This window comes from Bufo bufo, chromosome 3, assembly GCF_905171765.1.
Source record: "Bufo bufo chromosome 3, aBufBuf1.1, whole genome shotgun sequence".
Classification (NCBI taxonomy): domain Eukaryota; kingdom Metazoa; phylum Chordata; class Amphibia; order Anura; family Bufonidae; genus Bufo; species Bufo bufo.
In genome coordinates, this window is record NC_053391.1 from 698,679,244 (window position 1) to 698,745,145 (window position 65,902).

The following is a 65,902-nucleotide window of genomic DNA, read 5'->3' on the forward strand; positions in this document are numbered from 1 at the left end:
AGCCAGAACCCAATAGATTGGACAAAAGTCCACAAGAAATGGATAAATTTCTCAATAAGAGACCTCCAGCCGCAAGTGCTGCCAAGATGGCGCCGCCTGAGCAGGATGACTGGCTGCAGGACGCGGAAGGAGCGGACGGCGTCTCATCAGACACAGACACCCGGTCCAAGACAAACTCATCGGCACCCATTTCACGCCAGTTCATACAGCAAGCTCTGACCTCAGCACTGGCCCCGGTGATGCAGGATCTCACGGAGATCAAGAGTGATGTCAAACACATTGGGCACCGGGTGGAAAAGTTAGAGCACAACCAGGCGGCCATGCTGACTTTTGCTCACACTTTAGGAGAAAACAGCGCAGCACTGGCCTCGTCGCTGGACAACGTTTATGCACTAATAGAAGACCAGGAAAACCGTAGCCGTCGGAAGAACATCAGGCTACGTGGTCTTCCAGAGCTGGTGCCTCATGACGCATTACCTGAGGCAGCCGCCGCCATATTTTCGGGCCTACTAGGAGCAGAGCGTGCAGCAGAGATTTGTGTGGAGCGTATCCACAGAGCATTAAGGCCGAGACCAAAAGACACAGACCCACCTAGAGACGTGGTGTGTGGTCTGCTGCGATATGTCGACACAGCGGCTATCCTTAAAGCGGCCAGAGAACAGAAGGAGCCGATCTATGAAGGAGCAAAGATCCTACTATATCAAGACCTGGCACCCTCGACCCTAAGCAAGCGGAGAATCCTGAGGCCGCTCACGGACCACCTAAGGGCACTCAAAATGCCTTATAAATGGCTTTTCCCGTTTGGGTTAACTTTCTCCTCAGAGGGCAAGAGATGTACGATACGCACACCAGCGGACTTACCAGCAGCATGGTCCCTTCTCCAGACGACTCCATTGGACATACCATCTTGGCTACCATCAGCCGACACAGGAGTCCCACTACCAGAGCTACCCGTGGAGCAGAGGTGGGTCAAAGCAGCAAGTAAAAGAAAATCTAACATCAGGCCTTGAAGTTGCAAGCATTGCCTAATAACACCCTCTTTGCACATCAATGACATCTGTTGGAAGCGGAGCCGGACTAGGCCGCACAATGGACGTTTCTGATGTGTCATGCTGCAAGTATACTGCAATGTTATATATATGTCTGCTTTATGTATAGCTTTATGTGAGACGCCCAGCCGCTGCCTTGCGACCGAATACCCAGAAGGGCCTTGGCTGTGATGCCGTGGATGGGCCGCTCCATGGCGGGAGGGTAGAACCACTGCTGCTGTGGTGGTCTGACCACTCAAGGTCAGGTTTAGAGAACGTAACCACTTTAATCATATTTGCGGCATTTAATAGAACCCTATGTTTAGGAGATATGTTAGCATGCTTCCTTACATTTGCACTAAAATATAGCATTGTCAGGATAGAGTGTGGCACTAGGCCGGTCAGGCTAGGATGTTAAGCTGTTTATACTATTTCATCCTGTTTGCCTTGGCTCATGTGACGGGTTGGCTTTCCCCCCCTGTATCGCCACCTGCCGCAGTCCTACATGGCACTCACCAGGGAATTACTGGCGCAGTCCTGGTGCAAGCGCCTTAGAACAGGCTGGCTTGGGCCATTCGCGCTTTGCCTTTTTCTGACGGGCTGCGCATTAGGCACAAGTCACCCGACACACATGTTGGAGATTTACTCCACTTTTCAGTTACTTTTAAAGTTTTCCTTGTTATTTAGTTTCCCTGGTCACACACGTGAATCTAAACTATTGCTCGCTCTAAAGATTCTATATGGAATATACCATGGCATTGATTAAATGTACATCATTCAATGTGAGAGGGTTTAACACCCCGCAGAAGAGGTCACAAGTCATAAGGATGATGAAAAAGTTGCATACTGACATCTGTTTTCTGCAAGAACTGCACTTTAAGTCGGGGCGTGTGCCCACCCTCCCCAAGACATATTTCCAGCATTGGTTTACTAGTGAATGGAGCGGGGCGGCTAGGGGAGTGGGCATCGCCATATCTAAAAAAATCCCTTTTCAACTGATTTGTAAACAAGAGGACCCAGAAGGGCGCTATATATTTGTGAAGGGCTCAATTGGTACCCAGGTGGTGACACTTGCCAGTTTATATTGCCCTAACAGGGGACAAGCAAAATGGCTCATCAACACTCTGAAGACGTTTGCTTCCTTTGCGGAAGGGATAAGACTAATAGGAGGGGATCTCAATATGACACTAAACCCCTTAGTAGATGCATCTGATGGCACTTCACAATTAACACAAGCGGTCTTAGGCAGAGTAAATAACTACCTCGCAGATGCCAACCTGGTGGATTCGTGGAGACTGCTTCACCCTGTCGACAGGGATTTTTCTTTCTTTTCAGCCCCGCATAACACCTATAAGAGGCTGGACTATGTCCTGATCTCTGGCAGCTGTGCGGACAGGCTGGAGCGGTCCACCATTGAATCCATCACGGTTTCTGACCATGCCCCAGTGACTATCTCCCTCCGATTCCCAACATTGCCAATTCATGCAAGACAATGGCGGTTAAACGAGACACTTTTAGATAAACAATCAGATCGAGATAATCTGGGTCAGAAATTGGCTCTTTTCTTTAAAGAAAACTGCACGGAAGGAATGCCGCTCACAACGGTATGGGAGACACACAAACAAGTCATGAGGGGGGAGCTCATTGCTCTGGGCAGCAGGGTCAAAAGGGACAGACAGGAGCACCTAAATAGCCTACTCAAGCAAATTGCTGATATTGAGTCAATGCATAAACGGTCCAGAGCTATAGACGCCAGAGATAAACTAAACACTTTACGTAAACAGCTAACAGACCACCTAAATATAAGCTATGCGAAGACATACCAGTATTCGCAGTTCCGCTTTTACTCCCATGGAGACAGGGGCACCAAACTCATGTCCTCTTTGCTTAAACAAAAGAAGGACTCCATGTATATAGCAGGTATTGACACTAAGGATGGCACTACCCTACACAAAACGTCAGATATCGCCACAGAGTTCCAAAAGTTTTATAAAGAACTATATGGCCTTCCAGAGGAAGTAGCAGGATCCACAGCAACAAGAGATTCGTTGATAGATAGCTTTCTAAACCATCTGCAGTTACCCACTTTAACCGAGGTGGAAGGTCAAGCTTTATTATCTCCTGTTACAGAAGAAGAGGTCACCAAACTTCTAGCTTCCATGCCACTAGGGAAAAGCCCGGGCCCAGACGGTTTCCCAGTAGGTTATTACAAGAAATTCTCAAAAGAACTAGCTCCCCGCTTGGCGGCCTGGTGCAATGAGCTTCTGAAGGGTTCTCAGTTACATAAGCAGTCTCTTGAAGCCACAGTTACTATCCTCCCCAAACCAGGGAAAGACCCTAAATTGTGTGGCAGCTATAGGCCAATCTCGTTGTTAAACGTTGATGTCAAGATCTGGGCAAAACTTTTGGCAACCAGAATTAGTGCTCTTCTCCCTAAACTCATAAACCCTGAACAGACAGGTTTTGTACCTGGCAGGGAAGACAGCCACAACTCGTGTAGAATCCTGTCCATCATGCAGCTAGCTATTAAAAAGAAAATTCCCCTGGTCTTGCTGGGTATAGACGCGGAGAAGGCCTTCGACCGGGTGAATTGGACCTATATGATGAGTACTTTGCAAAAGTTTGGTTTTCCCCAGCAGTTCAGGAATGCTATCATGTCACTGTATGGCGACCCAAGCGCCCGGATCAGAGTTAATGGCACCCTGTCGCCTCCCTTCCCCATAAGGAACGGGACGAGGCAGGGCTGCCCGTTATCGCCTGCTTTGTACATTCTAGTAATGGAAACATTGCTACAAGCAATTAGGGAACAGCCAGATATCAAGGGTATTACAATGGAGAACAGCTCTACTGAACATCTTAATGCAGCATACGCAGATGACCTCTTGGTCATGGTGTCCAACCCGGTCGAGGCCTTCCCGCGTCTGCTATCCCTGTTCGAGCAGTATGGACAAGTGTCCAACTTCAAAGTGAATCACACAAAGTCAGAGGCAATGAATGTGTCCGCACCAGCCAATCAGATCAGTCTACTCAAATCTAATACTCCCTTTATATGGCAAACGTCTCATCTGTCCTACCTGGGTATCAAAATTCCTCATAAACTGGATAAAATATTCCAATTAAATTATGCTGCATTACTGAAAGATATCCAACAGCAGTTACACACCCTACGGATCCCGTATGTATCGTGGATGGGCCGGAAGAATATGCTGAAAGCATTTATTATGCCTAGACTGTTATATGCCATGCAGATGCTGCCTGTCTTTCTTCCCTCTTCCTTCTTTACGCAAATCAGACGACTCTTTAGCACGTTCCTTTGGGGGGAGAGGGGAGCGAGACTGGCACATCGCACGCTGATTTTAAGAAAAGCTCAAGGAGGTATGGCCTTACCTGACGCTCAGCTATATTATAAAGCCATACACCTGAAGAGGTGGTTGCATATTCATGCTCCTTGGTCCAATATCTTAAGCAAAGAAATAGAGATCGCACAACTTGATAGGAAGCAGAGAGCTGGTTTATGGGGCCTGAACTCCTCTACACTACACTCACATGTGCTGCTTAAAGGCACGGTAGCTGTTGTTAAACAGCTAAACAAAGAAAAAAGTCTGCTCCTCGCTCCGTCATCCTTGATGCCAGCCGACCTTGCTCCATTCCTAGTTAGACCTAATGCAGATAGTGTACCACCAGCATGGAACAAATTACACTCTTACACTATAGAAGAATTCCTAGACGGAGCATCCAGTGCTCTTCATGACCAACACCCTATAAACAAGGTCCTGTCATCTTGCAACTTTTTAGATACCATTGAATTTAATTCCGTTAGTAAACCATTACTAAAAGACAGACAGAGCAAAACAGAAACCACTTGGTTTGAGAAACTGATGCATTTAGAGTCGCCCCCTAACAAGCTAATATCTAAATTATACTTAGCACTCAATGTTCAAAACCCTGTAGGGATACCACATTATTTAAAAACCTGGGCCACAGAACTAGATATGGAATTCTCAGAAACTGATATTTTGCGCATCCACGCGCACTCACATGGATTCTCAAGATGCGTGAGAGTACAAGAGCACTCATACAAGTTACTGACCCAGTGGTATCACACACCGAAACAACTATTTACTAAAGGTCTCAGCAATTCTGACCTGTGCTGGAGGTGTGGGGAGGAGAGTGGATCGCAAACACATATATTTTGGTCTTGTCCAAAAATACGCGAGTATTGGGAAGGAGTATCTGAAGTAATAGACAAAGTTATGAATAGACATGTCCAGCTATCGCCAGAATTGGTGCTCCTCTGGCTTCCTACTCCAGGCCTGTCTCCATCCAAATCAAGCTTACCTACACATTTAATACAAGCAGCGAGGCTTCTAATTCCACAGAAATGGCTCAGTAAAGATCCACCTGCACTCCCCCATTGGGAAACAAAAGTAGACCAGATATGTAGAATGGAGGAGCTGGCTGGTTGGGAGATCAGACGGCATGAGAAATATCTTAAAACTTGGTCCCCATGGCTGACATACAGGAACCAGAGAACAGACCCTCAGGTGCGCTAAGATGTTAGAGATGCAACTTATACAGTCGCCTTATTATAATTTCAGTCCACAACCACCAAAATCCAACAACTCCTGGTAGAGCGTGTTTAGACAAAACGTACATGAAAAGCATTTGGAACATGTGTGTTCAGGAGGGCCCCCCCTAGGAGGCCTCACCACCCCAGTTCCCTTCCATCCCAAGTTGAAGGACTACTGTCCCTTTTTCCTCTCCCTTGTATCCCCCTTTTCTGGTTGGAACTTTTCCTCCTCCTACAAATACTGGTGGTAGGAATTAATATTAGTTCACTCCAGGAAACATAGTTATCCCAATACTCACTGACATATATTCTTCATAATAAAGCTTACCTATGCAAGAAACAATTATGCTATAGAAACAATGCACTTCACAGGATCTAGGTTTGTCGTGAAATTCTTTATATAACATTCACTATGTTAAATCTTATTGCGACATAATTCAATGTACATTATAAAGAAATGTATGCTTTACTACTAACTAAGTACATTATATGTGATGCCTTTGTCTTGTATGGCAAATAGTGAAGTTGGTATGTTCCGACACTGTTGTTATTCTGCTACCTTTTTTCAATAAAAAGAAATTTGACAAAGAATATAACTACTATAATACTGCTCCTGTGTACAAGAATATAACTACTATAATACTGCTCCTATATACAAGAATATAACTACTATAATACTGCTCCTATATACAAGAATATAACTACTATAATACTGCTCCTATGTACAAGAATATAACTACTATAATACTGCTCCTATGTACAAGAATATAACTACTATAATACTGCTCCTATGTACAAGAATATAACTCCTATAATACTGCTCCTATGTACAAGACTATAACTACTATAATACTGCTCCTATGTACAAGAATATAACTACTATAATACTGCCTCCTATGTACAAGAATATAACTACTATAATACTGCCTCCTATGTACAATAATATAACTACTATAATACTGCTCCTATGTACAAGAATATAGCTACTATAATACTGCTCCTATGTACAAGAATATAACTACTATAATACTGCTCCTATGTACAAGAATATAACTACTATAATACTGCTCCTATGTACAAGAATATAACTACTATAATACTGCTCCTATGTACAAGAATATAACTACTATAATACTGCTCCTATGTACAAGAATATAACTACTATAATACTGCCTCCTATGTACAAGAATATAACTACTATAATACTGCTCCTATGTACAGGAATATAACTACTATAATACTGCTCCTATGTACAAGACTATAACTACTATAATACTGCTCCTATGTACAAGAATATAACTACTATAATACTGCTCCTATGTACAAGAATATAACTACTATAATACTGCCTCCTATGTACAGGAATATAACTGCTATAATACTGCTCCTATGTACAAGAATATAACTACTATAATACTGCTCCTATGTACAAGAATATAACTACTATAATACTGCTCCTATGTACAAGACTATAACTACTATAATACTACCTCCTATGTACAAGAATATAACTACTATAATACTGCTCCTATGTACAAGAATATAACTACTATAATACTGCTCCTATGTACAAGAATATAACTACTATAATACTGCTTCTATGTATAAGAATATAACTACTATAATACTGCTCCTATGTACAAGAATATAACTACTGTAATACTGCTCCTATGTACAAGAATATAACTACTATAATACTGCTCCTATGTACAAGAATATAACTACTATAATACTGCTCCTATGTACAAGACTATAACTACTATAATACTACCTCCTATGTACAAGAATATAACTACTATAATACTGCTCCTATGTACAAGAATATAACTACTATAATACTGCTCCTATGTACAAGAATATAACTACTATAATACTGCTCCTATATACAAGACTATAACTACTATAATACTGCTCCTATGTACAAGAATATAACTACTATAATACTGCTCCTATGTACAAGAATATAACTACTATAATACTGCTCCTATGTACAAGAATATAACTACTATAATACTGCTCCTATGTACAAGAATATAACTACTATAATACTGCTCCTATGTACAAGAATATAACTACTATAATACTGCTCCTATGTACAAGAATATAACTACTATAATACTGCCCCTATGTACAAGAATATAACTACTATAATACTGCTCCTATGTACAAGAATATAACTACTATAATACTGCTCCTATGTACAAGAATATAACTACTATAATACTGCTCCTATGTACAAGAATATAACTACTATAATACTGCTCCTATGTACAAGAATATAACTACTATAATACTGCCCCTATGTACAAGAATATAACTACTATAATACTGCTCCTATGTACAAGAATATAACTACTATAATACTTCTCCTATGTACAAGAATATAACTACTATAATACTGCTCCTATGTACAATAATATAACTGCTATAATACTGCTCCTATGTCCAAGAATATAACTACTATAATACTGCTCCTATGTACAAGAATATATCTACTATAATACTGCTCCTATGTACAAGACTATAACTACTATAATACTGCTCCTATGTACAGGAATATAACTACTATAATACTGCCTCCTATGTACAAGAATATAACTACTATAATACTGCTCCTATGTACAAGAATATATCTACTATAATACTGCTCCTATGTACAAGAATATAACTACTATAATACTGCTCCTATGTACAAGAATATAACTACTATAATACTGCTCCTATGTACAAGAATATAACTACTATAATACTGCTCCTATGTACAAGAATATAACTACTATAATACTGTTTCTATGTACAAGAATATAACTACTATAATACTGTTTCTATGTACAAGAATATAACTACTATAATACTGCTCCTATGTACAAGAATATAACTACTATAATACTGCCTCCTATGTACAAGAATATAACTACTATAATACTGCCTCCTATGTACAAGAATATAACTACTATAATACTGCCTCCTATGTACAAGAATATAACTACTATAATACTGCCTCCTATGTACAAGAATATAACTACTATAATACTGCCTCCTATGTACAAGAATATAACTACTATAATACTGCTCCTATGTACAAGAATATAACTACTATAATACTGCTCCTATGTACAAGAATATAACTACTATAATACTGCTCCTATGTACAAGAATATAACTACTATAATACTGCTCCTATGTACAGGAATATAACTACTATAATACTGCTCCTATATACAAGAATATAACTACTATAATACTGCTCCTATGTACAAGAATATAACTACTATAATACTGCTCCTATGTACAAGAATATAACTACTATAATACTGCCTCCTATGTACAAGAATATAACTACTATAATACTGCTCCTATGTATAAGAATATAACTACTATAATACTGCCTCCTATGTACAAGAATATAACTACTATAATACTGCCTCCTATGTACAAGAATATAACTACTATAATACTGCTCCTATGTACAAGAATATAACTACTATAATACTGCTCCTATGTACAAGAATATAACTACTATAATACTGCTCCTATGTACAAGAATATAACTACTATAATACTGCTCCTATGTACAAGAATATAACTACTATAATACTGCCTCCTATGTACAAGAATATAACTACTATAATACTGCTCCTATGTACAGGAATATAACTACTATAATACTGCTCCTATGTACAAGAATATAACTACTATAATACTGCTCCTATGTACAAGAATATAACTACTATAATACTACCTCCTATGTACAAGAATATAACTACTATAATACTGCTCCTATGTACAAGAATATAACTACTATAATACTGCTCCTATGTACAGGAATATAACTACTATAATACTGCTCCTATGTACAAGAATATCACTACTATAATACTGCCTCCTATGTACAGGAATATAACTACTATAATACTGCCTCCTATGTACAAGAATATAACTACTATAATACTGCCTCCTATGTACAAGAATATAACTACTATAATACTGCCTCCTATGTACAAGAATATAACTACTATAATACTGCTCCTATGTACAAGAATATAACTACTATAATACTGCTCCTATGTACAAGAATATAACTACTATAATACTGCTCCTATGTACAAGAATATAACTACTATAATACTGCCTCCTATGTACAAGAATTTAACTACTATAATACTGCCTCCTATGTACAAGAATATAACTACTATAATACTGCTCCTAGGTACAAGAATATAACTACTATAATACTGCTCCTATGTACAAGAATATAACTACTATAATACTGCTCCTATGTACAAGAATATAACTACTATAATACTGCTCCTATGTGCAGGAATATATCTACTATAATACTGCTCCTATGTACAAGAATATAACTACTATAATACTGCTCCTATGTACAAGAATATATCTACTATAATACTGCTCCTATGTACAAGAATATAACTACTATAATACTGCCTCCTATGTACAAGAATATAACTACTATAATACTACCTCCTATGTACAAGAATATAACTACTATAATACTGCTCCTATGTACAAGAATATAACTACTATAATACTGCTCCTATGTACAAGAATATAACTACTATAATACTGCTCCTATGTACAAGAATATAACTACTATAATACTGCTCCTATGTACAAGAATATAACTACTATAATACTGCTCCTATGTACAAGAATATAACTACTATAATACTGCTCCTATGTACAAGAATATAACTACTATAATACTACCTCCTATGTACAAGAATATAACTACTATAATACTGCCTCCTATATACAAGAATATAACTACTATAATACTGCTCCTATGTACAAGAATATAACTACTATAATACTGCTCCTATGTACAGGAATATAACTACTATAATACTGCTCCTATGTACAAGAATATAACTACTATAATACTGCTCCTATGTACAAGAATATAACTACTATAATACTGCCTACTATGTACAAGAATATAACTACTATAATACTGCTCCTATGTACAAGAATATAACTACTATAATACTGCTCCTATGTACAAGAATATAACTGCTATAATACTGCTCCTATGTATAAGAATATAACTACTATAATACTGCTCCTATGTACAAGAATATAACTACTATAATACTGCTCCTATGTACAAGAATATAACTACTATAATACTGCCTTCTATGTACAAGAATATAACTACTATAATACTGCTCCTATGTACAAGAATATAACTACTATAATACTGCTCCTATGTACAAGAATATAACTACTATAATACTGCTCCTATGTACAAGAATATAACTACTATAATACTGCTCCTATGTACAGGAATATAACTACTATAATACTGCCTCCTATGTACAAGAATATAACTACTATAATACTACCTCCTATGTACAAGAATATAACTACTATAATACTGCTCCTATGTACAGGAATATAACTACTATAATACTGCTCCTATGTACAAGAATATAACTACTATAATACTGCTCCTATGTACAGGAATATAACTACTATAATACTGCTCCTATGTACAAGAATATAACTACTATAATACTGCTCCTATGTACAAGAATATAACTCCTATAATACTACCTCCTATGTACAAGAATATAACTACTATAATACTGCTCCTATGTACAAGACTATACCTACTATAATACTGCCTCCTATGTACAGGAATATAACTACTATAATACTGCTCCTATGTACAAGAATATAACTACTATAATACTGCTCCTATGTACAAGAATATAACTACTATAATACTGCTCCTATGTACAAGAATATAACTACTATAATACTGCCTCCTATGTACAAGAATATAACTACTATAATACTGCTCCTATATACAAGAATATAACTACTATAATACTGCCTCCTATGTACAAGAATATAACTACTATAATACTGCCTCCTATGTACAAGAATATAACTACTATAATACTGCTCCTATGTACAAGAATATAACTACTATAATACTGCTCCTATGTACAAGAATATAACTACTATAATACTGCTCCTATGTACAAGAATATAACTACTATAATACTGCTCCTATGTACAAGAATATAACTACTATAATACTGCTCCTATGTACAAGAATATAACTACTATAATACTGCCTCTTATGTACAAGGATATAACTACTATAATACTGCTCATATGTACAAGAATATAACTACTATAATACTGCTCCTATGTACAAGAATATAACTACTATAATACTGCTCCTATGTACAAGAATATAACTACTATAATACTGCTCCTATGTACAAGAATATAACTACTATAATACTGCTCCTATGTACAAGAATATAACTACTATAATACTGCTCCTATGTACAAGAATATAACTACTATAATACTGCTCCTATGTACAAGAATATAACTACTATAATACTGCTCCTATGTACAAGAATATAACTACTATAATACTGCTCCTATGTACAAGAATATAACTACTATAATACTGCTCCTACGTACAAGAATATAACTACTATAATACTGCTCCTATGTACAAGAATATAACTACTATAATACTGCTCCTATGTACAAGAATATAACTACTATAATACTGCTCCTATGTACAAGAATATAACTACTATAATACTGCTCCCTATGTACAAGAATATAACTACTATAATACTGCTCCTATGTACAAGAATATAACTACTATAATACTGCTCCTATGTACAAGAATATAACTACTATAATACTGCTCCTATGTACAAGAATATAACTACTATAATACTGCCTTCTATGTACAAGACTATAACTACTATAATACTGCTCCTATGTACAAGAATATAACTACTATAATACTGCTCCTATGTACAAGAATATAACTGCTATAATACTGCCTCCTATGTACAAGAATATAACTACTATAATACTGCTCCTATGTACAAGACTATAACTACTATAATACTGCTCCTATGTACAAGAATATAACTACTATAATACTGCTCCTATGTACAAGACTATAACTACTATAATACTGCTCCTATGTACAAGACTATAACTACTATAATACTGCTCCTATGTACAAGAATATATCTACTATAATACTGCTCCTATGTACAAGAATATAACTACTATAATACTGCTATAAAACTAACCCTCATGTTCAATTATACACATTAGGGACTGATAATGTACCATGTGTTTATAAATGGGTCTTTGTTGATTTGCTGTGGTGAATAAGGAGTTAATAAAAGCTACATAGTTTTAGATTTACACAATATTTTGTTATTTCCCGTTTTCGCTTTCCATTTGTGAGATCCGTTCAGGGCTCAGTTTGCATTCTAATGCATTCTGAATGGAAAAGGATCCGCTTAGAATGCATCAGTTCAGTCTCCATTCCGCTTTGAAGACGGACACCAAAAAGCCGCTTGCAGTCAATCGCCCACAATAGAAAACGTATCCGTCCTCCATTGACATTCAATGGTGTCTTGGCTATGTTACAGATAATACAAACGGATCCGTTGTGATCGGATGCAGACGTTTGTATTATCTGAACGGATCCCTCTGTGCAGATCCATGATGGATCCGCACCAAACGCGAGTGTGAAAGTAGCCTCAATTTGGTTAAAAAGAATTATAAAACGGGTTCAGGAACAAAGATTGAGAAACACGAGCGGTCACGAGCAGATCCAAGACGTCTTCCAGACGGATTTGTAAGGCCAGTTTCACCCTGGCGTTAAGCTTTTCCAGCAGGGGAACAGCCTGCCGGATCCATACTACCGCTCGCACACGTGTGCTGCCACAAGTCCACCCCGGCCCCATGTACTATAATGGGGACAGGATGGAGTTCCGGCCGCAGCACCGCAAACATGCCATGCCGGAGAAATAACGCTGCAGCAGGATTACAAGCTTTCGAGGCTCCTTGGGCCTCTTCCTTAGGCATTTCTGAAGACGGTGACTGAAGAGTCACATATTTATACACCACAGGTGGATGAGACAAGTGATGTAAGATCAGTGTGAGTGGAGGAGGAAACATCTGGTGCAGCAGTAAAGTGTTGGAGAACTTATACATGAGGATTAGAGATAAGAAAGAAGTGTGAAAGTTCACTTGGAATTTGTCTGGTAGGGCAGAATACCAGTCTGAGCCTGTGCAGGGTCACTTTTCAGCAGTCATCTCATTATTATCTTAGGGCAGGTTCAGCACTCATCTCATTATCATCAGTGGACCGGGTAGCTCTCCCCTCATTATCATCAGAAGGCAGGGTCTGTATTCATCTCATTATTAATAGAGCTCTGTGTCAGCAGTCACCTCATTATCTTCACAGGGCAGGATTAGAAGTTGCAGGTAACACCACTGTAATAAAACTGAAGGTTTGCTAAGATCATAAAAGGATGTTCCGGTAGTATCTGTATGAGCACCAATGTTTATCTTTGTGATTGGTTTAACGCTGTTGTTATGCAAACTTCTCTACTGCCTATATACGGCCAAGCGATAGCATAAGAAAATTAGAGTGTTTCTCAATAATTCTTGTGTGTGTCTATTATTGCCAACTGAGAAACATCTCTCCTGACATCAGTGACATCAAACCAAGGTGGTCGTATAGGTCCAGAAAGGTCCAAATCCTTTCAGTTTGGGGGCTCCGTCCGGGATAGAGAAGGCCATCCTCATGTCCGGTAAGAGAGACATCCCTTTTGTCCACTGCCCGGTCCGAGGGCACTGGCCACATCTCTACCCGTGAGTTGTTATTATGTATCCGGGATACATTGTTAAGCCTTAAAAATAGACTCCGGGAGTTTATAATAAGTACTTGGAGTACTTTCATGAATAAGGCTGGCACTTGAGTGCCACGCACGGAAAAAATTCTCAGGGAGATTTGTTTTGTGTCAGGGACACACCATAGGATCTCCAGGAGATCTATTTACTTTATCTAACTGTCGACAGAGATTTTTTAGTACCAGGGGTACATGTAAGAGAACAGTCTCAGGGAGACTGACCTACCTTGGTTTGATCCATATAGATAAGAATACTATTACTCTAAAGTGATAAGATCAATTATTAATTATCTGTCTTGTTTTGTGGAGGTCTTGTCTGGGTGGTAAGTGTACAGACATACCTCCTTGTTACTATTGCTGTGTATGGTCATATATTATTATGGGTGGACAAGGTTCAAAAGTGGAGTTTCCTCCTCCAAATGTAGGAGAAACATGTAAAGAATATGTTGCAAGGGTTAGTCCCACAAATTACTACCTCATCAATCCGTGGGTAGATAACTTGGCAGGATGGACAATAGTCCCTATGACATGGATATGGTCAAAGGACTGTGTTTGGGAGACAAAGTCGCCTGGCCACACTTTGACCCAGACCCACAGTGGGACACAACATACAGTCGTGGCCAAAAGTTTTGAGAATGACACAAATATTAGTTTTCACAAAGCTTGCTGCTAAACTGCTCTTAGATCTTTGTGTCAGTTGTTTCTGGGATGTAGTGAAATATAATTAGACGCACTTCATACGTTTCAAAGGCTTTTATCGACAATTACATGACATTGATGCAAAGAGTCAATATTTGCAGTGTTGGCCCTTCTTTTTCAGGACCTCTGCAATCCGACTGGGCATGCTCTCAATCACCTTCTGGGCCAATTCCTGACTGATAGCAACCCATTCTTTCATCATCACTTCTTGGAGTTTGTCAGAATTAGTGGGTTTTTGTTTGTCCACCCGCCTCTTGAGGATTGACCACAAGTTCTCAATGGGATTAAGATCTGGAGAGTTTCCAGGCCATGGACCCAAAATGTCAACGTTTAGGTCCCCGAGCCACTTAGTTATCACTTTTGCCTTATGGCACGGTGCTCCATCGTGCTGGAAAATGCATTGTTCTTCACCAAACTGTTGTTGGATTGTTGGAAGAAGTTGCTGTTGGAGGGTGTTTTGGTCCCATTCTTTATTCATGGCTGTGTTTTTGGGCAAAATTGTGAGTGAGCCCACTCCCTTGGATGAGAAGCAACCCCACACCTGAATGGTCTCAGGATGCTTTACTGTTGGCATGACACAGGACTGATGGTAGCGCTCACCTTTTCTTCTCTGGACAAGCCTTTTACCAGATGGCCCAAACAATTGGAAAGAGGCTTCATCGGAGAATATGACTTTGCCCCAGTCCTCAGCAGTCCATTCACCAGACTTTCTGCAGAAGATCAATCTGTCCCTGATGTTTTTTTTGGAGAGAAGTGGCTTCTTTGCTGCCCTTCTTGACACCAGGCCATCTTCCAGAAGTCTTGGCCTCACTGTGTGTGCAGATGCGCTCACACCTGCCTGCTGCCTTTCCTGAGCAAGCTCTGCACTGGTGGCACTCCGATCCCGCAGCTGAATCCTCTTTAGGAGACGATCCTGGTGCTTGCTGGACTTTCTTGGACGCCCTGAAGCCTTCTTAACAAGAATTGAACCTCTTTCCTTGAAGTTCTTGATGATCCTATAAATTGTTGATTGAGGTGCAATCTTAGTAGCCACAATATCCTTGCCTGTGAAGCCATTTTTATGCAACGCAATGATGGCTGCACGCGTTTCTTTGCAAGTCACCATGGTTAACAATGGAAGAACAATGATTTCAAGCATCACCCTCCTTTTAACATGTAAAGTCTGCCATTTTAACCCAATCAGCCTGACATAATGATCTCCAGCCTTGTGCTCGTCAACATTCTCACCTGAGTTATCAAGACGATTACTGAAATGATCTCAGCAGGTCCTTTAATGACAGCAATGAAATGCAGTGGAAAGGTTTTTTTGGGATTAAGTTAATTTTCATGGCAAAGAAGGACTATGCAATTCATCTGATCACTCTTCATAACATTCTGGAGTATATGCAAATTACTATTATAAAAACTTAAGCAGCAACTTTTCCAATATTTATGTAATTCTCAAAACTTTTGGCCACGACTGTATATACAAAAAGGAAGAGAACAATGGTTAGAAATAGCATGTCATTGGTATGATAGGCTCACAAAAAAGGCCAAATCACCTAAAAAGGTACCCAATGACTTAAATAAACATGATCTTGAGGCGGACCTCAGAAACGGAAGGGAGAACAAAATCCTAGAAAAACCACCGCCATACAAAACCCTGAGTGTAACAAAAAACCACACGGTGACTGAAAAGAGAGCATTCAGAAGCGCTACCCTTCTTTCTCAGAGGAGGAAATATTGGCTGCGGGTCATATTGTCCTGCAACCAGTGCCCACAGCACCCCGCCCGCCCGTGTCCTTGGTGGAACAGATATCAGCGTCTGTCTTTCAACAACCTTATTCTTCCACCGAAGCAACAGGAGGACAAGCGTCCACACCAATAGAATCACCCAGTGTTCGGGATAAAATTGTTATGTTCAACAAATCACCCCCTAGTGTCTCATCAACGCGACATCTCCCACCTACCCCCCCCCCCCCCCCACCCACAGGTTGTACAAAAAAACACACGTTTCACTGAAAAGACACAAAGGGAGGGAAGATAGGTTAACCAGTCCCGTCGCTCAACACACTAGGAGTAAAGAACAGGAGAAGGGACACGAGGATTCATTCCCCTTTATGACAATAGGAGATCAGTTACTGAAGAAACCCATAGAAATAGAGGACATCAATAGGATTATCAAACATTGTCCCAAACCCACTACAGCACCATTATGTACTATCACCTATCTGAAAAGGGCATGTAAGGGGAGAAATTACACACAGGAGGATATGAAGCTGATATTGGATGGTATAATAGGGATGCACTCAGGGTGGGATTGGGTTAAAATACCCAGCATTAGCCTCATTCAGACAACTCCCGATGCTACTACATACAGCCTGAACACAGACCAGGGCAGGAATAAGATGTGGGAAGAACTCACGGAACACATGAAAGAGGTTTTCAAACAGAGGTCCTCCCTCCCCATAGCGGTAGCATGCAAACAAAAGAAATATGAGTCAGTTACCGACTTCTGGAAACAGTTCATAGACTGCTGGAAACACGAAGCAGGTCTCACAGGGACTAACCAGGATAGTTTGGTGATCTCCTTTGTAAACAACCTATTGCCTAGTTTGATGCTTACCGTGAAACAGAACGTATCCTCCTGGACTTCTGATGACGTTGCGGATTTTGAAAAGCATTTATATGAGAAAGAGGCAGCAGGCTGTTTCGAGGTAAAAAGATCTATAACTACTCATGGGTATGCCGGCAACAGAAACAAGAGGGGATGGGGGAACAGGAACAGAGGCTATCAAGGTCAAGGTAACAGAGGTCCACCCCAGTCTCAGCAGAAACCTTACCGCCCAAATCAAACCCCTGGGCAGCAGCAGCCACCATCTTCCACTGTATGTTTTAAATGTGGTAAAGAGGGACATTGGGCAATGCCCGGTGCCCAGACAACAGCGCTACTCAAACCCTGGCACTCAGCCCCAGGTAAGGGATAGCCAGAACCCAAAGTTTCCCATTGACTGGAACCAGCAGGGTCAACACTGATGCTGCCCAGAGGACGGTACCCCCACTTTCACACAGGTCACAAAACATTGGAAAGACTCACCTATCATTCTCTTAACAGTAGCGGGGAGAAAGGTAGGTTTCATGGTAGATAGCGGAGCCACATCCAGTGTCCTATGTAGGGATTTTAACAAAGGTCCTTTAAGAAAGTCCGATCCTTCCATGGGAATCAATGGGGTTCTTACAAAAACATACAAAACTGACCCACTGACACTTGAAACCATAGACGGAGATTACATCACTGACCACACTTTCAGCATCATCCCTGAGTGTCCAGTAAACCTCTTAGGTAGAGATTTGTTTTGCAAGTTGAAACTTGAGGTTTTTGCATCTCAGGGAGGACTGTATGTGAAATCAGATCTCATACCTATTGCCAAACCCTCATCATCATCATCATCATTTTTTCCTACACTCACCACATTTGAGTCACAAGAATTGGAGGACATTGACCCTAACCTGTGGTCATCCGGAGACTATGACACAGGATTCATTGACTGTACTCCATATAGGGCCACACTCAGAGCAGATGCAACCACGGTGTACCAAAAACAATACCCACTATCGAAATAGAAAATCTAAGGGTTAAGACCCATGATACAGGAATTCCTACGGACCGGAGTCCTAGAGGACACTGTCTCACCATACAGTACACCCATCAATCCGGTGACGAATGCCGATGGTACGTTAAGATTTGTACAAGACTTAAGGGCAATTAATAGTCTCATCATCCCTATTGCACCCATTGTACCTGATGTGACATTTTTGAAATAAGAGATATGTGTCAATCCTCAGAATGGACATACCCTCAGAAACGCTGTCCGAAGACTAGCCGATTCCATCCTGCTGTAGCCAGGGACGATGTACGGATACTAGCGTTGCCCTCAATTTAGTAAATCCACGAACGTTGTCTCCGAGCTGCTTCTCCTCACACTAGGACGCCATCCCACTGCTTGCCACCAAATGTAACGGAACACCTAGCACCCCGACCGGGTACCTCCGTTGATAGTTGCTCCTAGTGCTTCCCGAGGACTCCAAGCACTCCACTTGACACTGTAAGCACTGCAGACCCCAAGAACCGCCGAAGCTTGATTGAGGTTTCACAGTCTCCTACCCACCCTGGACCTATGACAAGGCTCCAGGCTCCAGTGGGTGAACCTCTCCTAAAACCAGAGAGCAGGAGCAGCTCTTACAAGAGCTAGTAGTAAAGCCAGGGGAGTATAGCAAATCTTCAGCGTATAGCAATCCCCCAGTGTTGATCAGTTACCCAAACACCAGCCTCAACATGATGAAGGATAAAACAGGCACTCTTTATTGAGGGCTACCCGCCCATATTTATGCAGGTCCCCATCTGGTGGACACGCCCCTAGGGGACCAGAAGGAAGACTGTGACACAGGACAGATACGTAGCACTCAGGATACACAGACACAACACATCCCCACAATGCATCATGGTTTCCTCCTCTCTGCCCTGGAGACACCCGAGGAGCAATTCAATTATCTCTCAGGACAAAGGGAAATCGCCAATACACATGTGGGGACAACAGGACAGGAATCACCACCCAAACACACAATGTCACACCCCCACAGCAAACACAGACATTTAACATATCCCAGATAGCTCAAGTCTGAGTGCATATCATTAGGTGAATGGCACTCAGAATACACGAATACAATAAAATTTGCTATCTGGGTACCCTCACATAACATACAATACAATTCCAAAGACAGATTTAAGCTGTGCGGCCGGTCTGTCTTCTCCTTTAAAGTTAGTATGGGCCATAATCCTGAGGCAAGAGGCTGGTAGCCAGGCCCCTCTGAAACCCAGTGGCGAGGTTGGTTTCGCCACAACTACCTTCTGGTGCAATTCCTCCAGTACTCAAGTTGTAACTTACTCCTTCTGTTTATGCAGCATAATGAAGTGCAGTCCTTCCACGAGATGCGGCAACCACTACAAGAATGGACAGGCTTATATCTGTATTAGAAATTGATTCAAGAGATCCGATCACCTCTGTTACCCTCAAGGTAGGTGCACCAACCAAAGTTTGAGATCACCCCTCAAAAATGGATTAAAATGTAGAAAAGATATGGATGGGCACTCGTATATGGAGATATAGGACACAATTTATTCATAAAACTTACAATAAAATCACAATAAAATAGCAATATACAATAAAAAACACTATATTAAAATACAATAGGGAACAATTGGCAATTATTAGTATATCGTTTTTGGACTGAGACTGGTGGCCCACATGTCCTCACTTTAGTATTCAGTACAAATCCTGAAAGTTATATTTGGATTCAGGAGGAGGATAAATAGAACGATCAGCCTCTGTTCATTCAGCAATGATCTCTAAAATGGCATAAGATTGTTACACATCTATCTATGTAACTTATAATGGTGTCCTCGATCTTATGTTTAAAATGCACTTATGTGCTTGAATGTCCCTGGGTATTCATTATCAATTCAACTTACGTCCAAAAGTAGCGTTCCCCATAATACAATGTTTCTTCTATGTGTCGCAGTCCCGTCAGAATGTAGTCTCTTTTGTATCTGTGAGATACTGCCAGGTTTGTATCAAAGTTCAATCATTGAAAACAGATCCTTGATGTATATCTGGGTACAGTTTGTTATTTCCCCTTTTAATGTCTTGGTATATTGCCTCACAAGTTTTGACCCACTATGTGGGCTTACCTTTGCCTATATTTCTTCGCTTGCTGAAACGTATAAATAAGTTTACACTCCGTGATGTGTGCCGGCGTCCCGGCTATGGAGTTGGTCGCGTCCCACGTGTCTCTCGGCTGATTGCAAGATCTGACTCAGTGGGAGAGTTGCGTACTTCTCGGGCGCAGGTGGAGTACGTCTTGAGGTCTTTTCTCATAGAGCAAAGGAATTCCTTTTTCTTTACAGTGCACTTATATCTGTATTACTGACCCTTATTGGGGTGCGCATACTGGGGGTCAGTAGGATGGAATACAGGAGAAGACTGGGGGTATAAACCACAGAATGCCCTTAATCGAAAGGATAAGAATGGTAAATCCTTGATTAGTAGAATGACAATTATCAACGGAGGGGACTGTCACATAGATGTTAGCCTATATCCTACAGGGTGACCATGCCCTAAGATGGTGTCTGAGATGAAAATAATTATAAACATAGAAAATCCCAACAAAGGTGATGAAGGAGATTACGTGCTGGGATGGTACTTTCACTGGGGGGGGGGCAGAGATTTCAATGGTCACCAGACACTTTGAAATAAGAGATATGTGTCAAACCTCAGAAACGGACATACCCTCTAAAAACCCATATACAGTCCCTAGGAAACATGCTGGCTATTTCTGACCCTACCTATGAGGATACCCTGGCAGCAGAAACTGGGTTCTCTGATGCCAACCTATGGTTAGAATGGATGAAGTACAGCGCAGCTTCAGTAAATAAAAGTAATTGTTATATATGTGGGACCGCTAAGCCTCACCTCGGTACTGTGCCCTTAATATTGCCCTCTAGTGTGGAGGAATGTTTTTTGCAATTATTCTCAAATTCATCTAGTAACCAGTCTGCATGTGAAGAATGGAAGCAAAAATACCCACTCCTCGCCCTGGTGCAGGTATACATATCTATCCTGGTGACTATACCTGCCACAGAGGGGGAGATCAAGGAAGATCCCTGGGTAATTTCACTGAAGGATACTGTGCGACTTACAGTGGAACAGATACCTCCCTCACACAGAATCAAGTATACTCCATTGGAGATGTATATTGGATCTGTGGGGATGGAAAGATAAGATCTAGAGGGTTCCTGGAAAGGTGAATGTGCCCTTGCTAAAGCCATCATGAACATACACATCTCCACTGAAAATGATAAAGATGCCAACACACATATACGCAACCGTCGCGCCCTCCCAAAAGGTAGCTTCGACCCACACGTGTATATTGATGCAATCGGGGTCACAGGAGGGGTCCCTGATGAATTCAAGGCCAGAGGTCAGGGGGCAGCAGGATTTGAATCCATAATTCCCCACATAACAATCAACAAAAATGTAAACTGGATCAACTCTATTTACTATAATCAACAAAGGTTTGTAGACTGCACCAGGGATGCGTTACAGGGCGCAGCAGAACAGGTACCGGCAGATTCCATTATGACATTTCAAAACCGCATGGCACTCGATATGATACTTGCAGAAAGAGGTGGTGTCTGGAAGGTATTGACGGAGCCCTCATCCTGCTGCACGTTCAGACCCAACAACACCGGCCCTAATGGTAAGGTCACACTGGCAATAAAGAAACTCCAGGATTTATCAATCGAGCTCAAAAGAAACTCAGGTATCGATAACCCTTGGGATCAGTATTTTGGCTGGTTCACTACCTGGAAACAGGCGCTTGTACAGTTGGGAATCATTATCCTGATAATTATTATAGTAATAGCATTAGTTGCAACATGCATCATTCAGGAGATTGGAAAATCTGCTTATTGCTTATGCAGGGAACAACAGAGGACTCAAGGTTTCCAAGCATACCTTGAGTAGATGGATTAAGGAGGCTATTAAGCTGGCTTTTATGTCCCAGGACTTACCACCGCCATCTTTCTTATCTGCCCATTCTACTAGGGCAGTTTCTACGTCATATGCAGAAAGGAAATTAATCCCTTTAGAGCAGATCTGTGCTGCCGCCTCGTGGAGTACGCAAAATACCTTTATTTCCCATTATCGCCTAGAGAGTAGGCGTGCAGAGGGAACAGCCTTTGGACGGTCTGTGCTAAATGCTGCTCTCCCATAAGTCAGATTCCTAACTCCTGTGGGATAGTTCAACTAGTCAGTAGGAAGTCCTTTAGCCCTCCCAAAATGTGTGTGAGGTTCTTGCTACTTCCCAACTTGTGCTGCTGGTTTAGGATGAAAGGGAAGCGTCAATTTTGACGTAAATTTGTTTTCCCTTAGTCCTAACAGCAGCACACAAATATCCCTCCCTCTATGCTGTTATGATTACTTAAAAAAGCAACTGGTCCTGTTGGGGACGGACTATATAAGGGGGGGGGGAGGAATTAATTAATTATTGATGATGCAGAATTTTATTCAACAAAAATTCTGCCTGTCCTGACCAGCTTCACAGGGGCGAATACCCCACTTGTGCTGCTGTTAGGACTAAGGGAAAACAAATTTACATCAAAATTGACGCTTCTTGTCTCATTCAGGGTCATTCGGCACAACTGCGCACATTCTTATATGTGACGTATTACATACCCATAAAAGGATGTTCCGGTAGTATCTGTATGAGCACCAATGTTTATCTTTATGATTGGTTTAACGCTGTTGTTATGCAAACTTTTCTACTGCCTATATACGGCCAAGCTATAGCATAAGAAAATTAGAGTGTTTCTCAATAATTCTTGTGTGTGTCTATTATTGCCAACTGAGAAACATCTCTCCTGACGTCAGTGACATCAAACCAAGGTGGTCGTAGAGGTCCAGAAAGGTCCAAATCCTTTCAGTATAGCAGTCATCTCATTATTATCTTAGGGCAGGTTCAGCACTCATCTCATTATCATCAGTGGACCGGGTAGCTCTCCTCTCATTATCATCAGAAGGCAGGGTCTGTATTCATCTCATTATTAATAGAGCTCTATGTCAGCAGTCACCTCATTATCTTCACAGGGCAGGATTAGAAGTTGCAGGTAACACCACTGTAATAAAACTGAAGGTTTGCTAAGATCTAGCAATGACAATTGATGATGGTCACAGCTGACCTCAGACCTTGCCCACAACATTGTCCTATTGACATCAATACTCTGCACACAGAGCAGGTGAGATATGTTTTAGGATGTCTGTGCTGCTTATGTTTGAGGATCTTGTGTAGTTTCTCTCCAGTGTTGCACCAGACCAAAAATACTGACCAGTGTTTTTCAAACCAGAGTATTAACGTGTCCAGCACCATTCGAGGCTATCCGACTCAGATGCCGGACAGCCAAACGGTCCTCAGTTGTGTCCGGCTCGGGCAATAAATAACTGAAAAACATTCTCTGGTTGTCCTCTGACATTAACAAGTATGGGTGTGATCACAGCACCACCCAAAAGTGACCTCTTCCACTCCATGAAGATGGTGGCATCCAAGGCGAGACCTCTACCTGAAGCTTTCAATAGACAGATTACTTTCTTTGGACTGTCTTTTTCGCCTGTGTTAGAGCATGCCAATACAGAGGTTTCCCAAGACCAGGAACCCATGTTGAAGTGGTTGGGTGACAGGGTGCAAAGTTTTTTAAAAAAAAAGGTCTCACCTTTCACATGTGCTCGGGGTCCAATGAAGAGCTCACTTCTCCTCTGCCTCCATTGAAAGTGTGACATGCTGTCTACATGTACATCACCATAGACTAAACAATCAGTGGCCTTAGTGGTGGCAGCGGTCACATGCCATGACTGAAGGCCTCACTGCTGAGGCCATGCATTGAGCGCATGTGGACAGCACACTACCGATCCAGCAAGGACTGGAAGCAGAGTTGCACTGGACCGGAAATGCCTCTGACAGGTGAGACTTCTGCACCTTGGCCAGCCATCTCAACAGGGGTTCCCGTCTCGGAGAACTCCTTTTCGTCAATTTCTTAGGACTTCATTAGTCACAATCCAAGCTGCAACTTTTCTCTATCCTCTGGAGGCTCTTTAAAGGGTGGGGCATTGACTTCCAGGATAGTCACCTATAGGGGGAACTACAGTGAACATTTTCCTTAATTCACTTAAAACTAAAAAGTGGAAGATCTTTTGAACCAAAAGTTGTCATGGCTACCATTGGTTTGTAGGGTCATCAGTACGGGCTAGACTTGATCAATAAACACTTAGTTGTTGACTGCGCCTTTAAATAGAGATGTCTAAATGAGAACTTCCCCTTTCAGAATCACTCAGATGCATCAGAGCCTAAAATGAATCAGCACGGGTTGTAGAACTTCCCCTTTTTACAGCGGATTTCCTCAGGATCATGCACAGAGGCCTGCAAGGCATGTGCTGAGTGGACAATCCAGAAGCTGGTCAATCTGAAGCTGCCCATAGACATTAGACTTTATCCACCTCATGGAGACACCACCATCTATGCCAAAAATACATGACAGACTTATCTGTAACTGAATCATATTTCGTATGGAGAGAGCTCCAAAGATTCCCATACTGGTGGCCGTATATACTGCATCTGTATAGAGTAAGCTTACAAGATCCCTCTAGAGGTGGCTGTACATATTTGTATGCAGTAAGCATATAGCTGTAGTTATTGAGCTATTGAGTTCCCCCTAGTGGTGGATGTATAGATCTGTACCTATCAAGCTCCTGAGCTCCCCCTAGTGGTGGCTGTATATATCTGTATGTAGTAATCTCCTGAGCTCCCTCTAGTGGTGGCTGTATATATCTGTATGTAGTAATCTCCTGAGCTCCCCCTAGTGGTGGCTGAATATATCTGTATGTAGTAATCTCCTGAGCTCCCTCTAGTGGTGGCTGTATATATCTGTATGTAGTAATCTCCTGAGTTCCCTCTAGTGGTGGCTGTATATATCTGTATGTAGTAATCTCCTGAGCTCCCTCTAGTGGTGGCTGTATATATCTGTATGTAGTAATCTTCTGAGCTCCCTCTAGTGGTGGCTGTATATATCTGTATGTAGTAATCTCCTGAGCTCCCTCTAGTGGTGGCTGTATATATCTGTATGTAGTAATCTCCTGAGCTCCCTCTAGTGGTGGCTGTGTATATCTGTATATAGTAATCTTCTGAGCTCCCTCTAGTGGTGGTTGTATATATCTGTATGTAGTAATCTCCTGAGCTCCCTCTAGTGGTGGCTGTATATATCTGTATGCAGTAATCTCCTTAGCTCCCTCTAGTGGTGGCTGTGTATATCTGTATATAGTAATCTTCTGAGCTCCCTCTAGTGGTGGTTGTATATATCTGTATGTAGTAATCTCCTGAGCTACTCTAGTGGTGGCTGTATATATCTGCATGTAGTAATCTCCTGAGCTCCCTCTAGTGGTGGCTGTATATATCTGTATGTAGTAATCTCCTGAGCTCCCTCTAGTGGTGGCTGTATATATCGGTATGTAGTAATCTCCTGAGCTCCCTCTAGTGGTGGCTGTATATATTTGTATGTAGTAATCTCCTGAGCTCCCTCTAGTGGTGGCTGTATATATCTGTATGTAGTAATCTCTTGAGCTCCCTCTAGTGGTGGCTGTATATATCTGTATGTAGTAATCTCCTGAGCTCCCTCTAGTGGTGGCTGTATATATCTGTATGTAGTAATCTCCTGAGCTCCCTCTATTGGTGGCTGTATATATCTGTATGTAGTAATCTCCTGAGCTCCCTCTAGTGGTGGCTGTATATATCTGTATGTATTAATCTCCTGAGCTCCCTCTAGTGGTGGTTGTATATATCTGTATGTAGTAATCTCCTGAGCTCCCTCTAGTGGTGGTTGTATATATCTGTATGTAGTGATCTCCTGAGCTCCCTCTAGTGGTGGCTGTATATATCTGTATGTAGTAATCTCCTGAGCTCCCCCTAGTGGGGGCTGTATATATCTGTATGTAGTAATCTCCTGAGCTCCCTCTAGTGGTGACTGTATATATCTGTATGTAGTAATCTCCTGAGCTCCCTCTAGTGGTGGCTGTATATATCTGTATGTAGTAATCTACTGAGCTCCCTCTAGTGGTGGCTGTATATATCTGTATGCAGTAATCTCCTTAGCTCCCTCTAGTGGTGGCTGTATATATCTGTATGTAGTAATCTCCTGACCTCCCTCTAGTAGTAGCTACATATGTCTGTATGTTTTCAGCTACTAAGCTCCCTATAGTGGCCATAGGAAGATATCATTTTATCTTGTACCTCTATGCGGGGAATTTACCTTGCGTAGTATTTTTAAGCCAGTTTTGAAGAAGGCTTGGTTGTCATTGTTTGTAACCACTTTATCAATAATATTGCAATATATTGATACATTTCTTGCATCTTTACACTTGTCTAGATTCTAGAAATGTTTTTTTTTCTCCACCTGCTGGAGTGATATTGCGCAAATGTTTTGGGACATTTCAAAAGTCGCATTCGCCATAAACATGTTTAAAACCTGGTCAAGTAGCGAGACACGTCCACTTTTCACTCCACTTTTACAAACTGACAAAATGGCTCTAATGTTGGGAACAAATGGTTCATAAATGTATCCAACAGCAATTCTGGAGTAAAATGCACTAGAAAAGGGTCAAATGTATTGATAAACTTGGGTCTGCGGCCATGTTCACACCTCTGCTTTTCCTTCCTTTTTTATTTTCCATTATAGGAATGATATAATGGAAACAATGGCAGTGCCGTCACCTGACTGTAATGGATGCGTCAGGTTTCCGGCATTTTCGCAGTTATTTTCTTTCTGACATTTTGGTGGAATTTGGGTTGGAAGTTCCAGCGCAGACATCAATATCATGTGATGGAGATGTGACGTTAAAATGATTGGAATTAATCTGCACAGGATTTTGGACCTAAAATGACAGCGTCTTACAACGTCCCTAGGATATTTCCACTGCAGGTTTTACAGTGATGTGGAAAATCCACATTAAAACCCACATGTATTCCATACAAATTTTGGGGTGAATTTGTGGTGGATTTCTCCCCTCACATGGAAAGAAGTAAAAATCCACAATGAATATTCATAATGTAAATTGACATGCTGCGGATTGTAAAATCTGTGCCACGTGTCAGTTTACACATGGAAAGTCTGACCAGCACTTAGATGAGATCCGTTAAGATGTCATCCACTTGGCTGGTGCTGCATTAGATTACAGATGTACGACCAGACAATAAAGATTTACAACCGACCTGTGACAAATAATAATGGTGATTTTTTTTTTTTACTGATGACCACATTGACCATTGATGACAAAAATGATCCATTTGCGTCAATTTAATCTGCAGTTTTCACCCGTCATGGCCAGCCTCGCCTCTCTGATGCCTCTTCTTTGAAATCTGCCATCCATGGTGCAGAATTAGATCACCAGGGCCACTTTTGCAATGCACATCTTTCATTTACTAAATCATCTGGTGGCTATCCCACAGTAGTGCACAAACGATGACACTCTAGTTGGTGGAGTACTACAACTCCTAGCATGATCTCCCAGTACAGATCGGTTGGAGATAATCTAGAGCAAAAAAAAGACTAGGGCTGGACCCAAAATGAGACCAAGAAGAACCTGAGATGACACAAGTCCTACATTGAAACTGAAAACTATCCTTTAGGTATTGAACTGCAGAACAGATGATGTGAATGTATAAGAGTTTATCTATATACAGTATGTGTACATGGGCATGGTACTTACGGATGCAGCGGTCTTCAGGGTACAATCTGCAGTACCAGACACTGGAGACTCCAACCCCTCTTTAGTTTCGGTTTTATTCAGCGAGATGGTTTCAGCTTCTGCTCAAGACCAGCTCTTATGTAACTCTATAAAACCACAATGTAGACTCAGAGTCACAGCCCCAAACAGCCCCTCAACCAATCACCCATCACTCTCTAATAATAAAACATGTCAGTGAAACAGATGGGGGTCTCAGTTCAACATCCCGCTTGTAGTGGGGAATGGTCTGTGCAAGAAAGGAGCTATCCAGCGTATTTTGCCAGTATTTGCAAGTCTTTGACACCACAAAGTGTTTTCCCTGAAGTTGAAGGGTGCATAGTGACCACTCTGTCCTATATATGCACAGGACTGTACTACAAGTTCATGGTTCTCAAAGTGCAAGGTGTGGCTCATTGGCAGGGGAGGCATGGGTCGGTGCCGGGTATCAGCACAAAGCAGGGACCCTAAAGCAGAAGAACCTGTACTGATGAATGTCAGCCCTGCATTATTACTGCACTGTAGGTTGAAGGACCTGGAAAGTTGAAGGACCTGGGGTGACATAATGGTAACATGACCTTCTGCACAGGTCCTTCTCACAAAGAAATCATATCCTTTACAATTAACTTGTTACTGTGGGTTATCCTGTGGACACTCCACCTATGCTAAATCGTGGTGTGATCAGTAACGATCAACCAAATACAACTGACTTCAGTTGTTTGTCGAAAGAAGCATTAGACCTATTGGATTTCAAGATGGCTAGAGAATGGAAGAAGGAGGAGTATTCTCTGGAGGAAACAGAGTAGTATGGAGAGGAAAATGGTTCTGGAGGTGACAGAGGAGTTTGAGAAAACAAAGAAGCCTCGAAGGGACAGAAGTGTCTGATGAGGAAAGAAAGGTCTGGATGGTACAGAGGAGTAGGAAGGGGGGCAGAGGAGTCTGGAGGTGACAGAGAAGTCTGGAAGGCGGACAGGGGAATATGAATGGGACAGAGTCTGGAGGTAACAGAAGTGTCTGAAAGTGGACAGAGAAATGTGGAGAGGACAGAGGAGTGTGGGGAGACATTTATAGGGTAGTCAGGTGAAGACATAATGGTTTAGAGGAGACAGAGAAGTTTGGAAAGGGACTGAGGAATCAAAAGAATGACAGAAAGGTCTGAAGGGAAGCTGAGTAGTCTGAAAGGGACAGAGGAGTTTCAAAGAGACAGAAGGGTATAGAGAGAACAGCAAAGTCTGGGGGAAATTGAAGAATGTGGAGGGGAAAGAGGGATTTGTAGGGGGACATCTGGAGGAGGTGAGTATTCTGGAGGGAGAGAGAGGAGTATGGAAGGGATAGAGGAGACTGTAGGGGGCAAAGTTGTCTGAGGAAAGAGAAAGGATCTGAAGGAGACAGAAAAGTCTGCAATAGACAGCATTCTGGAGGTGACACATGAGGATGAAAGGGACAGAAGAGTATAGAAATGACTGAAAAGTAAAAAAGAGACATACACATCTGGATAGTAAAGACAAGTCTGGAGGAACCAGAGAAGTCTGGAGGGGACAGTGGTTTCTGCAGGGAGACACAAACATCTGGGTAGGACAGGGAGGTCTGGAGGAGACAGAAGGGTATAGAGATGATGAAGGAAACAAAAGAATACTGTGGAGGTGACAGAAGGGTGTGAAGAAGGACAAAGGAGTCTGGAGAGGGACAGAGAATTCTGGAAAAGTGGCTGATGAATTTGAGTGGGGGTCTAGTGTGAGACAGAAAAGTATGAGGGGCAGAGGGGTCTGGGAAGACAAAAGAGTCTGACGTTGGCAAAGTTTTCTGAAGATAGACCGATGGATCTGAATGTAACACACAGCTTTGGAAGGGGACAGAGAGGCCTGAAAGTGTCATAGAAGGTTTGGAGTGGGACAGGGAAGTCTGGAGAGAACTGAGTGATATGAGGGAGATAGTGAGTCTGGCTATAGAGATATCAGAGGAGAAATAGGAACCTGGAGAAGATAGAAAAGCTAGAGGGGACAGACGGGTCTAGAAAGGAAAGTGGAGCCAAGGGGGGAGACATAAAGGTCTGGAGGAGAAAGAAACATGTGGACGGGACAGTGCAGTCTCTGGAGCAGACATGTGGGACTGGATAGGACAGAGGAGTCTTGGGGGGACAGAAAGGTCTACAGTGGGAGAGAGGAGTCTAAAAAGGGGCAGTAGGGTCTGGAATGGACAAAGCAGTCTGGAGGTAACAAACTTGTCTAAAGGGGATATATGGGTCTGAAGGAGACAGAATAATCTGAAAGGGGGTAGAGAAGGGTCATTGGGAAGTTTGGAGTGTGGCATAGAAGTATGGAGAGGACAGCGTGATCGTAAGGGAGACAGAAAACATGACACAGGAGACTGGAAGGGACAGAAAGATATAGAGATGATAGAGTTGTCAAGAGAAGATGCAGTGAGCCCCTGAGGAGCTGGTGCAGAGGATGGGAGTGGTAGTGGCCCTGATGAGATGTTGTGTCATGGTTTACTCCCTCAGGCTATCCCTCCCTGGAGTTTGGTGCGGTGAAATGGTGGGTTGATGGGATCAGGCAGATGTAAGAGATCAGCTTTCTTTACTAAGGGCAAATGGTGGCACATCCAGCACTATTAAGTACAAGGTGCAGTCTCTGTCACCAGATGATGAGGTATGGTCGCTGGTTAGATGCCACTCAGAAATATGTTAGCAGAGATAGTCTTTCTCTCCTGATTCTCCCTTACTACGGCTATAAAGCTGGCTCCTATGACTGTAGATGTCCACTACGTAATGCAGGCTTTCAGGTTTACCTATTCAGCCCTTGATGATGGGTGTCATAACTTGTTCTCCCCCACCTCGCAGAGACTTGGTATATACTGACAGGTGTCTAAACTCATTATCCCTCACCTTCCAGAGTGGCCTGGAAAGAACATAAAAATCTGGATGGGGCCAAGTGTCCTTGAGAGGACAGAGAAGTCTGGAGGGGACAGGGGTGACTTAAGAGGACAACAGGGTCTAGAGGAGGACATAGCAGTCTAGATGAGGACAAAAAGATGTTTATGGGACAGAGTATTCTAGAGAAGACAAAGGGATCTAGTTGGGCATATGTGCCTGAAGAAGGACAGTGGGGTCTGGAGAGGACTGAAGTGTCTGGAGGAGACAGACATTCTGGGGGAAACAATGGAGTGTGGAGAGGCCAGAGGAGTCTATATCCTTCTGAGAAGTGGTAGAGGAGTCTTGAGAGAACAGAGGGACTGGAGAGGACAGAAGTTTCTGGAGAAAAAGAAGAGTCTGGCAGTGGCATATTCTCCCCTCTCCCTTGAGAACACAGATTGAAAAATCATGAAGAATAGCTGTTGCCCTGAGAATTGTACCAACAATACATGAAGATGTATAGAAGCTAACAACTGCTTGGGGTCTATGTTGTATGGTGCTTCTCCAACAGAATTCACAAATGGTATAATCAATGAGGTTAAAGAAAATACATGGGAATCACACATATGATAAATGCAGACATGTCTGCAGACATGAGGCTGAAACTTCTAAGCAGAATAATTATGCAGATCGTGCATTTACGGGACATTTATGTGATGTGCGGGCAAGAGACATCTAAAATCATCTTCAGTGAAACCACGGACATCCTGAGGAGGAAGACGAGAAGTCATATATTAGTGCAGGCAAATAGTGTGTTTATAAGGGTAACGCATAAGGAAGTGTAAGATGACGTGTAGTGTGTGGTTTATTGTGTGGTGTATTGTGTAGTGTGAGGTGAATTATATAGTGTGTGATTTACTGTGTAGTGTGAGGTATAAACTGTAGTACATGCTATAAGCATAAAATATGTAATGTGTGATACAAGGTGTTAGCATGTGATATAAGCAGCTGCTTAAGCAAAGTGGCTTGAAGAAAACATCGTGGACATAGCAGTCCCAGAGCAGCCTAGAGAAGTGTAGATCACCTGAACCTGAAGAAGAAGAGGAGACTACACTGGCCCCTGTAGAGCTTGAAGAAGAAGTGGAGATCACACTTGTCATTGTGGAGCCTGAAGAAAACAAGAGACTACACTGGTCCCTCTGAAGCCCAAAGAAGGGGAGATCACACTGGTCCTTGTGGAGCCTGAAGAAGGGGAGATCACACTGGTCCTTGTGGAGCCTGAAGAAGGGGAGGTCACATAGGTCCCTGTGAAGCCTGAAAAAGAGGAGATCAAACTGGTCCCTGTGAAGCCTGAAAAAGAGGAGATCACACTGGTCCCTGTGAAGCCTGAAAAAGAGGAGATCACACTGGTCCCTGTGAAGCCTGAAAAAGAGAAGATCACACTGGTCCCTGTGAAGACTGAAAAAGAGGAGATCACACTGGTCCCTCTGAAGCCCGAAGAAGGGGAGATCACACTGGTCCTTGTGGAGCCTGGATAAGAAAAGGAGATCACGCTGGTCCCTTTGGACCCTGAAGAAGAAGAGATTGCACTGGTCCCTATGGAACCTGAAGAAGAAGAGCAGACTATACTGGCCTTTGTAGAGCGTAAAGAAGAAGAGGAGATCACACTAGTCCCTGTGGAGCCTGGAGAAGAAAAAGAGATCATGCTGGTCCCTGTGGAGCATGAAGAAGAAATGCAGATCACACTGGTCCCTGTGGAACCCGAAGAAGAAGAGGAGACTACACTGGCCCCTGTAGAATCTGAAAAAGAGGAGACTACACTGGCCCCTGTAGAGTCTGAAGAAGAGGAGATCACACTTGTTCCTGTGGAACCTGAAGAAGAAGAGGAGACTACACTGGCCCCTGTAGAGCCTGAAGAAGAAGTGGAGATCACACTTGTCACTGTGGAGCCTGAAGAAAACAGGAGACTACACTGGTCCCTGTGGAACCTGAAGAAGGGGAGATCACACTGGTCCCTGTGAAGCCTGAAAAAGAGAGATTGCACTGGTCCCTGTAAAGCCTGAAGAAGAGAAGGTCGCACTGGTCCCTGTGAAGCCTGAAGAAGGGGAGATCACACTGGTCCCTGTGAAGTCTGAAGAAGAGGAGATCGCACTGGCCCTTATAAAGCCTAAAGAAGAGGAGATCACACTGGTCCCTGTGGAGCTAGGAGAAGAAAAGGAGATCACACTGGTCCCTGTGAAGCCTGAAGATGTGAAGATCACACTGGTCCCAGTGAAGCCTGAAGAATATGAGATTGCACTAGTCCCTGTGAAGCCTGAAGAAGAAGTGGAGATCACACTGGTCCCAGTGAAGCCTGAAGAATATGAGATTGCACTAGTCCCTGTGAAGCCTAAAGAAGAAGTGAAGATAACACTGGTTCCTGTGGAGGCTGAAGAAGAAGTATAGGAGACTACACTGGTTCCTAGCTGACCAAAAAAGCATAGGTTAGCAGGATCAACCCTACCAAACCAAGTATATTATCTGGTAGTGTTCCTCCTGCTGAGTGAAACAACTACTCTCTTATTTAAATCCATTGCCTCGTTTTTGAGAAATTTGCGTTTTCTCACAAAAGTTAATGAGTTTTTCAGTGCACCGAGGGGTGGCCTGGCCTCTCGGAGCACCTATCCAGCTTAGTCCTCTATGTTTAAGTGGTGCATGTCCAGTTTGGATCTCAGCATCAGTGAAATCCAGACTAGAAGACAGTGGGGTTGCCTGGTCCTGTCATTCAGGGGGAGAGAGAAGTGGCCAAGGGGAGAAGGCAGAAATGAAGTGGTGCCCTGAGGGGTTACGCCCGACCCTCTGGACACTGAAGATCTCATTAACATCTGCACTTAAACAAAGATTTCTCAAAAACTGGGAAACTGATTTAAACAAGAAAGGGTTCATTTCACTCAGCAGGATCAACTCTACCATGCAATAACCCTTTGTTTAATTGGGCTGATCCTGCTGACAGATGCTCTTTAATTATCAATAAGACACGTTTAAGAATGAAAATGAGAAAAAAAAAATTAAATGCCGGTAGAAAAGTAGAATCACACAACATTGCATTTCATCGATAGCTCCAATCCGGTCAGGAACAGCAATGATAACATCTCGAAATGCGCCTGAAGGACAGGTAGTCTTTAGTGAGGACACCATGCATTTCAAAGTGAGAAAGGCAGACAATACAAAGAATATTACTTTAGTACGACCATCTAACACACAATATAAACTAACTAAACGGTTGGCCCTACCGCACATAGTATATTATAACGTCCTCAATCTGAGACTGAAGATTGCGCCAATTTCACTATGGTTGGAATTAAAAGGATTTTACAAAGGCGGACTGTGAGGAAATTGTGAAGCTCCTCATTTCCAAGAATAACACAAAACTGTACAATCCCCTGTGAATAAATACAAATGGAAAGTCAAGGAGGCACCCCGCATGTACTAGGACCCGGCACCTGCGGTCTGCAGGGCGGCAGATTTACTAATACTGTTGTACTTTACACTGGATGAGAATTCGAATGTTAGACAGATTTACTATTCTGGCGCATGGAGCTTTGTAGATTTGGAGTATCCTAAATCCTGCACCAGATTTATGCTAGAATTCTGTCCATGCGCCAAAAAATGTGTCCGTGTGCCCAAAAAGATGCAGATTTCAGTATGAATAGCGCAAAATTAACACATAAAATCCATACATTGAGATCATACTCATCGCACAACGTCCTTCGACAGCGTCGTGCAGCAGTCCTGGAGTCGTGATGAGTAGAAGTTTATACCAACTATAAGTTGGTGTAGTTTTACTAGAAAAAAATGCGCCACAATACACAGATCCACAATTTGTCACCTCCCCTTTCCAGCACAGTCAGGCCCCTTTCCGTAGAGGCCACTCCCCCATATCATACGGGGTGAAAAAGATGGAAAACCGTTGCACCAAAAATTTAGCGCATTTTCATTTGTAAATCTGCCCCAGTGTGTTTTGAATGGAGGAGACTTCACATGGGGGCGATTTGCCTGGTCACATGACCCTCCATCGGCGGCCATTTTATGGACAAAACCTCTGTGCGGACAGCATAGAAATTGGCCAATCCCTTTAACCCCTTCCAAACCAATGACATAATAGTACATCATAGTGGGAAGTGACTTCACCGCAATTTGATGCACTACTACGTCATGCCGGCACGGTGCACACCCGATCAGTGCAGGAGCCTGGCAGTCACTGATAGCTGGGCCCCTGCTGTATCCGCCGGCATCATTGTAAAAGCCGTTATTAGGTTAGCATTAACCCAATCTATGTTGCGGTCAGTGCTGACCGCGGCAAAGAAGGTGTTTGCGGCGAGTGATGATCTCCATCAGGTCCCCGCGCTGCAGTGACGGGGACCCGATGGGTGAGAAGGCAGCCCAATGCCTTGCTGAGGTATCGGGACCTGCCTTCTATGGAAGCCGAGGAGATCCAGCCTCACTGTAATACACTGACAGTCAATGCAGTATAATGCAGATGTATTCTAATGCACTGCAGAGGGGATCAGACCCCAAAAGTTGAAGTCCCAGAGTTGGACAGAAATAAAGTAAAAAAAAACTTAAAAAAAAGTTTTAAGTTAAAAAAAAAACACCCCTTTCTCCTGATTTTATAATAACAAATAGAAATAAAAAATAAATAGAAATTGTCCCAAAAAAGACATTTTTTGTCATCTTACATGACAAAAAGTGCAATACCAAGTGATCAAAAAGTCCGATGCCCCCCAAAATAGTACCAACCAAACTGTCACCTCATCCTGCAAAAAATGAGCCCCTACCTAATACAGTCACCCAAAAAAAAAACTATGGCTGTCAGAATATGAAGACACTAAAACATTATTTTTTTGTTTCAAAAATCTTTTTATTGGGTTAAAGTGAAATAAATAAAAAAAAAGTAGACATATTAGGTGTATCTGCATCTGTAACAACTGACTCTTTAGAAATATCTCATAATCCACTAGTCAGGTGCACGCCGTAAACAAAAACAAAAAAATCATTTTGTGCCAAATTTTACATCGCAAAAAGTGCAATAACAAGCGATCAAAAAGTTATATGTACCCCAAAATAGCAGCAAGCAAACCGTCACCTCATCCGGCAAACACTTCGCCCCTACATAAGACAATCGGCCAAAAAAAATGTTAAAAAATATGGCTTTCTGAAAATAGAGACACTAAAACATGATTTTTTTCTTTCAAAAATGCTTTTATTGTGTAAAACTTAAATAAATTAAAAAAGTATACATATTAGGTATTTCCGTATCCGTAACAACCTGCTCTATAAAAATAGCACATGATCTACCCCCACAGGTGAACATCGTAAAAAAAAAAACTGTGCCAAAACAACCAATTTTTTTGGTCACCTTGTCCATAAACAGTGATATTGAATGATCAAAAAATCATATGTACCCAAAAATGGTACCAATAAAAACGTCAACTCTTCCTGCAAAAAATAAGCTCCTACACAAGAATATCGGTAAAAATAATAAAAAAAATATGTTTATAAAATGGAGAAACAAAAACCTAATTCTTTTTCAAAAATGCTCTGTTATGTCAAACTGAAACAAACAAGAAAGTAGAAATATTTGATATTGTCGCTTCTAAAATTCTAAGCCTTCTAACATCCTAAAAAAAAAAAAGACATTTCCAAAATGATGCCAACATAAAGTAGACATACGGGGAATGTTAAGTAAAAACTATTTTATGAGGTATCACTATCTGCTTTAGAAGCAAAGAAATTCAAATTTCAAAAATTGTGAATTTTTCTAAATTTTCTGTAAATGTGGGATGTTTTTTGTATAAATAAAGGTAAAACATATGGACTTATATTTATCACTAACATGACGTACAATGTGTCACAAGAAAACAGTCTGAGAGTTATTACCACATAAAGTGACACATGTCAGATTTGCAAAAATAGCCCGGGCAGGAGGGTGAAAACTGGCCCGGTATAGAAGGGGTTAAAAATATTCAGAGGTTCATGAAATATCAGCCAAAATGGCTAAAGTCCCACAGCTTCTTTATAACCTTTACCAGACAAATCCAAAGAGGTCGTCTAAGGGAATTTCCCAAGAGATTTCATCCCTGAAGAATTACGTGTCACCCGGATTTATGACCCCAGAACGGCAGCCATTGAAGGATCGAACAATAGAACAACCTTAATGTATTAATCCCCCATAACGTGGCCCAGCCTTGACACCTAGCTTTACAGTCACCCAAACACAGCATCGACCAAACCCCGACACCTTCCTGACAATAGAACAGTGTAATCTCCATAATGTGACCCAGACTGGACACCTTGGTGTGGATTCAGCCAACAATGGCGCCTCCAAAACAATGACGCCTTCTGAACGTTAACATTTTGAAAACTTGGAAAACTCCAGAACTGATATTTACAGGACTACAGACTATACCTGATAATTTCTTCTGTACCTTCGGTCCTCTCATGGACTACACAGAACTACTGATGTTAAATCCTGGCTCGTGGACAAACAGTAGGGGAAGATCTGTTAGTTGCCTTCTATAAGTTGGAGGTTTTCTCATAATGTAGTCTTCTTACCTGGTTGAGCTCCCATCCCCAGCGGATGCTCAAAATAAAGGATCCGTTTTTTATGTTCTTTTGACGGATCACAGAAATGGAAAACAAAAGAGGTTAAAAGACTGGAGCGAGAGACCCCAAAGAGAGAGAGTTCCTGGATAGAGTCTTGAAGGCAGAGAGCGTTGGGGAGCTGATGCTGAGACGAGCATCCTACAAGGGGACGGGAGCAGCACCCATTGCTTGGGGCGACCTGCATGAGAGGGGATGTATCGCTATTGCAGGTTTTCGTCTTTAGAAATCCAAGAAAGTGCCCGAAATGCACTCTTGATTCTCTAGTCCAAGGTTTTATCTATTTCTGCAGGGGGTTATTCCTATAAACACTACAGTAACATTAGATGATTTTACTTTATTATTCGGGTCTCTGGCTTCAGTGAAAACATCTCAGGGCTGCCGGTGGCTTCTGATTGTGGCAAAATCGGAGCCAATACATACTCATACTGTACGGAGCTCCTGCTCCGAAGTTTTATGCGAATCGACTTTGGATGTTTCATCCAAAGTCGCTTCCCTCGTCCCTATTCACTTCCACAAAAAATTTGAAAAAAAAAGTGGTGAAAAAGCCACACACACACCAAAATGGTATCAATAAATAGGACAGATCGCCAGTCAAAATAATGAGCCCCTCATACAGAATCAAGACAAAACCCATAAAACTATAGCAGAATTGTGGGAGTTTTCCAATTCCACGCCATCGTGAATTTTTTTCCAGCTTTCCTCTACATTATATGCAATGGTAAATGGTGCTATTAGAAAGTACAAGGTGTCCTGCAAAAACAGGCCTTCATATGGCTGTGGATAGAAAAGTAAAAAATGGTGGCTCCGGGAAGGCAGGGAGTAAAAACCGGAAATGAACAAACAGAGCATTGCTGCGTCAGTAACGGGTTAAATCTCCATCAGCTTAAATCAGAATACACCACTGGACATTTTTTATGATCTTTAAGGGTTTGGACACCTTTGGGGGCAAGTTTTTTTTTTTATTATTGCATTGTACTCATTTTGAACAAAAAATTATTTCTTCAATTGGTCTTTATTAAAAATGTTAAGCCCCTTTACTGGTTGAGGTTCTCTTTTTTTTATTTTTATATAATATTTTATTTTTATACCTTTCATAATACAAATTTTAAATTAGGTTTACAATACAAAATCTGAGTTCGACAATACACATTCTACTGAGGCAGTGAGTATAATAGGTTGTATACCATGGTGGTAGATAATCTGTTCTGTCTTGGGGGGTTCCACGACTCCCCATTAGACTCCACAATACACTTCGCTCAGACCTCTTATTGTCTATCCAAATTAACTTATCCCCCACCTTAAATAAGCCACCCCCCCGATCCCCCACCCCCCATGATGGTTATCTTGGTAGGCACCCAAAGGGGTATGTGTTATCTTCATCTTTCTCTCCCTCCTCCCTCGCCGCCCCCCCCCCCTTTCTTTACATTTCCAGCAGTTTGATTTTCGTTCTTTGTAAATCTTACTTAGCAATAGTGGAGTCATATATATTCTATGGATAATATTAAAATAGATAATCCTAAAATTACTAGAAATCGTTGCCCTTTTTATATTTTTATATATATTCCCCCATTCTAATGTGTTTGATCCTATATCCTTCGCCCATTTTTCCTCACTTTTAAACTTTACTATTTTTACCAACCCCTTCCTTATTATCCTATACACTTGAGAAATAGTCACCCTGGTTGTCATGTATTGATAACAAAAGTCTATAAATTCATGTTTTACTGTAATAAAGTATTCGTTATTTTGTGTAGCTTGAAATGCGTGTTTTAATTGGTGATACCGAAACCGATTCATTGAGTCCAAATTTATTCCAGGACATAGCTCTTTTAATGCTCTTATTTCCCCATTCTTAACTAGCTGTGATACATAAATAATACCATACTTTTCACAAAACTTATATTCTGCAATTCATTGAAATTCTCTAATATTGCTATTACACCACAGAGGTGAAAAGTGTGAAGTATTCAAGATTCCTAGTATTCTTTACATTTTCCCCCAGGCCAAATCAGCCATTCGACATATTGGACACTTTTTCCCTTTCTTTTTAATAAATCCCGTCTCTAATATACTAAATATGTTATATTTGGGGCCAATAAAACCCCCTTTCTAAGTATTGATTTATAGTATTTTCTCCGGATTTTAACCACTGGACTTGAGAGGCCAAATAGTATCCCTGAAAAAGGGAACCGATAGTCCTTCATCCTCTTCCGCTAACCAGAGATATTTCTGTTTTAGTTTCACCCTTTTTCTTCCCCAGATTAAGTCGTTCAGCAGCCGTTCCAGATAGTTGAAGAAATAATCTTCTATCCAAACTGGACAGGCCGCCAAAATATACAAAATCTGGGGAAGTAACACCATTTTTATTAATGCAATTCTGTCCGCCTGACCTATGGATAGCTTCTGCCAAACACTTATTTTACTTTTACATTTAGTCAACAAAGGAGAAACATTTAATTTCATAAAATCAAGGATGTTTGCACTTTACTTTACACCCAGATATTCAAAAGATTCCATAGGTTTCAATACCCTGATTTCAGTAGAATTCGGTAGAGTTGCCTGATGGAGCGGTAGCAATACTGATTTGGCCCAGTTGATTTTATATCCCGAGATATCGCTGAACTTATTTATTAGTTCCATAAGGTAAGGCAACCGTAATGTTGGATTCTCCAAGAAAATTAAGATGTCATCTGCGTACATACTTATCTTGTCAGAGATCCCCTTCATGCCAAAACCTTTAATCCTTTCATCTGATCTCATTTCAGCTCCCAGCGGTTCTATAAATAATGCAAACAGAAAAGGGGAAAGAGGACATCCCTGTCTTGTTCCTCTAGGCAACTCTACTTTCTCAGACCATGCCCAGTAAATATTTAATATGTAGTAACCACCCCATTTTCTAATCTAATATTTTTTATTCTGTTTATATTTTTTGGGGTTTTGGATCAAGGATGATAAGAGATTTCCTGCTTTCGCTGCTTGGGAGAAGTGTTTAGCTCCTGTAAAGAAGACCCTGTGTTGTGCTTTTTCTAATAAGTAATTTTTATACTCCAGTCTCGCTTCTTCAAACTGTGATTGTACAGCGGAGTTCGTATTATTAACCATCTCTCCCTGTAAGGACCGAACCCTTCTATCTAGTTCTTTTGCAGCATTGTCTTTTTTTTCCCAATTAATTTTGGCTATATACAGTACAGACCAAAGGTTTGGACACACCTTCTCATTCAAAGAGTTTTCTTTATTTTCATGACTATGAAGTCATCAAAACTATGAATTAACACATGTGGAATTATATACATAACAAACAAGTGTGAAACAACTGAAAATATGTCATATTCTAGGTTCTTCAAAGTAGCCACCTTTTGCTTTGATTACTGCTTTGCACACTCTTCATAGTCATGAAAATAAAGAAAACTCTTTGAATGAGAAGGTGTGTCCAAACTTTTGGTCTGTAGTACTGTATACTCCACACAAAACGCTTTAAAAGAATCTCATACAAACTGAATAGATGCAGACGGAGCATTTAATAGCCAAAATCCCCGGATCTCCTTTGTTATATTTTCCTGATCCTTAACCAACTTAATCCAATGGGGGTTTAATCTGAAACTTCTTGTTTTCTTCTTATCATTCCCCATTTTAGTTGTTACTACTATTGGAGAATGATCTGAGATCGTATGTGTTTCATACTTCATTTTTGCTACTAAGTCCAAAAAGTCAGGGTTGGCTAAAGCTAGGTCTATTCTAGACATAACTTGGTTCGCCCGGCTGAAACAGGAAAATATTCTTTTTTTCTCCATACAAATATCGCCAAATGTCTGTCAATGCCATTTCCCGGCAGACCCTTCTTAGCAGTGTCAGTTTATCTTTATTTACTTTATTCACATGATCCTTGGAATATCTATCTTCCTCTAGGTTCATTGCATCATTAAAGTCCCCGGTAACCAAGACCGGACACCTTGCTCTAGAGCCAATAAAGTCCGCCAGGTATGACATGACACACATAGAGAAAGGTGGAGGAACACACACAAATGCCACTATACAAACAGTGCCGTTCAACTGACAATGCAAAAAAACAAATCTACATTCTCTATCAATTCTGTGAGCAATTGGAATATAGTCCACACTCCTGTGGACATAAACACTGACACCCCGGGAGTAGGCCGAGAAGCAAGCATGGTAGTCATATTTTGCCCATTTCCTTTTTGCAATACTGATATTCTCATATGTAAGGAGATCGGTTGAGGTTCTCTAGTAGCATGCTTTGTGTTTCCCGTCAAGCAGTTCAGCGGACGGCTCCTTATCTCCGATCTTATAAACACTCATTAGAGATTCGTTCTTATTTTAGGGATAAGAATGTGGCTTAAATAAGCCCGGGTTCACATCTGCGTTGTGAACTCCGGGACTGTAATTCGCTCACTGTATCCAGTGTACATGCCGACTTTCAGCCGGACCAAAAATGCTACACGCAACATTTTTTGTTCGGCCAAAAGTTAGCATGTACTCCGGAAAGCGGCCGGATTACCACCAGATCCCATTACAGTGAATGGGAATCCAGCGGTTGACGGCTATGCCAGATACGGTGAACTCCGGCAGTCGGTGGAGGAACAGACTGCCGGCGTTCACAGCGCAGATATGACCCAGCCTAACTGACTTTGAGCTAGTAGTAAATTAGAGATGAGGTTTATTAGATGACCAGCTCACAGTGAATGTACGATACTAACAGCTAGGCAAAAGTTAACTCTCCATGACAAAGCTGCTGAATATTGTTAATAAAGACCAATTAAAAAAATTAGTTTTAGCCCAAAATAAGTAAAATGCACTTGCAAAAAAAATAAAAAAAATCCCCCCAAAGGTGTGCATATCCTTTAAGGTTCTGCTCATATCAACAACCTGGCATATCACGAAATATGACTGCAACGTTCTCCATAATTTTATTCTTCTGCAAACTTATCCATATATTCAAAAAGTTTCTGAGTGGAAGAAGACAATCCCCCAAAAATATAAGGATGAAGGCCTGGTATTATTAGTGTCGAGTTATACGACACCTCTGCCTAATAAACTTTATCCAATAATGGTGCCTCCAAAACAACAACACCTTCCCAAAATCAGCAGCTTATGATATTAATGGTGTATACTGTATATATATATCCTTTCAGTAATGTCTCTGAAATACCACCATCATTCACAGGTTGTGAGGAGCCTTTGATCATGTTCACTGGTTTCTCTCTGGGTATCAGCCACATCTATGGAACCTAATCTTCACACCTTCTAAAAATGCTAATTTGAGCCTGGAGTTATAACAAAAGGATTTCTTATACACTGTCTTATTGGACAGTTGGGGGACAAAAGACTATTTAAAGGAGTGGTCCAATTGTTACCAATATTTCTGTATAAAGTGGCAGTTCTGGGTCAAGTTCCTCAGACCACTTTCTTTCCACATCTACTGGAAACCAGTCTTTTTACAGAACTGATTTGCAGGACTCACTTACATGGCTCATCTATAGGAATGACCTACAGAAGTCATCCAGAGGACTCATCTACAGGAATCACCTACAGGACTCATCTATAGGAATCATCTACAGAAGTCATCCGTAGGACTCATCTACAGGAATCACCTATAGGACTCATCTATAGGAATCATCTACAGGAGTTATCCAGAGGACTCATCTACAGGAATCACCTACAGGACTCATCTATAGGAATCATCTACAGAAGTTATCCAGAGGACTCATCTACAGGAATCACCTACAGGACTTATCTATAGGAATCATCTACAGGAGTTATCCAGAGGACTCATCCACAGAAATCACCTACAGGACTCATCTATAGGAATCATCTACAGGAGTTATCCAGAGGACTCATCTACAGGAATCACCTACAGGACTCATCTATAGTAATCATCTACAGGAGTTATCCAGAGGACTCATCTACAGGAATCACCTACAGGACTCATCTATAGTAATCACCTACAGAAGTCATCCAGAGGACTCATCTATAGGACTCCCATTTTGAATTCTACTTTTTCAGTTACAGACTTTTTGAAAACTTTTTCCATTCTGTCACTTGTTGACTCTTGTTTCAAAAGTTTCCATATTATTTTTTCTGGTCTTCTTCTTAAAGATAAATATGGAATCCGACGGGTAAGTATCTTCATTCTTCCTATTTGTAGTTTATCACCGGTCATAATGTCTGCAAAAAAAACGGGGCTCAGTCAGCACATCCCAGTGCGCAGGTGCAAATAAATACAATGCAACAGCACTCTGCAAACACAAATAACGTACAATAATGCCATAGTTATAGAAAATATTCTGGTGCTAATGCTGAGCTTATTTTGTAAATTGGAGATTCTTGGCAAATACATTTTGTACAAAATTATTTGGGCCCGTCTGCCGGAGTCAAGGCGAATCTCTGTAAGACGGGAACCTGACACTAAATACTACCTGTTATGTGCCATTTGTGTTTGCAGAGTGCTGTTGCATTGTGTTTTTTTCTTCGTGTTTTTAGCCATGGAGGCATGCCATATTGGGATGTGCTGACTGACCCCCTTTTTTTGCAGTTGTACTGAGCTGGAGGTGCGGCTGACTCCTCTTGGTCTTGCACCCCTGACCAGCCTGTCTGCCCCATAGGCTGATTGTAATTAATGTAAGTATAAAGCTGTAGCTTGCATTCATTGGAAGCGGTCTGGCGCCAGGAGAAGTATAAAGGTACATGTTGGTACATGCATTCCCTGGATTACATGGAGGCCGTTATAGCACCAAAAATGGTAAAAGGCAGAGTGGACCCAGCATGCATGTGGAACCTGCACTCCCTGAATTTCATGGTGGCCATTATGGCACATAACAGGTAGTGTTTAGTGTTAGGTTCCCGTCTTATACAGATTGACGTTTGGAAGACGGGCCCAAATAATTTTGTACAAAATGTATTTCCCAAGAATCTCAAATTTCCAAAATAAGCGCAGCATTAGCACCAGAATATTTTCTATAACTATGGCATTATTGTACGTTATTTGTGTTTGCAGAGAGCTTTTGCGTTGTGATTTTTTTACTTCGTAGTCATAATGTCCGGCAGAAATCCTCTTCCACTGCAATAAATCTAACTGGAATCGATATTTCTTTCCTACACAGGCCCAGCGATTTGCCATTGACCTGCCCCATCTGTTTCCAGACAGACAGCCTCCTGGAGAAACATTTGCGAAGAATTTGTATGAGAGACAGAAGCGACGATGATATCAAAGCCGCAGTCGCCACAGCCAGGAAGAGGCTGGAAAACATCGCTTCACACGGAATTGCTATTGAGTACCATCAGATTGCAGAGCTGGTCTCTCATGGAAGATGCTTGGACAACATCCTTGGGTTCCTTAGAGATCGTGGACTCATAATCTATAATAATCCCTTGGTTCCCAGGTTTGTATTAGTTCGACATGTGTTGGAAAGGTCTTGAATACTTCCAAATGTCTTTTTCTATTTCCTCCTTTCCATCAATCATCTTAATAAAATATCTGTGTTTTCTATAGAGCTTCAATGGAAAAGGAAGAAGAGCTAAGGAAAGAAAAAGAAAACAAGTCTACTCCTCCCGTGATGAGGTCCAAAGAGGAGGAATTTCAAATGTTAACGGAGAAATATCCCCTCGCTGTGGACTCCAATGCACCACAAATAAAGGCATGCTTTGCAGAGTCCACAGTCCATGGACGATATTTATATGATCGGTGGAGAAAACTACAGAACAAGATAAGAGTGGACTACATCATCGGTAAAGCTCTTCACATGTTTATTAAAGGGTTTTTCATGTGTATATCATGGCGACATATTAATACACTCTATGAACTATATTCGATAGGATTGCTTCATGACGACAGACCAAATGAAAAAGAAGTGAAAATGTGTATTGGGCATCAGGTGTGGAAAAAGAACCTGCCCCGGGTCAAAGATATCTTAGATCAATGGAAGAGAAGATGACATAGCTCAAGGAATGGACATCAAGAAGAATTACGGGGATGTTGGATTTTGTTAAATAAAGTTATTTTTATTGTTACCTCAACAAAACTTTATGTTTGGAAGTTCCTTCCACTGTAGATAAGCAGAGAGAAGGCTAAGGGCATGTGGTTGGATGTAGGATTTATGGAGGTGATGGTTACGGCCTGTTCCTCTACATAACTTTGGCACATCCCACGCCAGCGCATGGGGATTAAGACCTGCGTATAAATCACGGGTCTTAATAAATGACCCCAATACTTTTTACAGTTTCTCCATTAAATGGTTCCATTTTAAAGTACAACTTGTCCTGCAAAAAGCAAATCCTCAGATGTCAACAGAAAACTTAAAAAAAAGACTCTTTTGAAGGTGGGGAGGGAAAAGTGACACGTGATCCAGCAGTGATGTTTGCTTGGGGACAAATCAACTTTGAGACGTGTCATTGACTACGGTCTCAGATGTGAGCACAGCTTTGCATAAATTGACAGTTGCAGTGTTAGACTGGCCCACTAGAGTTCCAGAGGATCGTCCGGTGGGCCTAGGGTCTGAAACCATAGTAGGCACCAAAGGTCCAGAAATACAATGTATTTGGAGCTGCCTATAAAGCCAATAACTTGTATCTAGGGTCTATTGCTTTAAATCAAAACTTATTAGACATTATTGAGTTGGGCCCCAGAACAATTCCCTCTGGTGGGCCCAACGAACCCCAGTCTAACCCTGACAGTTGGCACCAGAAATCTAGTGAAGACAGCTCTGGAGCAGGACTTTTTATTTCTCCAGAAGTCCCAATGTCTGGGAGTTAAGCCTCATGCACACGACAGTGAATAATGGTCGTGTGATGGCGTCTAAGTAACGGCCGTCACACGTCCATTTTTAGTACCAATGAAAGTCTATGGGGTAAAAAAAAAATCATACACTATGGGGGACATTATTTTACCAGGGGGCCTACATGGGGTACATTATTAAAGCTGGGGGCACTATAAAAAAAAATATTTGAACCTTGGAAAACATTATTTTAGCTGGGGCCAAAATAGGGGGTATTATTAAAGCTGGGGGCAGTAAAAAAAAAAAAAGCAGGTCCTTGTATGTATCTCCCTCTGCCCGTGTGCTCCCTTTTGCGTGAACTGTGAAAAAATTAGGATAAAAATATGGTTAAAATCAAAAGAATTGTCGGGCAACTACATCTTAGGTTACAAAGTTTCAAAACATATCCTGTATGGGGCAAAGATAATCAATAGAGAGAACCCACTTTAAATGCTCGATTCAGTCCCTTGGGTTCCAAAGTGTCCAGCTCAACGTTTAGGGTCATAGATGATGTCCCCCCTTTGAAGAGAAGTGGCAATCGGGGAGCGGGTCCTAAAGAGATTGGAACTCAGATGGATTTTTGAGCTGAACACTTTGGAACCCAAGGGACTGACTCGAGCATTTAAAGTGGGTTCTCTCTGCTGATTATCTTTGCCCCATACAGGATATTTTTTGACACATTGTAACCTAAGATGTAGTTGCCAGACAATTCTTGTGATTTTAACCATGTTGTTATCCTCAAGATTTGGATACCCACACCAATGATCAAATTTTAGATCCTTTTTCATGGTTTGACAACTGGATGAATACAACATGAGGTTGGATATAATTGTTTTCTAGCTACCAATATGAAGTGCTGGAACTGGTATTTTGATACTCTTTAGATTAATGGCCATGTTTTGGCCTAGTAGGGTTCGGTGTCGGATTATGCTGAGATATGTTTTAAAGCACCATCTGACGTGGTTATATCTAGATATATTTAGTAACATCCATGAACCAACTAAGGGCCGAAATATGGACCTATTATAAACAGGTGTGTGAATGCGGATGGACCTCTCTCCAGGGATGGGGATGGACCTCTCTCCAGGGATGGGGATGGACCTCTCTCCAGGGATGGGGATGGACCTCTCTCCAGGGATGGGGATGGAGGCTATCCAGACCCACACTACCCTAGAGTGAATGGTAATATATGGACTGATAGCCCCACCATCCTGGACGGAGGTCACTGGATGATGGGGCTTATATGTATGGTCCCTTAGTATGAATGGTTGGGCTAGTCACCACGGTATAATCATTGCCCCTCAGCAGTCTCCTGAGCTACCCGCGTACAGTCACGCTAATTGTTATTCCATATGTTCCTCTTATAATACTGTCCTTACTTCATACAGTGGTATGCCTTATTCCCTTGTTGTATCAATCATTTTGACATTAATGAGGGAGTCCTGTATTACATTTTACATATTTGGATTCATGTATTTCTTATCTATAAGTGGGGTGTTAGCACCATGGAATGCACAAGTGAAATTGTGACTTCGGTCCAGTTGCTACATTATCTCCAGTTCGCCAATACATTATTGCATATGTGAGTGTGGTTGGGTAGCAACGGAACGCTTTGCGGGTTATGTGACCGGAAGTCTTCCAGCGCTTTGGCCGGAAGCCACTTTAGCGCTGTTGCTGGAAACTCCTACCACCTTGATGCACGTGGAGGGGAGACGCCGACTAGTGCGGCCATACATCGCCCTCCAGTAAGCCTCTGTACGATCTCCTTCAGCCATGAGTAAGTGAATTATATGTTTAACATTGGTTTTTGTTTTATCAGCATTACATGTTGGTGATGACATCTTTGCAGGACATATGGGTCAACTCATAATGGGAGAGGGGGAGGCACCCTAGGGATAGACCGCCCACCCAATTCATTTTAGGGGATGTTTATATATTCTGTTCATGTATTGTGTCACACTATGCTTGATAAAGACTCAGTGGAGTCGAAACGGTGCACGCTGGGTGTAAAATAAACACGGACTTGATTTGAGAAGTTGGAGTGCCGCGTTTTTTTCTTCTATTACTGAACCCTGCTATATATCTATTCATCTTGCTCGACGACCAACCCTCATCCCTACAATGACCTACAAACATCAACAAAGAAAAGTCTAATTTATCGTTCTCGACATCCAGCCTACTACACCAATCCTCCTAATACTGCCATGCTTTCAAATATGGATCCCACGTACCGGGCGCCAACGAAGCCTGAATGAGGCCTGCAGGAGATCCCACAGACAAGTCGGGCATGGCAGCCCGAACTCCGGGGCCAGCTGCCGAAAACGCGCCCACTGTAATTGAGAGAGAGCATCGGCAATACAATTATCGACCCCCTGCGCATGCACTGCCACCACCCAGGTATTGAGAGACAAACACTCTATTACCAGCCGCTGTAGCACCCGTACCACTAATGGCGACGAGGCCGACAATCCGTTTATTGCCTGAACTACCCCCAAATTATCACAGTGGAAGCGAACCTTCCTATCCCGAAAAATCTCCCCCACAACATAACCGCCACTACTATAGGAAAGAGTTCCAACAATGCCAAAATCTTCACCCAGCTCTTTTCGACCCAACTAGCTGGCCATCTTCCAGAACACCAATGGCCCCCGCTAAAAACCTCAAAACAACAACTCCCTGCCGCGTCAGTAAACAGCTCGAAATCAAATGAGTCCACCACCTCCCCAATGAATAACAACCGATCGTTATACATCTCCAAAAAGGATCTCCAAACTTGTAAGTCCACCTGCAATTTCTTACCCAAACGAATGTAGTGGTGTGGTGCAACTGCGCCCGCCGTCGCTCCTGCTAATCCCCTGCTAAAAACCCTCCCCATGGGCATAATCCGGCACGTAAAATTGAGTTTACCTAACAGTGATTGAAGTTCACACAATTGTATCTTCTTTAACTGCTAAGCCCTTGCTACTTCCTTCTTCAAGTCTTCCAACTTGTCCCAAGGCAATCTACATTCCATCCTAATCGTATCAATCACTATCCCCAAGAAACTCAATTCCGTGGCCGGCCCCATTGTCTTTTCTGTCGCCAATGGAACCCCAAACGACTCAAACAACATAACCAAGGTGTGCAACCACAGTGCACAAACCCGTGACTCCGGAGGGTCAATACACAGAAAATCGTCCAGGTAGTGAATAATGGATTCACAACCTGACGCCTTCACCACCGCCCATTCCAAAAACGAACTAAACATCTCGAAATATGCGCACGACAGGGAACAACCCATCGGCAGGCAACGATCCACGAAAAAACCCCAGTCCCAAAAATACCCCAACAAATGCAGACAATCCGGGTGCACTGGCAGTAACCTGAACGCCGCCTCAATATCCGTCTTTGCTAGTAACGCTCTGCATCCACACTTTTTAACCCACGCCACTGCCACATCAAATGAGGTATAGACCACCGAACACAAGGCAGGGTCAATACAGTCATTGACGGACGATCCCTTCGGAAAAGATAGGCGATGAATAAGTCGAAACTTACTCACCTCCCTCTTTGGGACTACCCCCAGCGGCGACACCCGCAAATTCACGAATGGCATTTCCAGAAACGGGCCAGCCATCTGCCCTAGCATGATCTCTCTATAAAGTTTATCTGCCACCACCTCCAGATGCTCCCTAGCCGACCGCAAGATTCTTTTTAAAAACACTGCATCACCTGGAACAAACAGAATTTTAAATCCCACAAAAAACCCCTCCCGAAGCAACGCCGCGGCCCCTTTATCCGGGTATTTACCAAGGTACGGTTCCATCTTTTCCAGACGTACTGGTGTCTCCCCCTTTGCTTTTGATACCCCTCCCCCTGTTTACTGCCCTTAAAGCATCGTGCCGCTCCATGGGACCCCCCACATACAGAGCACTCATGCTTGAACTTACATTTTGCCCGGAATTTACAGCCGCCCTCGTTAAACCGAGAAACACAATCCCTTCGCAGATGCTGTTGCGATATGGGATGAACTCCCGCCGGATTTCCCTCGAAAGAACTGACCCGTCCTCTGTGACGATCTTCTGGATCCAGAAGAAGTTCCTTCTTCACACTGTCCCCTGGCAGTGCTCGGGCCAGGGACGATGAAGCTGGTCTCCTCCATGGTTGGCTCACGGGGGTGGAGCTCCTTTCTTGCTGCTGCCTCGGTGAAGGGGGCCTGCTGCACGCTGCCTCCGGACTCGCAGCAGCCCCGTGCCTCAGGATAGCCTGCTCATGCTGGGGGGCATCTTCCTCGCCATGGTTTGTGAAGGTGCCCGCCGTGCCTGGTCCGGAACCCAAGCCGCCTCTCCCTGCAGTACGAAGTGACCAAGTCTGGCCATGTCGGGGGCTCCACCTACATAGCGGATTCCTTCCACGTCGGGGCATACGGGAGGAAACTTTCCCCGCTGCGCGCCGACGTGAAGGGTCCTTGGAAGGGCTCCGAATCCGACGCTGATGGCCTCTTCAAGCTGCTCCATGGCTAAGGTGAGCGCTATCTAACAACGTGCCTCAGCTCTCTAATCTCACCTAAAATGGCTCCCTTCTTCCCCTATTTTCCCCTTTTTACCCCTAAATCTCTACCCTTACACTAAAACTGGCCAATCCTACCCCCCAGGGATTACCTAACCCATCCCATCCAACCCCACTGACCTATCCCCACACCCAGGGGTCTCTCTAAACCAAACCCCCCATCATGTGGCCTCCCCTAAGGGCTCTGCCCCCCCAGTCTGGCCATTACTTGTCCTCTGAATAGACGTGATTCTGAAAGCCATGGGACTCTATGAGCTGATCCAGAAGGTGTAGATTGAGAAGGGCAGGGGTCCTAGGAGAGAGCCTTGAGGGACACCAACAGAGAGGGAATGAGACAAGGAGGAGGCGTGAGAGTGGGAGACACTAAATGTTTGGTCTGTGAGGTATGATGTGATCCAGGAGAGTGTCAAGTCTGAGAAGCCAAGAGATGAGAGAGTTGTAGCAGAAGGGAGTGGTCTACGGTGTCAAAGGCAGAGAACGGGTCAAGGAGAAGGAGGACAGAGTAATGTAGAAGCAGGGCTCGAGTCCTGCGGGAACGTGTGGGAACGGCGTTCCTGCACTTCTTTCATAGCAGGAACGCCGTTCCCTTTCAGGGCCTTCTTTAACGAACACCGGGCAAAAGGACCAGGAAGCGGTGAAGGCTTTGTACTCACCGCTTCCTGGTCCTCTGTAGGTAACGCTTGAAGTTAAAATATACCATCAGCTTGGAGAAAACTCTGATCCGATGGTATATTCTAAATCCGAGGTGTTTCCATTGGTGGGCAGGCTCTGTGGGGCAATATGGCGGCAGGCTCTGTGGGTCATATGGCGGCAGGCTCTGTGGGGAAATATGACGGCAGGCTCTGTGGGGCAATATGACGGCAGGCTCTGTGGGGAAATATGACGGCAGGCTCTGTAGGGGCAGCAGGCTCTGTGGGGGCAATATGGCGGCAGGCTCTGTGGGGCAATATGATGGCAGGCTCGAAGTTGACGAGGGACTGTTTGTATATGGTGAATGGGATTTCTTCCATCACTGCTATGCAGCCCCGGAAGATTGTCTCAGCCCGCTAGTCAGACTGCTATGCCAGGGTTGCCCATTGATTTTTGGGGTTTTGTTAGGTATGAACGGGGTGACAGAGTCGAAAGCTGTAGTTAGTGTGCTGTTATATAAACTGGTGGCAGCATTTGCATCACGGAGGGAACAGGTGGTAGAGAGCAGCAGAAGAGTCAGAAAGAAAGCGAAAGTCAAGATGTTTAAGGTTCCTGCAAGGATGTGCCAATTTGTGAACTGGGGGGGGAAGGGGGGGGGGGGGGGGCAGCTGAAGAGACCAGTGAAGAGAACATAAGTAGATTGTGGTCGGATAGGTGGAGAGATAAGTAACAGAGGATAGATAGTGGGCAGAGACGGGCAAAGAAAAGGGGGGGAACAGGGGTCAGGGGGAGCAGGGTCAAGAGAAGAAGGGGTCAGGAGGAGCAGGGACAAGAGGAGCACGGGTCAGGAGAAGCAGGGACAAGAGGAGCACGGGTCAGGAGAAGCAGGGACAAGAGGAGCACGGGTCAAGAGAAGAAGGGGTCAGGAGGAGCAGGGACAAGAGGCGCACGGGTCAGGAGAAGCAGGGACAAGAGGAGCACGGGTCAAGAGAAGAAGGGGTCAGGAGGAGCAGGGACAAGAGGAGCACGGGTCAGGAGAAGCAGGGACAAGAGGAGCACGGGTCAAGAGAAGAAGGGGTCAGGAGGAGCAGGGACAAGAGGAGCATGGGTCAGGAGAAGCAGGGGTCAGGGGGAGCAGGAGTCAGGGGGAGCAGGGACAGGAGGAGAAGGGGTCAGGAGGAGCAGGGACAAGAGGCGCACGGGTCAGGAGAAGCAGGGACAAGAGGAGCACGGGTCAAGAGAAGAAGGGGTCAGGAGGAGCAGGGACAAGAGGAGCACGGGTCAGGAGAAGCAGGGACAAGAGGAGCACGGGTCAAGAGAAGAAGGGGTCAGGAGGAGCAGGGACAAGAGGAGCATGGGTCAGGAGAAGCAGGGGTCAGGGGGAGCAGGAGTCAGGGGGAGCAGGGACCGGAGGAGCAGGGGTCAGGAGGAGAAGGGGTCAGGAGGAGCAGGGGTCAGGGGGAGCAGGGGTCAGTGAGAGCAGGGGTCAGGGGGAGCAGGGACAAGAGGAGCACGGGTCAAGAGAAGAAGGGGTCAGGAGGAGCAGGGACAAGAGGCGCACGGGTCAGGAGAAGCAGGGACAAGAGGAGCACGGGTCAAGAGAAGAAGGGGTCAGGAGGAGCAGGGACAAGAGGAGCACGGGTCAGGAGAAGCAGGGACAAGAGGAGCACGGGTCAAGAGAAGAAGGGGTCAGGAGGAGCAGGGACAAGAGGAGCACGGGTCAGGAGAAGCAGGGACAAGAGGAGCACGGGTCAAGAGAAGAAGGGGTCAGGAGGAGCAGGGACAAGAGGAGCATGGGTCAGGAGAAGCAGGGGTCAGGGGGAGCAGGAGTCAGGGGGAGCAGGGACCGGAGGAGCAGGGGTCAGGAGGAGAAGGGGTCAGGAGGAGCAGGGGTCAGGGGGAGCAGGGGTCAGTGAGAGCAGGGGTCAGGGGGAGCAGGGACAAGAGGAACACGGGTCAGGAGAAGAAGGGGTCAGGGGGAGCAGGAGTCAGGAGGAGCAGGGGTCAGGAGGAAAAGGGGTCAGGGAGCAGGGGTCAGTGAGAGCAGGGGTCAGGGGGAGCAGGGGTCAGTGAGAGCAGGGGTCAGGGGGAGCAGGGGTCAGTGAGAGCAGGGGTCAGGAGGAGCAGGGACAAGAGGAGCACGGGTCAGGAGAAGCAGGGGTCAGGAGGAGCAGGGGTAAGGGGGAACAGGAGTCAGGAGGAGAAGGGGTCAGTGGGAGCAGGGGTCAGGGGGAGCAGGGACAAGAGGAGCAGAGGTCAGGAGAAGCAGGGGTCAGGGGGAGCAGGGGTCAGGAGGAGCAGGGGTCAGGGGGAGCAGGGGTCAGGGGGAGCAGGGACAAGAGGAGCAGGGGTCAGGAGAAGCAGGGGTCAGGGGGAGCAGGAGTCAGGAGGAGAAGGGGTCAGGGGGAGCAGGGGTCAGGGGGAGCAGGGACAAGAGGAGCAGAGGTCAGGAGAAGCAGGGGTCAGGGGGAGCAGGAGTCAGGGGGAGAAGGGGTCAGGGGGAGCAGGGGTCAGGGGGAGCACGGGTCAGGAGAAGCAGGGGTCAGGGGGAGCAGGGTCAAGAGAAGAAGGGGTCAGGAGGAGCAGGGACAAGAGGAGCACGGGTCAGGAGAAGCAGGGACAAGAGGAGCACGGGTCAGGAGAAGCAGGGACAAGAGGAGCACGGGTCAAGAGAAGAAGGGGTCAGGAGGAGCAGGGACAAGAGGCGCACGGGTCAGGAGAAGCAGGGACAAGAGGAGCACGGGTCAAGAGAAGAAGGGGTCAGGAGGAGCAGGGACAAGAGGAGCATGGGTCAGGAGAAGTGTAGTGTACGGGAGTTGTAATACCCGTCACTACCAAAGGTCACTTGGTGTGCTGTCGTCCCTCCTAATTATGGGGAGTTGTTGTATGTCAGTTTTATAAAATGTAATGTAATGTGTGTATTTCCCTGTCACTGAAACTTGCATGTGCAGGCCTGCTAGGGGTGTTATTACAACTTCTAGTCCATAGAGGGAGCTAGGGAGCCCTAGTTTATATAAGGCCGGTCAGGGAAGTGCAGGGCAGACGGAGTCTAGTGTCTGTAATCTACAGATGGAGATTAGATAATGTCTGAGACAAGTCCAGGCCTGAAGCCTGCTGTTCAGGAGAAGATTCCCTCCTGAATTCCTACATGCAGAAGCAGGAATACCTTAGCCTGAGGAACCATTCAGAAGCTAGGAGAGACTGAGGCAAATATCAGAGGAGCCAGAGGTACTGAGGAAACAGAGGAGGTACTTATGAAAGCCATAATCAAGGATATAAAGCCAGACTTAGGTTAATGGGCCTTGGTGAAGAATTGCTATATTCCAGGATCAGACAGAATTAGAGTGCTAGCTCCTGTGCTGCGAATCCTGTGTTTAACACTCTGTAATTACCCTGCTGTACTGAATTGCCTGCATCGACCGAATTGCAAAATCGACTGTATGCTGAGGAACTGCGTTTCCAATATTGTCTCTGCCTGCAAACTACTAAAGTTGAAGTTCTGTTTTAACACCACGTTTCCTCAAATTATTCCTGCATCCGCAAACGGCGTGCCACCGTTTACTTGGCACTGGCGTCACGAACTAATTCTATACCTGCCCTTGCAGAGAGTCAGCTGTACCAGGTTAGTGTATATTGCACTACTACACTCAGAAACACCTACTACGCACAACTTGAGTACACTGCACCTCTCTTTTGGCGTCACGAACAGGATACGCACGCTTTATAGTGCAAGAAGCGTGAACTTTGTGCCTTATACAAGTGCCCTGTGACCAAAGTGACAATTTTCCTGTTTAATGAAAGTGGACTTTGTGGACTGAAAATCGTACCCAAAGTGTTCCAAAAACCTCTAAAAAGCGCTGTGCAGTGTTGCGCTATACAGAGGAAGAAAATCGCCGCATTGGAGTGTGGTTTTGTGGACTTTAAACATTCCTGCTTGCTGTCAGTGAATAGACAGCGTTTGTACCTAAAGATGGCCGCTGAGCTTGCTGAATTTACTGCTGCGTCACCTTCATCCCGAAAAGGCGGGAAAAGTTGGCGCCTTTCTGAGGAAAAAGCGGGAAGAAGGTCAAGGGCAGGCGCCACGGCTTATCTGGACATTTGCATGTCTGCCAGCCTGGACACCGCCTTCCATATACTGGAATACCTGGGGGGCGGCCTCCCAGTGCAGTGGGAGGAGCTGGCTACTCTAATTGACGCGACCCTATCGCTCTCCTCAGTAGGATCGAGCATGTTGGATTGTGAGCAGAGTGTTACTGCAGCGTCCGCACCTGTAAATGCAAAGATGTCGGATGTTGGTGTTGAGCCAGAGGAGGCTCCACCGGCCTACGCTCCGGGACCGGAGCAACCCGCCTGCCGCACAAGGGAGAAAGAACCCGAGCCCTACTATGGCTCGTGGAGGGACTTTTTCCAGCCATCTTTCAAATGGTCTTCCCTGATGGCGGAGATCCGAGAGGCCGCTATCAAGCGGAATACAAGGACGAAAATCGTCTATGAGGAACTGACCAAGACCATACATGAGAAACATACGCACACCCAACCCCGCCTGGAAAGGAGAAAGGGAGTGGTGCTGTCGTTTGACAAATCCCGTGGCTACGGGTTTATTCAGGACTATCTAACTGGCAGAGACCTCTATGTCAATCGAAGGTCTGTCAAAAGAGACTACCTCCCTTCGTACCAGCACAGCCTCCGCGAGGGAGAGGAAGTGGAGTACACCCCTGCCGAGAGCCTGCGAGGCCCCTATGCGACTGCTGTGACCCGTCCGAAGCGAGGACCTGAGGATTGGGAGGCAGAAGAAGGAGAAGACTACTCTGGCTGCGAGCGAGAACCGGAACGCTCTCCAGAGCCGGCCCATCACGCCTTTCAGGAGCGGAGCTCCTTCATTGGGCCGAATGTCTTCTGGCAGCCAACCGTGTTGGAAAAATGGGTGAGCCCCTATCCTTCCCCCGAGCTGCCTCGTCGGGAGAAGACAATATCTGAGCTGGAGCAGTTAAAAGGACTTAGTGCTACCTTTCAGAGCATCCGGATGGGACGGAGACCAGACGCATCGCCAGTACCTGCAGAGGCCGAGTCCACACCATCGGTAACTGTACCTGCGCCGGCGGCGCCAGCAGAGGACAGCGACTCCGACACAGAGAGCATCGGTGAGCAGATCGTCCGGCTGGAGGAGAAGTTGCGGGAGTTGCGTAAGACCTACACCGCCAGGATCCAGACACCGCCGAGGAAGGATGAGGTAAGGGTGCCTGTCACCACCCGCCGACCGCCTTCTGTTGCCACCGCTCCGTCAGTGCCCCAGACCGGACCCGCGATTGCCGTAAACTGCTGCACCCAGAGCACCGGACCGCTTGCTGCGGCGGTGCCAAGCACGTCACACCCTGCAGTGATCATGCCAGGGCCGGCACGGTCCATCAGAGGGTTCACCCCTAGGCCTATGGGGCCAATACCTATTAGGGGCCCCTTTACCCTACAGCTGCCCCCTGATACAGTTATGTGGGCACACCCTCCTGTAGAGGAATACTACAGACGATACTTGCCAGCAGAGCCAAGTGGTTATGATGTGCCACCGTGAATCAGCCTGCTAGGCCTTTGATTTATTTCTTCTGAAGTTTCATGTTAACCCTTCCAGGACAGGAGTCCTATGTTGCTGGTCCTTTGTTGCGGCTGCCAGTTTGTCCACGGCTCAGTGGTAGGTGTTGACCACTGAAATTACAAAGTCAGCAAGGCCAGGCTTGTTTTCCAGGATCTCCTGCCTGCTTTTGTTACCCCACGCCAAGTTGTGCCTGTTCCTTTGTTGCACCTTTTACCCTTCACCCCCTTTTCAGGTTGATCTGGGGTATTACAGCACTTGTCTTTGCTGTCCATTTTATTGTGCAACCTGTTACTAAGGAACCGTGCCCGGAGACAGACTCAAAAGGACCTGAGCCTCTGAGATTCTTACGCTTTTAAAGTATTGTGCCCAGAGATGGGCTCCACCGCATGAGAGCCTCTGTGATTTAATAAGAAATAACCTGGGTACGGACTCATGTTTGTTATTTGAGCCTCCAAGAACTTTTATACCGTTTTCTACTGTTTTATCATGGACTTATTCATTGTCATGGACTATCCTGGTTCTAATGTTACGCTGTGCCAGGTCAGCGCCCCCGTTCCATTCACTATCCTGAGAGAAGAGAACGACGCCCCTTGTCACTACCCTGCACCTTTGCCAATTGGACCTGATGTAAATGCAGATGAATTGCATATATGTATGCCTGCATGTCTCTTTTTCTATTTCAGGTAGAGATTCCAGTTGGGCGACCCATGATGGAGTACGAGGTCGTACTCAGCTTAAAGCAGTGGGGTATGTAGTGTACGGGAGTTGTAATACCCGTCACTACCAAAGGTCACTTGGTGTGCTGTCGTCCCTCCTAATTATGGGGAGTTGTTGTATGTCAGTTTTGTAAAATGTAATGTAATGTGTGTATTTCCCTGTTACTGAAACTTGCATGCACAGGCCTGCTAGGGGTGTTATTACAGCTTCTAGTCTATAGAGGGAGCTAGGGAGCCCTAGTTTATATAAGGCCAGACAGGGAAGTGCAAGGCAGACGGAGTCTAGTGTCTGTAATCTACAGATGGAGATTAGATAATGTCTGAGACAAGTCCAGGCCTGAAGCCTGCTGTTCAGGAGAAGATTCCCTCCTGAATACCCATGTGCAGAAGCAGGAATACCTTAGCCTGAGGAACCATTCAGAAGCTGGAAGAGACAGAGGCAAATATCAGAGGAGCCAGAGGTACTGAGGAAACAGAGGAGGTACTTATTTAAGCCATAATCAAGGATATAAAGCCAGACTTAGGTTAATGGGCCTTGGTGAAGAATTGCTATATTCCAGGATCAGACAGAATTAGAGTGCTAGCTCCTGTGCTGCGAATCCTGCGTTTTACACTCTGTAATTACCCTGCTGTACTGAATTGCCTGCATCGACCGAATTGCAAAATCGACTGTATGCTGAGGAACTGCGTTTCCAATATTGTCTCTGCCTGCAACCTACTAAAGTTGAAGTTCTGTTTTAACACCACGTTTCCTCAAATTATTCCTGCATCCGCAAACGGCGTGCCACCGTTTACTTGGCACTGGCGTCACGAACTAATTCTATACCTGCCCTTGCAGAGAGTCAGCTGTACCAGGTTAGTGTATATTGCACTACTACACTCAGAAACACCTACTACGCACAACTTGAGTACACTGCAGAAGCAGGGGTCAGGGGGAGCAGGAGTCAGGGGGAGCAGGGACCGGAGGAGCAGGGGTCAGGAGGAGAAGGGGTCAGGAGGAGCAGGGGTCAGGGGGAGCAGGGGTCAGTGAGAGCAGGGGTCAGGGGGAGCAGGGACAAGAGGAACACGGGTCAGGAGAAGCAGGGGTCAGGGGGAGCAGGAGTCAGGAGGAGCAGGGGTCAGGAGGAAAAGGGGTCAGGGAGCAGGGGTCAGTGAGAGCAGGGGTCAGGGGGAGCAGGGGTCAGTGAGAGCAGGGGTCAGGAGGAGCAGGGACAAGAGGAGCACGGGTCAGGAGAAGCAGGGGTCAGGAGGAGCAGGGGTCAGTGGGAGCAGGGGTCAGGGGGAGCAGGGACAAGAGGAGCAGAGGTCAGGAGAAGCAGGGGTCAGGGGGAGCAGGAGTCAGGGGGAGAAGGGGTCAGGGGGAGCAGGGGTCAGGGGGAGCAGGGACAAGAGGAGCAGAGGTCAGGAGAAGCAGGGGTCAGGGGGAGCAGGAGTCAGGGGGAGCAGGGGTCAGGGGGAGCAGGGGTCAGGGGGAGCAGGGACAAGAGGAGCAGAGGTCAGGAGAAGCAGGGGTCAGGGGGAGCAGGAGTCAGGGGGAGAAGGGGTCAGGGGGAGCAGGGGTCAGGGGGAGCAGGGGTCAGGGGGAGCAGGGACAAGAGGAGCAGGGGTCAGGAGAAGCAGGGGTCAGGGGGAGCAGGAGTCAGGAGGAGAAGGGGTCAGGGGGAGCAGGGGTCAGGGGGAGCAGGGACAAGAGGAGCACGAGTCAGGAGAAGCAGGGGTCAGGGGGAGCAGGAGTCAGGAGGAGAAGGGGTCAGGGGGAGCAGGGGGTCAGTGACAGCAGGGGTCAGGAGGAGCAGGGACAAGAGGAGCACGGGTCAGGAGAAGCAGGGGTCAGGGGGAGAAGGGGTCAGGGGGAGCAGGGGTCAATGAGAGCAGGGGTCAGGGGGAGCAGGGACAAGAGGAGCACGGATCAGGAGAAGCAGGGACAAGAGGAGCACGGGTCAGGAGAAGCAGGGGTCAGGGGGAGCACGGGTCAGGAGAAGCAGGGGTCAGTAGGAGCAGGGGTAAGGGGGAACAGGGGTCAGGGGGAACAGGGGTCAGGAGAAGCAGGGGTCAGGGGGAGCAGTGGTCAGGGGGAGCAGGGACAGGGGGGAGATGAAGGGACACTAATAACTGTGACACACGAGGAGATGAGGGGACACTAATGACTGTGACACACAAGGAGATGAGGGGACACTAATGACTGTGACACACGGGGAGATGAGGGGCCACTAATAACTGTGACACACAGGGAGATGAGGGGACACTAATAACTGTGACACACAGGGAGATGAGGGGACAATAATGACTGTGACACACAAGGAGATGAGAGGACACTAATGACTGTGACACACAGATAGATGAGGGGACACTAATGACTGTGACACACAGGGAGATGAGGAGACACTAATGACTGTGAAACACAAGGAGATGAGAGGACACTAATGACTGTGACACACGAGGAGATGAGGGGCCACTGATGACTGTGACACACTAGGAGATGAGGGGACACTAATGACTGTGACACACGGGGAGATGAGGGGCCACTAATGACTGTGACACACAGGGAGATGAGGGGACACTAATAACTGTGACACACAGGGAGATGAGGGGACAATAATGACTGTGACACACAAGGAGATGAGAGGACACTAATGACTGTGACACACAGGGAGATGAGGGGACACTAATGACTGTGACACACAGGGAGATGAGGGGACACTAATGACTGTGACACACAGGGAGATGAGGGGACACTAATGACTGTGACACACGGGGAGATGAGGGGACACTAATGACTGTGACACAAGGGGAGATAAGGGGACACTAATAACTGTCACACACAGGGATATGAGGGGACACTAATGACTGTGACACACGGGGAGATGATGGGACACTAATAACTGTGACACACAGGGAGATGAGGGGACACTAATGACTGTGACACAAGGGGAGATGAGGGGACAATAATGATTGTGATATGAGGGGACACTAATGACTGTGACACAAGGGGAGATGAGGGGACACTAATGACTGTGACACACGGGGAGATGAGGGGACACTAATGACTGTGACACACGGGGAGATGAGGGGACACTAATGACTGTGACACACAGGGAGATGAGGGGACACTAATGACTGTGACACACGGGGAGATGAGGGGACACTAATAACTGTGACACACAAGGAGATGAGGGGACACTAATGACTGTGACACACGGGGAGATGAGGGGACACTAATGACTGTGACACACAGGGAGATGAGGGGACACTAATGACTGTGACACACAAGGAGATGAGGGACACTAATGACTGTGACACACAGGGAGATGAGGGGACACTAATGACTGTGACACACGGGGAGATGAGGGGCCACTAATGAATGTGACACACGGGGAGATGAGGGGACACTAATGACTGTGACACACGGGGAGATGAGGGGACACTAATGACTGTGACACACGGGGAGATGAGGGGACACTAATGACTGTGACACACGGGGAGATGAGGGGACACTAATGACTGTGACACACAGGGAGATGAGAGGACACTAATGACTGTGACACACGAGGAGATGAGGGGACAATAATGATTGTGATATGAGGGGACACTAATGACTGTGACACAAGGGGAGATGAGGGGACACTAATGACTGTGACACACGGGGAGATGAGGGGACACTAATGACTGTGACACACGGGGAGATGAGGGGACACTAATGACTGTGACACACAGGGAGATGAGGGGACACTAATGACTGTGACACACGGGGAGATGAGGGGACACTAATAACTGTGACACACAAGGAGATGAGGGGACACTAATGACTGTGACACACGGGGAGATGAGGGGACACTAATGACTGTGACACACAGGGAGATGAGGGGACACTAATGACTGTGACACACAAGGAGATGAGGGACACTAATGACTGTGACACACAGGGAGATGAGGGGACACTAATGACTGTGACACACGGGGAGATGAGGGGCCACTAATGAATGTGACACACGGGGAGATGAGGGGACACTAATGACTGTGACACACGGGGAGATGAGGGGACACTAATGACTGTGAAACACGGGGAGATGAGGGGACACTAATGACTGTGACACACGGGGAGATGAGGGGACACTAATGACTGTGACACACAGGGAGATGAGAGGACACTAATGACTGTGACACACGAGGAGATGAGGGGACACTAATGACTGTGACACACGGGGAGATGAGGGGACACTAATGACTGTGACACACAGATAGATGAGGGGACACTAATGACTGTGACACACGAGGAGATGAGAGGACACTAATAACTGTGACCCACGGGGAGATGAGGGGACATTAATGACTGTGACACACGGGGAGCTGAGGGGACACTAATGACTGTGACACACGGGGAGATGAGGGGACATTAATGACTGTGACACACGGGGAGCTGAGGGGACACTAATGACTGTGACACACAGGGAGATGAGGGGACACTAATGACTGTGACACACAGGGAGATGACGGGACACTAATGACTGTGACACACGGGGAGATGAGGGGACACTAATGACTGTTACACACGGGGAGATGAGAGGCCACTAATGACTGTGACACACGGGGAGATGAGGGGACACTAATGACTGTGACACAAGGGGAGATGAGGGGACACTAATGACTGTGACACACAGGGAGATGAGGGGACACTAATGACTGTGACACACGGGGAGATGAGGGGACACTAATAACTGTGACACACAAGGAGATGAGGGGACACTAATGACTGTGACACACGGGGAGATGAGGGGACACTAATGACTGTGACACACAGGGAGATGAGGGGACACTAATGACTGTGACACACAAGGAGATGAGGGACACTAATGACTGTGACACACAGGGAGATGAGGGGACACTAATGACTGTGACACACGGGGAGATGAGGGGCCACTAATGAATGTGACACACGGGGAGATGAGGGGACACTAATGACTGTGAAACACGGGGAGATGAGGGGACACTAATGACTGTGACACACGGGGAGATGAGGGGACACTAATGACTGTGACACACGGGGAGATGAGGGGACACTAATGACTGTGACACACAGGGAGATGAGAGGACACTAATGACTGTGACACACGAGGAGATGAGGGGACACTAATGACTGTGACACACGGGGAGATGAGGGGACACTAATGACTGTGACACACAGATAGATGAGGGGACACTAATGACTGTGACACACGAGGAGATGAGAGGACACTAATAACTGTGACCCACGGGGAGATGAGGGGACATTAATGACTGTGACACACGGGGAGCTGAGGGGACACTAATGACTGTGACACACGGGGAGATGAGGGGACATTAATGACTGTGACACACGGGGAGCTGAGGGGACACTAATGACTGTGACACACAGGGAGATGAGGGGACACTAATGACTGTGACACACAGGGAGATGACGGGACACTAATGACTGTGACACACGGGGAGATGAGGGGACACTAATGACTGTTACACACGGGGAGATGAGAGGCCACTAATGACTGTGACACACGGGGAGATGAGGGGACACTAATGACTGTGACACAAGGGGAGATGAGGGGACACTAATGACTGTGACACAGGGAGATGAGGGAACACTAATGACTGTGACACACAAGGAGATGAAGGGACACTAATGACTGTGACACACGAGAAGATGAGGGGACACTAATAACTGTGACACACAGGGAGATGAGGGGACACTAATGACTGTGACACACAGGGAGATGAGGGGACACTAATGACTGTGACACACAGGGAGATGAGGGGACACTAATGACTGTGACACAGAAGGAGATAAGGGGACACTAATGACTGTGACACAGAAGGAGATGAAGGGACACTAATAACTGTGACACACGAGGAGATGAGGGGACACTAATAACTGTGACACACAGGGAGATGAGGGGACACTAATGACTGTGACACACAGGGAGATGAGGGGACACTAATGACTGTGACACACGGGGAGATGAGGGGACACTAATGACTGTGACACACGAGGAGATGAGGGACACTAATGACTGTGACACAGAGGGAGATGAGGGGACACAAATAACTGTGACACACAGGGAGATGAGGGGACACTAATGACTGTGACACACGGGGAGATGAGGGGACACTAATGACTGTGACACACAGGGAGATGAGGGGACACTAATGACTGTGACACAGGGGGAGACGAGGGGACACTGATGACTGTGACACACAGGGAGATGAGGGGACACTAATGACTGTGACACACAGGGAGATAAAGGGACACTAATGACTGTGACACACAGGGAGATAAAGGGACACTAATAACTGTGACACACAGGGAGATAAAGGGACACTAATGACTGTGACACACAGGGAGATAAAGGGACACTAATAACTGTGACACACAGGGAGATAAAGGGACACTAATGACTGTGACACACGGGGAGATGAGGGGACACTAATGACTGTGACACACAAGGAGATGAGGGGACACTAATGACTGTGACACACGGGGAGATGAGGGGACACTAATGACTGTGACACACAAGGAGATGAGGGGACACTAATGACTGTGACACACAGGGAGATGAGGGGACACTAATGACTGTGACACACAGGGAGATGAGGGGACACTGATGACTGTGACACACAGGGAGATGAGGGGACATTAATAACTGTGACACACGGGGAGATGAGGGGACACTAATAACTGTGACACACAGGGAGATGAGGGGACACTAATGACTGTGACACACAAGGAGATGAGGGGACACTAATGACTGTGACACACGGGGAGATGAGGGGATACTAATGACTGTGACACACAGGGAGATGAGGGGACACTAATGACTGTGACACACGAGGAGATGAGGGGACACTAATGACTGTGACACACGGGGAGATGAGGGGACACTAATGACTGTGACACACAGGGAGATGAGGGGACAATAATGACTGTGACACACGGGGATATGAGGGGACACTAATGACTGTGACACACGGGGAGATGAGGGGACACTAATGACTGTGACACACAGGGAGATGAGGGGACACTAATGACTGTGACACACGAGGAGATGAGAGGACACTAATAACTGTGACACACGGGGAGATGAGGGGACACTAATAACTGTGACACACGAGGAGATGAGGGGACACTAATGACTGTGACACACAGGGAGATGAGGGGACACTAATGACTGTGACACACGAGGAGATGAGGGGACACTAATGACTGACACACAGGGAGATGAGGGGACACTAATGACTGTGACACACGAGGAGATGAGGGGACACTAATAACTGTGACACACGGGGAGATGAGGGGACACTAATAACTGTGACACACGGGGAGATGCGGGGACACTAATGACTGTGACACACAGGGAGAAAAAGGGACACTAATGACTGTGACACACGGGGAGATGAGGGGACACTAATAACTGTGACACACAAGGAGATGAGGGGACACTAATGACTGTGACACACGGGGAGATGAGGGGACACTAATGACTGTGACACACAGGGAGATGAGGGGACACTAATGACTGTGACACACGAGGAGATGAGGGGACACTAATAACTGTGACACACGGGGAGATGAGGGGACACTGATGACTGTGACACACGGGGAGATGAGGGACCTCTAATGACTGTGACACACGGGGAGATGAGGGGACACTAATGACTGTGACACACAAGGAGATGAGGGGACACTAATAACTGTGACACACGGGGAGATGAGGGGATACTAATGACTGTGACACACGGGGAGCTGAGGGG

At 44.5% G+C, this 65,902-nt stretch overlaps 1 long non-coding RNA gene across 1 annotated transcript; it reads right to left on the bottom strand.

Annotated features, from left to right (window-relative positions):
• Positions 1 to 13,706: 13,706 nt before the first annotated feature.
• On the bottom strand, positions 13,707 to 28,474 carry LOC120994226. Its single transcript, XR_005777366.1, has 3 exons — positions 28,364 to 28,474; positions 23,794 to 23,800; positions 13,707 to 13,719 (listed from the first exon to the last, which is right to left on the bottom strand). It is a non-coding gene; the product is annotated as an uncharacterized LOC120994226 (long non-coding RNA).
• Between the last annotated feature and the right edge of the window lie 37,428 nt (positions 28,475 to 65,902).